Here is a 64,777-nt window from a genome sequence, read left to right on the forward strand (position 1 = left end):
TCACGAAGCACCTACCGATTTTCGTAACTATCGGGTGGAGACACATAGCACCTACCGTTCCTCATGACTTTCGGGTAACGATCACCAAGCATTAACGTTCCTAATCACTGTCGGGTGATGATCACAAAGCATCAAACATATCTCTAAAAATATCGGGTGATGATCACAAAGCATCAACCCATCTCTAATAAATATCGGGTGATGATCACAAAGCATCAACCCCTTTTCTAATAGCTAACGGGTGATGACAACAAGCATCCACCTGTTTCTACTACCTATCGAGTGATGATCACAAAGCACCAACCCATTTCTAATGGCTAGTCGGGTGATGATCACAAGCATCAACCCGATTCTCATAACTGTGGGTGATGATCACAAAGCATCACCACTTCTACTACTCTTCTATTCACTCCACTCTAGCACTTCTCATTTCTCTCACCCTTAGAGTAGTTGCATCCACAAAGTTCTCTACTCAAAGAGCAAGTGCATACACAAAGTTCCTACTCTTCTTAGGTCATTTCTCAATGCATATTTATGCCTATGGATGGTTCATCTCATAATGCACTAGAAATGCCAACATGCAATGTTGCAAGAATTAAGGTTCACTACTCATACTCAAACCTCTATTAGGCATTTCATCAAACAACTCAAGTGCAATAAAACTCTACAATAACAATGATTCTAAATCTTTCTTAACCATCCAAAATGGGAGAAACCCCCCTCAATAGCCAAATATCCTGCCAAAGAAAGACACTTCCAAAGGATTTCCTCATACCCTTCATCCATCTCAAACTACCTTCAACCACAACCACATCTTACATTTGCAATGTATAATAGTCACAAGGCACTAGAAATCTCTATTTAAGACTCAATCACATGGCATATAACATGTATATAACATACATACATAAGTGCTATCAAAACCTAACAAGAAAATTCCCAACTTCAACTTGGGTTGGGGTTTACTTACCTGTTATGGAGAGATTCACTAAGTCTTCCTTTCACTTGGTTTGCTGACTTTCTCTCTACTCTTCAACAAATGAACAAAAACCCTCAAACTCTAATATATACAAAAACTCAAAGACTTCACAACCAAAGCAAGAACCTACCTTAGGCTGTTAGGTTGATTCTACCCCAATCACTCCAAAAGCCCTAAAATCTCCTTGATCAAAAGAAAAGATTTGAGAGGAATCAAGCAGGAGAGTGGCGATGGAGAAGAAGAATGAAGGGTTTGCAATGACTTAATTCCTTTTAATGAAATTTATACACAAGCATTCCCATTTTGCCCTTACTCTTCTTTGGGAATTCTATCTATATCCTTTGATTCATTACTAACACACCCCCATAGCAACATATTCTCCATGAAAATTCCTTACAATTTACTCCCCACTTTTCCTGCTAATTAGGGGTAGAATGGTCAAATTGCCCTTAGGGAAGAAAATATCTAAAACTTAACAAACATTTTGGTCGGCCCGTTGCCGCGACGAGGAAGCTTCTGTTGCCGCGGCGAAACTGTCCAGCAGCTTCCCGTGGCTTCAACACCCCTTCGCCGCGGCGAAGATTCTTCTTCGCCCCGGCGAAGCTTGGAACATTGAACTTCTTCTATTTTCAACCAATTTCAGGGCAAGTATTCAACATAACACTTAATCAAAGGTCAACCAAACAATATTACCAAGAAACCAACTCAAATAAAAGCAAAAGAAGAAACAATAACTACGTACCTCAAGTGGGGTGTTACAGGCTATGATTTATTAAAAAACTAGATAGAAAGCCCACGCAATGCGTGGGTATGTTTATAGAATTTTTTTTCATTATTATTAATTGTTTGTCTAACATTAAATTATTTGTATTGAAGTTAATTTTTTATTGAATTGACAATTAAAGAAATAAATAATAAAAATATTATATACCAAATAATGAGTACTAAATTTAAACATATATTTAATGTTGGTGTGAAGATACTGGACATGTTCTAGTAGTTGTATCTCCACCGATTTAACACATAAAACAAACTCTTTGTTCTTGACCTTCTTTCTTTATCTTTTTCTTTCTGAAAATAATAGTAATAAATTGAAGTTCCTCGCCAAGTCTTCTCATATTACATTGCATCACAAAATCATTTAACTCTTTGTAGTAAAATTACCAGTACCAAAATTTTTAAGCTGTATATCTATACTCTTAACTATCCAAAAACAAATGAACAACTTTCTTACTTTAGCACAGAAAACATATGTAAATCAATCTAACCTCTACAATTCAATCTTGTTATCTCGATCTAACATTTTCTCTTCTTTTATTAAGAAAAGAAGCCCTGGAATTTGAGTACTTGAGTTTAGGTTGGTGAACATGGTACTCGGGTGAAATAGCCGCGAATATTATAATGTCACTGAGCAAGGCTAACCCCAATCCTAAACTACTAACAACCATGGATTCTGGTCATCGTTTAGATACCCTTCTCCTTTGTAAAAAAGTTAGTTTCTTTAGAAGACCTGTTTCTACAGTCGCCACAACCAACCCATATGTGTAGAGACCAAGCAAAATGTGCCATGGCAATACACTAATTCTTGATTTCAATCAAAGTAACTGCAACATTGTTATACTATTCTCTCCAGTGTTATGTAATACCAAAATTAATCTTAATTTCTGTAAAGTTTATACACCATCCCAACAAAATTTGTTGTACAATAAAACTTTGTTTGATCCTCCTGGATTTCTTCTCTTTCAGTAAGTTATTTGCAATTGTCATCTTTCAACCATTGTTTTAAAAACCAGACTAGTCGTTGACCCAGTCGAGAGGCCGGTTCGTCCAACCTATTGAACCGGTTGGCCTGATCGGTATAGAGCAGTCACATCTTTAAACAATTCCATTAATTGTTATAAGTATGAAAACTAGCAAATACATCCCTAAAATTTACCTATAAACCCCTATAAGTTTAAAATAAAGCAAATGCATCCTACAGATTTTATGATTAATTATTTTTTTCTCTCTCCCCATCACTTCCATCTTTCTCCTTTTTTCTCTCTCCCCATCACTTTCTTCTTTCTCCTTTTTTCTCTCTCACTCCCCATCACTCCCCATCACTTTCTTCTTTCTTCCAACAAGTTTGTGTCTCTCTTCTTCTTTCTTTTTTCTTCTAACACATTCACGTCTCTCTACTGTAATTTTTCTCTCCTCTTCTCTTTCTCTTCATCTCCTCTTTTCTTTCTTCTAATCTTCTTCCTTGCTCTTTCTCTTGTCTCCTTTTCTCTTTCTTCTTCCTTCCCCTCCCCTTAATTTTTCTTCTTTACACTGTAGATTTTAGAGTAAGTGAAGAAGAATAGAATATGAAAATGGAAGATGCATTTGGTTTTTTTTATTCAAATGAAATGAAGAATGAAACCGTGTTGCAAATTGTTTTAGGGATTGGGAATATGAATTTTTTAGGATCAGATACCCAAAAATAGCAAACCGTTTTAAGCCTTAGGCCAGTCGAACAGGCGGTTTTGTACTGTTCCACTGGTCCATGCCGGTCTAAAGCGAGTTTAATGACATTCCCAGTTTATATGTTAACCTGGACCGGAGTGAAGGCTGGCTCCCGATCAAACCAGTTGGACAGGCCGGTCCGGTCCGGGTTTTAAAACAGAGCTTTTAGCAACCAAATTTCACAAAATCTCATACTTAAATTAGTTAGTACACTCCAACAATATTTGTGCACACCAAACACATAATTAGCTTCCAATGATCCAGTAACTTTAAAGATCAAATTCAAGTTATATGTGATTTTAACACTCCTAACCTGTGATATTTGCAAGACTTGGAACTGAATTTGATGAGTCTATGGATTGAAAATCAGGCCTTTCTAGCTCAAATTAATCTAATTCTGAAATTTAAAACCACAGAATCTAGAAATTTGAGAAATCATGTTCTCTATAGATGTAAAAATGGTAGATCTCTTCTTTACAGTCACCAATTGAACAATAAATAAATGAAATAGAACAATTAAGATTGAAACTAACAGAAGTCACAAAGTAAGATGATATCCAGATAAAGTCACAAATTTTCAATTTAAGAAACAACACAAAATCGTAGCACAAGATAGTCACTTGGGTGGTTTCAAGATTCATGGTAAAGATTGATTCTTGAAAATTACCAAGAAACGAATCCATGATTAGAGCACCCAATACCATTATATCGCCAATCATTATGAAATTTGGTGAAGTTTGTGCATCTGCTAAAGAAAAAGAATCAACCCCACAACTAAAAGTATTGTAGATACATATTCATGAATCGAGTATTTTCGTCTAAGGCCTAGTATGAATGTGCCCATGACCATTACAAGCAAAACCTGAGATGACAAAATAAATTTCCAATTATAGCCAAATTGATCCCGCTAACTTGATTCACATTGCAAGAGTCAATGAGCTAATTTGAATCATTTACACCATTATCGATTAAGAGACCCAATTTGACTATCAAACAAAAACTGAAGTTATCAAAACGTCTAGTAAGGAAAATCGTTATTTTTTTTTTCAACATGAAATTAAAAAAAGTAATGGAGTTAAACATTTACCTTTGTCAATTTGCACATGAGTTGTGCTCAATAGTTAAGAAAGCCAAAGACTCTTTGGTAAGTCCATGAGAACCCCTTAAAACTGGAGAGAGCTTCACATTAGTCTTCCATGGATTCATCATCTTTTTAGTGGTGAAACCTTGAAGATAAATGAGAATGATATAGAAAAATCCTTGAGCAAATGTGAAGTACCAACCGTAACTAGGAAAACAAAAGGTGTCCACTGATCAAAATTTACAAACTAATCCTTGAAATTGCATATCACTAATTAACAAATACTTAAAGAAAATCATTAAAATGTTACCAAATACATTAGTACTTGTATGCAAATTATACCTGAATTGGAGCCTATTGTATACATATTCCTGCAAATTACGTAATAATTAGTTTACAATCAAACAGATCAAACAATTAATTACTAAAAAAGTTAATTCTCAACTCTATGTGGAGGCTGAGAAACTTGAGGAAAAAAATATACATTTTCAGCACATATATATTCTTTGAGCTGTATTCCTCAAATTTATCGACGACAAAAACATATTTCGCAAAACTGAAACCTCATATCTTTCAACCGCCATATCAACATTGCTTAAAAAACGGAAGGAAAAATAACATAAAACTCCAAGTTCCATTTTTCTTTCCTTAGTAGTCAATTTTCTCTGAGATCAAACAGAATCTAAAAAAAACTAAAAATGAATTATTCACTTGCAACTTCATCAGTTTCTCCTTGGAATGTAATCTTTTGTCCATTTTGCATACCCTTCTCAACTACTTATTCCAATACCTTCTTCTCTTGAACAACTTTCTCATCCTTACACACGGTGCAGCGATCCTTTCGCTAATAGTTTCTCCAGCCCAATTGATCCATCCTTCTTCACTAACCTCTTCCTAGGTTCCAATACCTACAAATAAAGCAATCACACATAAATTATCAAATCATAAAGACAATGCCTGGTTGAATAAAGCAATTATTTTTATATTATAACTAACCCTGCAAGGGTACCAAGTCCCTGCCATTGGTCTCAAAAGTGATAAATATATGCCTTTATAAAAATTAAAAACAACCCATCAAAGACCAACTGTGAAATCAATAGTAGAAACTAAAGATAAACCTATCAGAACCATACAAATCATTATACAAAAAAACTAAACACAACCATAAAAGTAAACAACTTCTTGGCATGATTCCGGCACAAGGTGAATGTGAAAGGACTAATGTGTGCTATTATTACCAATAAATTTCAGACAAACAAAGTTCTCTTGAGACCTTTGGAATGCCACTATTTAATTGTTATTAATATTTAGGTGAATGTGAAACAACTAACATGAATCTATATAGCTTTTAATTAGACATTTGGATACAAAATATGTGCTATTAATACTAATAAATAGCAATTTACGTATAAACAAAGTTTTCTTGAGATTTTTGGGATGTCACTATTTAATTGTTATTAATATTTAAGTGAATGTGAAGGGATTAACATGAATCTTCCTACATAGCAATCATATATTAATAGAGCTCCTAAGATTCCTATGTCGCATCCTACGTGGATTCCAAATGGAAATCAATAGAGAGGGTGGGCTTTAGGATTATATAGATATATTGATTGTAGAAATTGATAATTAAATTTTACTTAATGGGAATTATTATTTGATTTGATCTTTGAGAAAATAAATGGTCATTAGTAAATTATAAATTAATCCCATTTACGTGGGATGAACATGGCATTTGCGTGTTCAAAATTTATATCCATATCAATATTGATTTTTTTTTTTTCTAATGATTGGAGCGTTTCGATAATTTGTGCACGTCTCAACTATTTTTTAGGTATTTTGACAATTATCAGCCGAATAAGAGTTCTAGTAGCCACCGGTATTAACAACCTTAGAGACTCAAACTCGAGAGACAAAACTATCGGCCAAATAAGGTAGTTAATTTATGTGTTGCTCAAGAGACAAAACTATCATCCAAATAAGGTAGTAATTTATGTGTTGCTACTATGGGTGACCACTGAGGGGATTTATCCGATTATCAACTTCAGGGGCCGCGCAAGCTGGCCCGGACACTCTGATCACCAAAATAATAATAATAATAACAATAGTAAATAAATTTATGTGCCAGTTCTCTCTTTACAATTTTTGTCATGGATCACAATTCATATCACATGGCCTGATTTTAGGTTGCCGGGTATTACATGGTTTGTCCATTTTTGAGCAAATTTCGGATTTTGGTTTGACTTGTTGGGGATAAGTTGATGAGATATGAATAAAAATCATACACTTTGTTAAAAATTGATTAAAAAACACTGTTTCAACTTTCAGGGTTGTCTACATCGTACCTATGCAAGCATGTTGATAATGGACAAATATGCATAATTTTAAATATTATGTGTATAAACTTATAACAAAATAAGTGTGCAAAATGTAAATTTAGTTACAAATAACACACTCTTTTGTTTTACCTTAAAAATTTGGTGTTAGAATTTAGAAATAAGGGTTGTTTGCACTGTACCTATGTAAGCATGTTGATAATGGACAAATATGCAGAATTTTAAATATTATGTCTCTAAACTTAAAACAAAATAAGTGTGTAAAATCTAAATTTAGTTACAAATGACTGTTCCTTATTTATGAATAACCATTCATTTAGTCGTTCCTTCATAAAAAACGACAATTCCTTCCATTAGCAACAATCATTCCTTCATAAAGAATGGTTGTTACTTATGAATGAACAACCGTTTCTCTGGTCTACTTAAAGTTATTTTGACGTAACAACATTAACTCAGCTACCACCTAATTAGGTTGTAAGAGAAGTTTGTGAGAAAAAAGTTATTGGCGTAGCATTGCTATACCTTATAATGGTTCTATAAACAATTGACTAATCAAAAGATGTCACATCAAAACTCAGGTGCTAATTTATAACTTTATGAATCAGACCGTGTCATAAATATATGGGAGTAAACCAGGAGAAGAAGATAAACTTTGTAATTTCAATTGTACATACAGTAAACCAATCTAGAGAAAAAAAAAATTATTCATAATTTATTGTACATACAATCATCAATAATCTTGATTGACAGTTGATACAACCGAAGAAACCAAATATACTATATGTTGAAAACATGAGCAACTAGCATAAAGAAAAGAGAGAAAATGGCAATGTTGTAATATAATATAGCAAATGTGGTTTAAAAATAAGATGAAGAGTGAAGATGAACACGTGTCATTACATTAAAGATACAATGAGAGGGAGTGATAGGCTCAAGTGTTTGTATAATTACATGCGAACCCTATAGGTTTCAAATAAATACATTTTATTACACTCTCATTCCGAGTGAGATTGCGATATTTAAATTTAAATCCACATAAGACTAACCCAGTTTGAACCCTAGATAATCCACAAACGCTGCTATTCAAATGGCCTCCAAAACCTTTCTTCGCCGTTGTTATTCTTCTTCTCAAACCAAATTCTCATCTTTATTGACAAATTCATGTAAAGTGACTACAACTATACCAAAAGATTCAGTACATAACGTTGAAGAGGTAGCAAGGCTTGATAAATTCCTTCAAAAAGATTGTAAAGAAGGTACTATCACTGCTGATGAAGCATGCTATTTCTTTTGTTTAATGACTCATATGCAACCAAAACCACCAATTTCTTCATTCAACCAGTTGTTTGGAGCGCTTGCTAAGAAAAAGTCTTATGAAGATGTTATTTTACTGTACAAGAGAGTGGGTTTAATTGGGTTGTTGCCGGACTTTATTACTTTGAATATTTTAATTAATTGTTTTTGTAATGTGGGTAGAGTATGTGATGGTTTTGTTGTTTTTGGGAGGATTTTGAGGTGGGCTTTTAGCCCAAATGTTGTGACTTTGACTTCTTTGATTAAAGGATTGTGTTTGGAGAATAGGAGTTCGGAGGCTAGGAGGTTGTACAAGAAAATGGCTGTGTTTGGGGTTATGCCTAACGTGATTACGTATGTGACTTAGATTAACGGGTTGTGTCAGATAGGGAAGGTGGAGGAAGCTAATGGGTTAATGGAATTGATGATTCAAAGAGGTTTGCAGCATAATGTGGTGACTTTTAATACAATGATAAATGGGCTTTGCAGGGAGGGGAAGATGGAGGAAGCTAATAGGTTGCTGGAATTGATGAGTCAAAGAGGTTTGCAGCCTGTTGTGGTGACATTTAATACAATGATAAGTGGGCTTTGCAAGGTGGGGAAGATGGAGGAAGCTAATGACTTGATGGAATTGATGAGTCAAAGAGGTTTGCAACCTGATATGGTGACGTTTAATACAATGATAAGTGGGCTTTGCAAGGAGGGGAAGATGGAGGAAGCTAATGGCTTGATGGAATTGATGAGTCAAAGAGGTTTGCACCCTGATGTGGTCATGTTTAATACAATGATAAATGGGCTTTGCAAGGTGGGGAAGATGGAGGAAGCTAATGGGTTGTTTGAATTGATGACTCAAAGAGGTTTGCAGCCTGATGTGGTGGCGTTCACTACAATGATAAGTGGGCTTTGGAAGGTGGAGAAGATGGAGGAAGCTAATGGCTTGATGGAATTGATGAGTCAAAGAGGTTTGCAGCCTGATGTGGTCACATTTAATACAATGATAAGTGGGCTTTGCAAGGAGGGGAAGATGGAGGAAGCAAATGGCTTGATGGAATTGATGAGTCAAAGAGGTTTGCAGCCTGATGTGGTGACATTTACTACAATGATAAATGGGCTTTGCAAGAAGGGGAAGATGGAGGAAGCTAATGGGTTTTTAGAGTTGGTGAGTCAAAGAGGTTTGCAGACTGATGTGGTGACGTTCACTACAATGATAAGTGGGCTTTGCAGGGAGGGGAAGATGGAGGAAGCTAATGGGTTATTTGAATTGATGGGTAAAAGAGGTTTGCAGCCTAACGTGGTGTCATTTAATACAATGATTAATGGGCTTTGCAAGGTGGGGAAGATGGAGGAAGCTAATGGGTTGTTTGAATTGATGAGTCAAAGAGGTTTGCAACCTGATTTGGTGACATTTAACACAATGATTAATGGGCTTTGCAAAGTGGGGAAGATGGAGAAGGCTAATGGGTTGTTGGAATTGATAGTCAAAGAGGTTTATCAAGAATATCCATCAGCCAAACGAAAAATGCAACACTGGAACTAATTACTAATTACTGTTCCAAGAGTTGATTTCTAAGGATTTGATCTCAATTTCACCGAAGCTTTATTTATACGATTTTCGGTGTGAAGCATCTAATAAGGGTGTTTCAATTGATGGAATGGGGGTCGTCGTGAAGAGACTAGGAGATATATATTGGGAATAAATGTTTCAGGCTGAAGTGAGTGCAATTTAGAAATGTATTTTAGGAAGAGTGTAATGTGTACTGCTTTTCCTAACAGTATCAAGTAGAACTTCTTCATGTAAAACCTGCTCGATTTAGATTGGGAGAAAATCATGTGCTATGGTTCGAATCCGTAGTCAATCCTATTTATAGGAGCAGTTGACAAGATTCCAATTTTTCCATTAATTTTGTATCCATAATAGTCCAAAAGGAAGGCTTGTCTCCGAGTTGTTCAAGAACATTGGCGTTGAGTTTATTGTTTCACTGATTGGTGATGGGAGACCAGGGCTTCATTGACTTCGTTGCTCATTTGCTTGAAGTGAATCTTAGGACATGCCTTACTGCATGGCAATCATAGCCTTAGAAGTTTCAACCCATATCAGCTCACACAATCTGTATTCGCTCAAATTAAATTCATGTTGTTGGTGATATATGAAGTATGATTTTCCTTTCTCATACATAGTTGTATTTCAGTTTTCCATTATCAAGAATGTAAATTTGCACGTATCACGTCTTTCAGGGATTCGTTCCTCGCTATGTTTTATAAGGTAGTATCAGAATCTCATTACAGTCTTGTTGTACATCAGAAGAATTCTTCTTTCTTCTTTGAGGAAATATACTTTGACTATATTAGAATTTTTTATATAATTTTAGAACTTCTATCTTTTTAATCTTTTTCCTATTTCTCATAGTCCATTGCTGATTTATGTTCTAATCAATTACTAAATACTGTTCCAAGAGTAGATTTATAATTATATGATCTCAATTTCACTGAAGCTTTGCTTATATGATTCTAGTGTGAAGCATCTAAGCAGGGTGTTTTAGTTGATGAAAGGGCAGTCGCTGTGCGTAGTCTAGGAGATATATATTGAAAAGAAGAAGCATTTTAGACTGAAGTGTAGTGCAATTTTCAAACTCTTTAACATGAAATAAGCTACAACATTTTTTTTGAAATTTTCTCTATGTGGGGGTTTGACAATGGTGGTGTCAAGCTACATGTGTGGCCGTTTAGCATTGGTTGATTGGTTGGAGGGACTGTATTGGTGGTTTTTTGTTAAAAGGCTAGATAACTTAATCTTTAAAGAATCAATCAAAGCTTCCATATATTTGCAGTCTAAGAGGCAGAGGGCTCTCATCACTATATATATAGTTAATTTACACAAACGAATAGCTTTGTATTTGTACTGGGCCTGTTCTTTGTTGTTTTACGCGGTTTCCAAGTTGAAATGTCTGGCGGTGGCGGCCGGCTGCCAACAATTAGTTGGGGGAGTAGAGGTTTCTTTCTTAATTTATAAACTTTTATTGTGAAAGCGTTTAGCTAAATTAACAAATATAATCATAATCATGTCTTATTTGATTAAAGCATATCCTATCCTATTTAGAATAAAATAATATTAAAAAAAGTGTAACAAATGGAGCCCCATAGCTGTATTTGTTTCCTTATTCCTGTCATATCCTATTAAAAATGCATGTTTGTTTCACTGTTCCCAAAATCCAATCCTATTCTAGTCAACTCAAAATATTTAAATTTTTTTAACCCCTTAGGTTTGTTAATTTAACTAAACACCCTAAACAATAAAAAAATTATAAATTGACAAAAACACCTTCACCCACCCACATATTCCTAACAGAGTTGGTCACCACCGCCAGCATTTAATGGGTGGGTGGGAGTGTTTTTCTTAATTTTAAAACTTTTATTGTAGGGGATGTTTAACTAAATTAACAAATATAAGTGATTAAAAAATAATCTTACCAAACACATTTTCAAATTCGAATCATATCCTCATAATAATAACTCAACTTAACTTTTTCAAAAATACTACTCAAAATAATAAAACAAACACACTCTAGATATTCTTTTAGAAGCAAAGTTGATTAATTTAGTAAAGACCGGCTCACAACTCATACTTACAAACTTTCTCTCACAACCTTGATCTAGTAGTTCGTAATTGATCAACTAATAATTGAGTAAGCGAGATCCACTGCAAGCAGGCGGAACCAATTTGTGAGCAGACCAATTACGAGCTATCATGTCGGGGTTGTGAGAGAAAGTCTGTGAGATTGGATTGTAAGTGTAGTATTGCCTGATTAATTGTATCATGTACATTCTTTTTTAATTTCAAAATTTCTTCAAAAAAGAATGAAAAACCTCGTTAAAAGCATTTGAGCAAAAGTCCTTTCATAATTTGGATATGGATTATGAATTCATAAATAGATATATAAAATACTATATCATATTAAATCATAAATGTTTTTTCCTTTTGAATGAAGGCAGATTTGAGTTCAATATTGAATTTGACCTAATCCATAATTAGGTTGGATTGCATTTATACACTTTATCAATTTGAAGCTGTCAGGTGAGGCGAGGCCAGCCACTCGTGAGTAGTTTGAAATCATGAATGTTTTTGTTTGCTCAAATACTATTATATCATTTTTCTTCCACAGTGCATGTCTTGACAAGTTAGATATATCAGTGACATACTCTGTTTACTAAAGTTCTTTAGTGGTAAATGTATACTTTCGTAGGTATGATTTTCCTTTCCCAAACGAAGATGTATTTCAACTTTTCATTATCAAGAATGTAAATTTGCACATATCATGTGTTTCAGGGATTCGTGAAAATAATAGTAATAAATTGAAGTTCTTGGCCAAGTCTTCTCATATTGCATTGCTCCACAAAATCGTTTAATGCTTTGTAGTGAAATTACTAGTACCAAAAATTTTAAGCTATATATATCTATCAACTTAACTATCCAAAAACAAATGAACAACCTTCTTACTTTCGCATAGAAAACATATGTAAATCAATCTAACTTCTACAATTCAGTCTTATTATCTCAATCTATCATTTTCTCTTCTTTTTTTAAAAAGAGAAGCCTTGGAATTTGAGTACTTGAGTTTAGGTTGGTAAACATGGTACTCGGGTGAAATAGCCACAAATATTATAATACCATTGAGCAAGGCTAACCCTAATGCTAAACTATTAACAACCATGGATTTAGATACACTTCTCCTTTGTAAAAATGTCAGTTTGTTTAGAAGACCTGATTCTACAGTTGCCACAACCAACCCATATGTGTAGAGGCCAAGTAAAATGTGCCATGGCAATATACTAATTCATGATTTCAATCAAAGTAACTGCAATATATATATATATTTCAGTACATATCTTTTCCTTGAGCTGTATTCCTCAAATTTCTGAACGACAAAAACATATTTTGAAAACAGAAACCTCATATCTTTCAACCACCATATTGACATTGCTTAAAAAATGGAAGGAAAAATAACATAAAACTCCAAGTTCATTTTTCTTTCCTTGGTAGTCAATTTTCTCTGAGATCAAACAGAATCTGAAAACTAAAAATGAATTATTCACTTACAGCTTCATCAGTTTCTCCAAGGAATGTAATCTTCTATCCATTTTGCATACCCTTCTCAACTACTTATTCTAATACCTTCTTCACTTGAACAACCTTCTCATCCTTACACACTGTGCAACGATCCTTGTCGCTGATAGTTTCTGTAGCCTAATTGATACATCCTTCTTCACTAACCTCTTCCTAGGTTCAGTACTTACAAATAAAGCAATCACACACAAATTAACAAATCATAAAGACAATGCTTGGTTGAATAAAGTTACTATCTTTATATTATAACTGATCCTGTAAGGGTATCAAGTCCCCGCCAGTGGTCTCAAAAGTGATAAATCTATGCCTTCACAAAAATTAAAGACAACCCATCAAAGACCAAATGTGAAATCAATAGCAGAAACTAAAGATAAACCCATCAGGACCATACACATCATGATACAGAAAAACTAAACACAACCATAAAAAGTAAACAACTTCTTGGCATGATTCCGGCACAAGGTGAATGTGAAGAGACTAATGTGTGCTATTATTACAAATTAAAAACAATTTCATATAAACAAAGTTTTCTTGAGACCTTTGGGATGCCACTATTTAATTGTTATTAATGTTTGGGTGAATGTGAAGGGACTAACATGAATATATATTTGTTTTAGTTAAACCTTTGGATGCCCAATATGTGCTATTAATACTAATAAATAGCAATTTACATATAAACAAAGTTTTCTTGAGACCTTTGGGATGCCACTATTTTTTTGTTATTAATATTTAGGTGAATGTGAAGGGACTAACATGAATCTTCCTACATGGCAATCATATATTAATAGAGTTCTTAAGATCCTATGTGGCATCCTAGGTGGAGTCATATGTGGATTCCAAATGGCGATCAATAGAGAGGGTGAGCTTCAGGATTATATAGATATATAGATTGTAGAAATTTATAATTAAATTTTAGTTAATGGGAATTATTATTTGATTTGATCTTTGAGAACATAAATGGTCATTAGTAAATTATAAATTAATCCCATTCACGTGGGGATGAACATGGCATTTGCGGGTTCAGAATTTATATCCATGTCAATATTGATTTTTTTTTTTTTTCTAATGATTGGAGCGTTTGGACAATTTGTGCACATCTCAACTATTTGTTAGGGATTTTGAAAATTATCGGTCGAATAAGAGTTCTAGTAGCCACCAGTATTAACAACCTTAGAGATTAAACTCGAGAGACAAAACTATCGGCCAAATAAGGTAGTAATTTATGTGTTGCTAATAGGGGTGACCATTGAAGGGATTTATTCGATTGTCAACTTCAGGGGTCCAAGTGATTAGTTGAGGTGCGTGCAAGCTGGCACGGACACTCCGATCACCAAAAAAAAAAAAATAATAAATAAATTTATATGCCTGTTCTCTCTTTACAGTACTTGTCATGGATCACAATTCATATCACATGGCCTGATTTTGGGTTGCCGTGTATTACATGGTTTGTCCATTTGTGAGCAAATTTTGGATTTTGGCTTGACTTGTTGGGGATAAGTTGATGGGATATATAATAAAAATCATAAACTTTGTTGAAAATTGATTAAAAAACATTGTTTCATCATTCAGGATTGTCTGCATCGTAGCTATGCAAGCATGTTAATAATGGACAAATATGTATAATTTTATATATTATGTGTATAAACTTAAAACAAAATAAGTGTGTAAAATGTGAATTTAGTTACAAATAACCCACTCTTTTGTCTTACCTTAAAAATTTGTGTTGGAATTTAGAAATAAGGGTTGTCTCACCCAATTTATGTAAGCATGTTGATAATGGATAAATATGCAGAATTTTAAATATTATGCCTATAAACTTAAAGCAAAATAAGTGTGTAAAATGTAACTTTAGTTACAAATGACTGTTCCTTATTTATGAATGACCATTCATTTAATTGGGTTATAACAGAAGTTTGTGAGAAAAACATTATTAGCGTAGCATTACTCTACCTTATAATGGTTGTATAAACAATCGACTAATCAAAAGATGTCACGTCAAAGCTCAGGTGCTAGTTTACAACTCTATGAATTAGACTTTGTCATAGATATATAGGAGTAAACCAGGAAAAGAAGAAAAACTTTGTAATTGTACATACAATCATCAATAAATTTTATTAAACTTTTTTCTTGATTGACAGTTTATACAACTGAAAAAACCAAATATGCAATTAATAAATAATAAAAATTGAAAACTAAAAACTAAAAACAAATACTGTATGTTGAAAACATGAGCAAATAGCATAAAGAAAAGAGAGAAAACGGCAATGTTGTAATATAATATAGCAAATATGGTTTAAAAATAAGATGATGAGTAAAGACAAACACATGTCATTACATTAAAGATACAATGAGAGGGAGCGATAGGCTCATGTGTCTGTAATAATTACATGCGAACCCTACAGGTTTTAGATAAATACATTTTATCCCACTCTCATTTTCGGTGAGGTTGTATTATTTAAATGTAGACCCACAAAAGACTAAGCCAGTTTGAACCTTAGATAATCCACAAACGCCGCTACTTAAATGGCCTCCAAAACCTTTCTTCGTCGTTTTTACTCTTCTTGTGAAACAGTTACTGAAACCAAAATCTCATCTTTATTGACAAATTCATGTAAAGTAACTACAACTATACCAAAAGATTCAGTACATAACATTGAAGAGGTAGCGAGGCTTGATAAATTCCTTCAAAAAGACTATAAAGAAGGTAATATCACTCTTGATGAAGCACGCTATTTCTTTTGTTTAATGACTCATATGCAACCCAAACCACCGATTTCTTCATTCAACCAGTTGTTTGGTGCTCTTGCTAAGAAAAAGTTTTATGAAGACGTTATTTTGCTGTACAAGAGAGTGGGTTAAATTGGGTTGTTGTCGGATTTGATTACTTTGAATATTTTAATTAATTGTTTTTGTAATGTGGGTAGAGTATGTGATGGTTTTGTTGTTTTTGGGTGGATTTTGAGGTGGGGTTTTAGCCCAAATGTTATGACTTTGACTTCTTTGATTAAAGGATTGTGTTTAGAGAATAGGAGTTCGGAGGCTACGAGGTTGTACAAGAAAATGGCTATGTTTGGGGTTATGCCTAAGGTGATTACGTACATGACTTTGATTGACGGGTTGTGTCAGACAGGGAAGGTAGATGAAGCTAATGGGTTGATGGAATTGATGATTCAAAGAGGTTTGCAGCCTAACGTGGTGACATTTAATATAATGATAAATGGGCTTTGCAGGCAGGGGAAGATGGAGGAAGCTTATAGGTTGTTGGAATTGATGAGTCGAAGAGGTTTGCAGCCTGATGTGGTGACATTTACTACAATGATAAGTGGGCTTTGCAAGGTGGGGAAGATGGAGGAAGCTAATGGGTTGTTGGAATTGATGAGTCAAAGAGGTTTGCAGCCTGATGTGGTGACGTTCACTACAATGATAAGTGGGCTTTGCAAGGTGGGGAAGATGGAGGAAGCTAATGGGTTGTTTGAATTGATGAATCAAAGAGGTTTGCAGCCTGATGTGGTGGCGTTCACTACAATGATAAGTGGGCTTTGCAAGGTGGGGAAGATGGAGGAAGCTAATGGGTTGTTGGAATTGATGAGTCAAAGAGGTTTGCAGCCTAATGTGGTGACGTTCACTACAATGATAAATGGGCTTTGCAAGGTGGGGAAGATAGAGGAAGCTAATGGGTTGTTTGAATTGATGAATCAAAGAGGTTTGCAGCCTGATGTGGTGGCATTCACTACAATGATAAGTGGGCTTTGCGAGGTGGGGAAGATGGAGGAAGCTAATGGGTTGATGGAATTGATGAGTCAAAGAGGTTTGCAGCCTAATGTGGTGACGTTCACTACAATGATAAATGGGCTTTGCAAGGTGGGGAAGATGGAGGAAGCTAATGGGTTGTTTGAATTGATGAATCAAAGAGGTTTGCAGCCTAATATGGTGGCGTTCACTACCGTGATAAGTGGGCTTTGCAAGGTGGGGAAGATGGAAGAAGCTTATGGGTCGTTGGAATTGATAAGTCAAAGAGGTTTATGGAGAACATCCGTCAATCAAACAAAAAATGCAACACTAGAACTAATTACTAGTTACTGTACCAAGAGTTGATTTCTAAGGATTTGATCTCAATTTTACTGAAGCTTTGCTTATACGATTTTCGGTGTGCATCATTTAAGCAGGGTGTTTTAGTTGATGAAATAACAGTCGTCGTGAAGAGGCTAGGAGATATATATTGAGGAGAAGCGTTTTAGGCTGAAGTGAGTACAATTTGCAAACTCTTTCACGTGAACCAGGCTGCAAAATTGTTGTTGAAATTTTCATGTCTGGTGTGGAAGAAGAGAAACATGAGACCAGCAATGGATTCAAAAGTCAAGGCTCTTTCAGAATGAGAAGCTGAAACTGAGGTCAACCGTGTGGAAAATTAATAGCTGCAATATTTGAGGTATAAATTTATTTTCTGTTTTTGGTATGTTTTTGTTTTAAGGATTTCCAAGATGAACATATTGATTATATGAAGGATTAACTCATGCGATTTGCAAATGTATCATAGGAAAAGTGTAATGTTTATGCAATATATTTGTGTAAGGTTTAGAAAAATGATTTTTGTTTTCTATTATTTTGTGAGAGGATAATAGACCTTCCTAAATGAAGAAGAAGGTGTTTAAGGGTTGTTTTGTATTTGCATAAAATAGTTTGTGTTAGTAATCAGAACCATCAAAGTCAGCTAAATTTGTGGATGAATTTCTTAATGTAAAAAAAGTTAAATGAACTGTTAGCGTACCCTTAAACATTATATTATTACAAAGGTGGTAAACATTATATCCAAGAACATTAAAAATGTCAAACAAATTCACATAATGGTATTTTGAACTACAATTATGCATGTCAGTTCTAACATTAGTATTTAATTCTACTAACAGGCCATTTCTTGCGTAACATAGACCAAATGGACCAAATGAGCGGCACATATTCAAATTAAAGAAATTTGCCTCATTTCTTAAAATTAATGATAGATTTGATATAATATTATTGCAAAATTCTTTCTCTTATTTCAACACACACAAGTGGGTTTATGCAATAGAAAGAAGCAAACTAGTTATATCACAATCATATGATCTGTATCCAAAAGGTAAATAAATAAACACTCTTTGGTTATCCAAAAATCAATAAAACCCCTAGAGTGTAAAGACTAACACAAACTACACCTAGAGTAAAAATGTTATATTGTGTTGTGTCTTGACTGGTTTTACAACCAGAATGTTCAACTGTTTTCTCTTGTTTCTGTTGTTGGTAGTTTATTTGAAGCAACAATTGAAGAAAGGGAAAGCTGGACTGATTGTGATAGGGATGGACGGCCAGGATCTATTGAAAATTGAAAATTATTTTTATTTTAATATAATATAGCAAATGTGTAAAGAGAGAGGAGAAAGGGAGTCAAAGACTCAAATTTTATTATAATTTTGTATCTTTTAAAATACCCTCAGTGTCTGAAGAATTACATGTGAACGTTACAGGCTTAAGATAAGTGGGTTTTGCAAGGAAGGAAAGATGGAGAAAGCTAATGGGTTGTTGGAAAAATCAATCATATGATTTAAGTCACACACAAGTGGGTTTATGTTAATGCAGCAGAAGAAACCTGAAAAGAGAAGAGAAGAAAATTCTACCTTTAAGCTGTTAGAGAAGGTGCTGGGCTAAGAGGAGGATCCATTGAGACTTTACAAGTAGAAGGGAAAAAAATGAATGAATGTTATATGAAGAAAGGACATTGAGTAGAGATGAATTCTATGAAAAATAATTTTTTTTTTTAAATTAGAAAAAAAAATAACAAAGAGGGAAGTTTTTGTTGTTGGTACTTGGTAGTTTATTTGAAGCAATGGTGGAAGAGAGGGAAAGCTGGATTGATTTGATAGGGACGGATGGCTATGATTTATTAAAAAACTAGATAGAAAGCCTGCACGTTGCACGAGTATGTTTATAGAACTTTGTTTACATTATTATTAATTGTCTGTCTGGCATTAAATTATTTGCATTGAAGTTAATTTTACACTCCTAACCTGTGATATTTGCAAGACTTGGAAGTGAATTCGATGAGTCTAGGACTGAAAATCAGGCCTTTCTAGCTCAAATTAATCTAATTATTAAATTTAAAATCACAAAAGCTGGAAACTTGAGAAATCCAGTTCTTTATAGTTGTAAAAACGTAGATCTCTTCTTTAGAGTCACCAATTGAACAATAAATAAATGAAATAGAACAATTGCGATTGAAACTAACATAAGTCACAGAGTAAGATGATATCTAGATAAAGTCACAATTTTTCAATTTAAGAAACAACACAAAAGCATAGCACAAGATAGTCACCTGGGTGGTTTCAGGATTCTTAGTAAAGATTGCTTCTTGCAAATTACCAAGAATCGAATCCATGATTAGAGCACCCGATACCTTATAACAGCAATCATACTGAAATTTGGTGAAGTTTGTGCATCTGCTAAAGTAAAAAGAATCAACCCCACGACTAAAAGTATTGCAGATACATATTCATGAACCGGGTATTTTCGTCTAAGGCTTGGTATGAATGCGCGCATGACCATTATAGGAAAACTTGAGATGACAAAATAAATTTCCAGCTATAGCCAAATTTATCTTGTTTACTTGATTTACGTAGCAAGAGTCAATGAGCTAAATTGAGTTATTTATACCATTATAGATTAAGAGACCCAATTTGACTATCAAACAAAAACTGAAGTTATCAAAACGTCTGGTAAGGAAAATTGTTATTTTTTAAACATGAAATTAAAAAAGTAGTGGAGTTAAATATTTGCCTTTGTGGGTTTGAATGTAACTTGCAATAAATAGTTAAGAAAGACAAAGACCCTCTGGTAAGTCCATGAGAACCCATTAAGACTGCAAAAAGCTTCACATAAGTCTTCCATGGATTCACCATCTGTTTAGTGGTGAAACCTTGAAGATAAATGAGAACGATATAGACAAATCCTTGAACAAATGTGAAGTACCAACCGCAAATGGGAAAACAAAAGGTGTCCATTGATCAAAATTTGCAAACTAATCCTTAGAATTTCAGATCACTAATTAACAAATACTTAAAGAAAATCATTAAAATGTTTCCAAACACAACAGTACTTATATTACAAATTATACCTGAATTGGAGCCTGTTGTATACATATTCCTGCAAATTATGTAATAATCAGTTTACAATCAAGCGATCAAATAATTAGTTACTGAAAAGTTAATTCTCAACTCTATTTGGAGGCTGAGAAACTTGAGAAAACAAAAAAAAAAAAAAAAAAAATTCAGTACATATCTTTTCCTTGAGTTGTATTCCTCAAATTTCTCAACAATAAAAACATATTTCGCAAAACTGAAACCTCATATCTTTCAACTGCTATATCGATATTGTTTAAAAAACGGAAGGAAAAATAACATAAAACTCCAAGTTCCATTTTTCTTTCCTTGGTTGTCAATTTTCTCTGAGATCAAATAGAATCTAATAAAACTAAAAATGAATTATTCACTTACAGCTTCATCAATTTCTCTAGGGAATGTAATCTTCATTCCATTATGCATACCCTTCTCAACTATTGATTTCAATACTTCCTTCTCTTGAACAACCTTTCATCCTTACACACTGTGCAATGATCCTTGTCGCTAAGAGTTTCTCCAACCCAATTGATCCATCCTTCTTCACTAACCTATTCCTAGGTTCCAGTACCTACAAATAAAGCAATCACACATAAATTAACAAATCATAAAGACAATGTTTGGTTGAATAAAGCTACTATCTTTACATTATAATTGACCCAGTAAGGGTACCAAGTCCTCACCATTGGTCTCAAAAGTGATAAATCTATGCCTTTACAAAAATTAAAGACAACCCATCAAAGACCAAATGTGAAATCAATATCAGAAACTAAAGATAAACCGATTAGGACGATATGAATTATTATACAAAAAACTAAACACAACCATAAAAAATAAACAACTTCTTGGCATGATTCTGACACAAAGTGAATGTGAAGGGACTAGTGTGTGCTATTATTACTAATAAAAAACAATTTTCATGTAAATAAAGTTTTATTGAGACCTTTGGGATGTCACTATTTAATTGTTATTAATATTTAGGCCAATATGAAGGGATTAACATAAATCTTCCTACATAGCAATCGTATATTAACAAAGCTCCTAAGATCTTATGTGGCATCCTACGTGGAGTCCAAATGACGATCAATAGAGAGGGTGGGCTTCAGGATTATATAGATATATAGATTGTAGAAATTGATAATTAAATTTTATTTAATAGGAATTATTATTTGATTGTGATCTTCTAGAAAATAAATGGTCACTAGTAAATCATAAATTATTCCCTTCATGTGGGGATGAACATTGCATTTGCGGGTTCAGAATTTAGATCCATATCAATATTGTTTTTTTTTTTTTTCTTTTCTAATGATTGGAGCTTTCGGAAAATTTGTGCACATCTCAACTATTTTTTAGAGATTTTGAAAATTATCGGCCGAATAAGAGTTATAGTAGCCACCAGTATTAACAAACCTTGGAGACTTGAACTCGAGAGACAAAACTATCAGCCAAATAATGTAGTAATTTATGTGTTGCTACTTGCTAATATGGGTGACCACTGAAGTGATTTATCCGATTGTCAACTTCAGGGCCCCGAGTGATTAGTTGAGGTACGCACAAGCTAGCATGGACACTCCGATCACCAAAATAAATAAATAAATAAATAAATTTATGTGCTAGTTGTCTCCTTACAGTACTTGTCATGGATCACAATTCATATCACATGGGCTGATTTTAGGTTGTCGGGTATTACAAGGTTTGTCCATTTTTGAGCAAATTTCGGGTTTTGGCTTGACTTGTTAGGGATAAGTTGATGGGATATATAATAAAAATCATAAACTTTGTTGAAAATTAATTAAAAAACATTGTTTCAGCATTCAGGGTTGTTTGCGTCGTACCTATGCAAGCATGTTGATAATGGACAAATATGCATAATTTTAAATATTATGTGTATAAACTTAAAACAAGATAAGTGTGTAAAATATAAATTTAGTTACAAATAACCGCACTCTTTTGTTATACCTTAAAAATTTGGTGTTAGAATTAAGGGTATAAAATTAATATTTAACAAATTTGACATCCAAGTGAACTTTGTTGAAAATTGATTAAAAAACATTGTTTCAGCATTCAGGGTTGTTTGCGCCGTACCTATGCAAGCATGTTGATAATGGACAAATATGCATAATTTTAAATATTATGTGTATAAACTTAAAACAACATAAGTGTGTAAAATGTAAATTTAGTTACAAATAACCGCACTTTTTTGTTATACCTTAAAATTTTGGTGTTAGAATTAAGGTTATAAAATTAATATTTAACAAATTTGACATCTAAGTGATTAAAGAAAAAACTTTAGGGAGCAATTAGATCTATGGCTTCATGAGTTAGAGTAGATCATGGACATGTACCTGCAAACCTTTAAAAGAAGAGGTATACAACTTTCTCTTACAACCCCTGATAGCTTGTAATTTATGAGCTCGCAAATAGGTCTCACCCGCTTGTTATGGGTCCTATTTGTTTATTTGCGAGTTGATTAATTACGAACTATCATGTAGGGAGTTGTGAGAGAATATTGTAAGATTGAATTGTGGACCTAATATTACTGTTAAAAGAAAGATAAAGGTTCCTTGTAATGATTGTATAAACAATCGATTAATAAAAAGATGTCACATCGAATCTCGGGTGTTAGTTTACAATTTAATGAATCAGACCATCTCATAGATATATACCAATAAACTATGAGAACAAGAACAAGAAAAACTTTGTTATGTCAGTTGTACATATAAATCAACCAATAAAAAAAAAAAAAAAAAAAACTTATTCATCATTGATTGTGCATAGAATCATCAATGAAATTTTATTTAACTTTTTACTTGATTGACAGTTTTTACAACCAAAGGAACCAAGTATACACTATTGTATGTTGATTCGTTGAAACATGCGCAAATGACATAAAGAAAAGAGAAAAAAAAGGCAATGTTGTAATATAATATAGCAAATATGGTTTAAAAATAAGATGAAGTTTAAAGACGAATACGTGTCATTAGATTAAAGAGAGAATGAGAGAGGGAGTGAAAGGCTCAATAATTTTGATTAATTACATGTAAACCCTACAGGTTTCAGATAAATACATTTCATCCCACACTCATTTCCCGTGAGATTGTATTATTTAACCACAAAAGACAGCCTGTTAGAACCCTAGATAATCCTCAAACTCCGCTACTCAAATGGCCTCCAAAACCTTTCTTCGTCGTTGTTCTTCTTCTTCTGAAACCAAAATCTCATCTTTATTCACAAATTCAAGTAAAGTGACTACAACTATACCACAAGATTCAATATATAACGTTGAAGATGGAGCGAAGCTCGATATATTCCTTCTGAAAGACTGTAAACAAGGTAATATTAGTCTTGGTGACGCACGCTATTTCTTTTGTTTAATGACTCATATGCAACCCAAACCACCGATTTCATCATTCAACCGATTGTTTGGAGCTCTTGCTAAGAAGAAGTTTTATAAAGACGTTATTTTACTATACAAACGACTGGGTTCAATTGGGTTGTTGCCAGATTTAATTACTTTGAATATTTTGATTAATTGTTTTTGTAATGTGGGTCGAGTTTGTGATGGTTTTGTTGTTTTTTGGAGGATTTTGAGGTGGGGTTTTAACCCAGATGCTGTAACTTTTAATTCTTTGATTAAAGGTTTGTGTTTGGAGAATAGGAGTATGGAGGCTACGGAGTTGTTCAAGAAAATGGATGTGTTTGGGGTCAGGCCAGATATTGTTTCTTATGGTAGTATTATCAATGGTCTTTGCAAAGATGGGTTGGTCGATATGGCTAAAGAATTGTTTTCGGAAATGAAGAGTAGAGGAATTAAGCAAAATGTGGTTGTTTGTACCTCTCTAATTTACGGTTGGTGTTTTGTGGGAAATTTGGAGGAGGCTGAGAGATTGTTTAATGAGACGGTGGATCAAGGTTTGCAGCCCAATTTATTGACATATAATACAATGATAAGTGGGTTTTGCAAGGAGGGGAAGATGGAGGAAGCTAATGGGTTGATGGAATTGATGATTCAAAGAGGTTTGCAGCCTGATGTGGTGACTTTTAATTCAATGATAAATGGGCATTGCAAGAAGGGGAATACCGAGGAAGCTAATGCGTTGTTGGAATTGATGACTCAAAGAGGTTTGTGGCCTAATCTGGTGACTTTTAATACAATGATAAATGGGCTTTGCAAGGAGGGGAAGATGGATAAAGCTAATGGATTGTTGGAATTGATGAGTCAAAGAGGTTTGCAGCCTGATGTGGTGACTTTTACTACAATGATAAATGGGCTTTGCAAGGAGGGGAAGATGGAGGAAGCTAATGGGTTGTTGGAGTTGATGAGTCAAAGAGGTTTGCAACCTGATGTGGTGACGTGCACTATAATGATAAGTGGGCTTTGCAAGGAAGGGAAGATAGAGGAAGCTAAAGAGCTGTTGGAATGGATGATTCAAAGAGGTTTGCAGCCTGATGTGGTGACATTTACTACAATGATAAATGGGCTTTGTAAGGAGGGGAAGATGGACAAAGCTAATGGGTTGTTGGAAATGATGAGTCAAATAGGTTTGCAGCCTAATGTGGTTACTTTTAATGCAATGATAAATGGGCTTTGCATGGAGGGGAAGATGGAGGAAGCTAACGGGTTGTTTGAATTGATGATTCAAAGAGGTTTGCAGCCTGATGTGGTGACTTTTAATTCAATGATTAATGGGCTTTGCTAGAAGGGGAAGACGAAGGCAGCTAATGGGTTGTTGGAATTGATGAATCAAAGAGGTTTGCAGCCTAATTTGGTGACTTTTAATACAATGATAAATGGGCTTTGCAAGTTGGGGAAGATGGAGGAAGCTAATGGGTTGTTTGAATTGATGAATCAAAGAAGTTTACAGCCTGATTTGGTGACTTTTAATACAATGATAAATGGGCTTTCGAAGGAAGGGAAGATGGAGGAAGCTAATGGGTTGTTGGAATTGATGAGTCAAAGAGGTTTGCAGCCTGATGTGGTGACATTTACTGCAATGATAAGTGGGCTTTGCAAGGTAGGGAAGATGGAGGAAGCTAATGGGTTGTTTAAATTGATGAATCAAAGAGGGTTGCAGCCTGATGTGGTGACGTTTACTACAATGATAAGTGGGCTTTTCAAGGAGGGGAAGATGGAGGAAGCGAATGGGTTGTTTGAATTTATGAATCAAAGAGGGTTGCAGCCTGATGCGGTGACGTTTACTACAATGATAAGTGGGCTTTTCAAGGTGGGGAAGATGGAGGAAGCTAATGGGTTGTTGGATTTGATGAGTCAAAGAGGTTTATCAAGAATATCCAAGAGTTGATTTCTAAGGATTTGATCTCAATTTCACTGAAGCTTTGCTTATATGATTTTTGGCGTGAAGCATCTAAGCAGAGGTGTTTTAGTTGATGAAAAGGGGGTTGGCGTGGGTTTGAAGAGACTAGACGATATATATTGAGGAGAAGAAGCATTTTAGGCTGAAGTGAGTGCAATTTGGAAACTCTTTTACATGAACTAGGCTTCAAAATTTTTATTGAAACTGTTTCAGAGTAAGACGTTGAAACTGAAGTCAATTGTGTGGGAAATGAATTGCTGCAATATTTGAGGTATAAATTTGTTTTCTGTTTTTGGTTTGTTTTTGTTTTAAGGATTACCAGGATGAACAGTTTGATTATATAAATGGGATTTGCAAATGTATAATAGGAAGAGTGTAATGTTTATTATTGATGTTAATGAAAGGCAGTGTGTTGTTTTTGTCTTAGGTTTTTAAAAAAACATTTATCCAAAGAAGAGTAAGCCGCCCAACACAAATCATCATACATGAACCGAACTATTCATCTTTCTTTCCATTCCCACGGCCCCGACCAGCAACTGCAAATGAACACACGCCCATTCATAATTGATTGTACATACAATCATCAATAAATTTTATTTAACTTTTTTCTTGATTGACAGTTTTTACAACCAAAGAAACCAAATATACAATTAATAAATAATAAAAATTGATAACAAAAAAATACAAATACTGTATGTTGAAAACATGAGTAAAATAACATAAAAAAAAGAGAAAGAAAATGGCAACTTTGTAATATAATATAGTAAATACGATTTAATGGTGAGCAGGGTTTTATTTGTAAGCTTGATATTGTTTCTTATCATAGTATTATTGATGCTCTTTGCAAAGATGGGTTGGTAGAGAGGGTGAAAGAAATTTATTTGGAAATGAAGAGGAGAGGAATTAAGCCAGATGTGGTTGTTTGTAACTCTGTAATTTACAGTTGGTGTTTTGTGGGAAATATGGAGGAGGCTGAGAGTTTGTTTATTGAGATGGCGAATCAAGGTTTGTAGCCTAATGTGGTTACTTTTAATACAATCATAAGTGGGCTCTGCAAGGAGGGGAAGATGGAGGAAGCTAATGGGTTGTTGGAATTGATGAGTCAAAGAGGTTTGTAGCCTAATGTGGTGACTTTTATTACTATGATATATTGGCTTTGCAAGGAGGGGAAGATGGAGGAAGCTAATGGGTTGTTGGAATTGATGAGTCAAATAGGTTTGCAGCCTAATGTGGTTACTTTTAATACAATGATAAATGGGCTTTGTAAGCAGGGGAAGATGGTTGAAGTTAATGGGTTACTGAAATTGATGAGTCAAAGAGGTTTGTAGCCTAAGGTGGTGACTTTTAATTCAATGATTAATGGGCTTTGCAAGGAGGGGAAGACGGAGGAAGCTACTGGAATGTTGGAACTGATGAATCAGGGAGATTTACAGCCTAATTTGGCGATTTTTACTGCAATGATTAATGACAAATAGGTTTATCACAATCATATGATCTGTATCCAAAAGGTAAATAAATAAACACTCTTTAGTTATCCAAAAATTAATAAATCCCCTAAAGTTTAAAACTAACACAAAATGCACCTAGAGTACAAACATTTCACCCACCACCAGAGACACTGATTTCACCCACCACCAGAGACACTGATTTCACTTAAAACAACTGGATCAAGTCATCGATTGAGACATGAGCAGATAACATTAAGAAATGGCAAAGTGGTCTCATTTCATTAAAGAGAGAAATGAGAGAGGGACTGAAAGGTTCAAATTTTATTATAATTTTGCCTTTTAACAGACCACCGGTGCCTGGATAATTACATATGTACCCTACAGGTTTCACATAAATACATTTTATCCCACACTCATTTCCCGTGAGATTGTTTTATTTAAACCACAAAAGACTTAGCCAGTTTGAACCCTAGATAATCCACAAACGCTGCTACTCAAATGGCGTTCAAAACCTTTCTTCGTCGTTGTTCTTCTTCTTCTGAAACCAAAACCTCATCTTTGTTCACAAATTCATGTAAAGTGACTACAACTATACCACCAGATTCTGTACATAACATTGAAGAGGTAGCGAGGCTTAATAAATTCATTCAAAAGGATTGTAAACAAGGTAATATCACTCTTGATGAAGCACGCTATTTCTTTTGTTTAATGATTCATATGCAACCCAAACCACCGATTTCATCATTCAACGGATTGTTTGGAGCTCTTGCTAAGAAGAAGTTTTATGAAGACGTTATTTTGCTTACAAGCGAGCGGATTCCATGGGGTTGATGCCAGATCTTTTTGCATTAAATGTTTTGATTAATTGTTTTTGTAACGTGGGTCGAGTTTGTGATGGTTTTGTTGTTTTCGGGAGGATTTTGAAGTGGGGTTTTAGCCCAAATGTTGTGACTTTGACTTCTTTGATTAAAGGTTTGTGTTTGGAGAATAGGGGTACGGAGGCTAATGAGTTGTTCGAATTGATGAGTTAGAGAGGTTTGCAGCCTAATTTGGTGACTTTTAATACATTGATAAATAGGCTTTGCAAGGAAGGGAAGATGGAGGAAGCTAATGGGTTGTTGGAATTGATGAATCAAAGAGGTTTGCAGCCTGATGTGGTGACATTTACTACAATGATAAGTGGGCTTTGCAAGGTGGGGAAGATGGAGGAAGCTAATGGGTTGTTGGAATTGATGAATCAAAGAGGTTTGCAGCCTGATGTGGTGACTTTTAATACAATGATAAATGGACTGTGCAAGGTGGGGAAGACGGAGGAAGCTAATGGGTTTTTGGAATTGATGAGTAAAAAGGTTTGCAGCCTGATGTGGTGACATCTACTACAATGATAAGTGGGCTTTGCAAGGTGGGGAGGATGGAGGAAGCTAATGGGCTGATGGAATTAATAAGTCAGAGAGGCTTGCAGCCTAATGTGGTGACTTTTAATTCAATGATAAATGGGTTTTGCTATGAGGGGAAGATGGAGGAAGCTAATGGGTTGTTGGAATTGATGAGTCGAAGAGGTTTGCAGCCTGACATGGTGACATTTAATTCAATGATAAGTGGGCTTTGCAAGGAGGGGAAGACAGAGGAAGCTAATGGATTGTTGGAATTGATAACTCAAAGAGGTTTGCAGCCTAATGTGGTGACTTTTAATTCAATGATAGATGGGCTTTGCAAGGAGTGGAAGATGGAGGAAGCTTATAGGTTGTTCGAATTGATGAATCAAAGAGGTTTGCAGCCTAATGTGGTGACTTTTAATACTATGATAAATGGGCTTTGCAAGGAGGGGAAGATGGAGGAAGCTAATGGGTTGTTGGAATTGATGAATCAAAGAGGTTTATCAAGAATATGCATCAATCAAAAGAAAAATGCAACACTAGAACTAATTACTAATTACTGTTCCAAGAGTTGATTTCTAAGGATTTGATCTCAATTTTACTGAAGCTTTGCTTATACAATTTCTGGTGTGCAGCATCTTAGCAGGATGTTTTAGTTGCTGAAATGACGGTTGTTGTGAAGAGACTAGGAGATATATATTGAGGAGAAGAAGCGTTTTAGGCTGAAGTGAGTACAATTTGCAAACTCTTTCACATGAACCAGGCTGCAAAACTGTTGTTGAAATTTGCATGTCTGGTGTGGAAGAAGATAGAAACCTGAGACCAGCAATGGATTCAAAAGTCAAGGCTCTTTAAGAATGAGAAGCTGAAACTGAAGTCAACCGTGTGGAAAATTAATAGCTGCAATATTTGAGGTATAAATTTGTTTTCTGTTTTTGGTATGTTTTTGTTTTAAGGATTTTCAAGATGAAGATATTTGAAGCAGTATGGTAGGATAATTTGATAATGACGTGCCAAAGATCTCAAGGCATTGAAATTTTCTTGATCCAACCAAAGGTAAATGCGTTTTGATAAGTTTAACATTATCAAGAATATCCATCAATCAAAAGAAAGCAACACTAGAACTAATTACTAATTACTGTTCCAAGAGTTGATTTCTAAAGATTTGATCTCAATTTCACTTACGCTTTGCTTATATGATTCCGGTGCGAAGCATCTAAGCATGGTGTTTTAGTTTATGAAAGGGCAGAGGCTAGGAGATATATATTGACGCGAAGAAGCATTTTAGGCTGAAGTGAGTATTGAGTACAATTTGGAAAATCTTTTACTTGAACTAGGCTGCAAATTTTGGGTTGAAATTGGTGACGTTTAATTCAATGATTAATGGGCTTTGCAAAGAGGGGAAGATGGAGGACGCTAATTAGTTAATGGAATTGACGAGTCAAAGAGGTTTGCAGCCTAATGTGGTGACTTTTAATACAATGATAAATGGGCTTACCAAGGTGGGGAAGATGGAGGAAGCTAATGGGTTGTTTGAATTGATGAATCAAAGAGGTTTGCAGCCTGATGTGGTGACGTTCTCTATAATGATAAGTGGGCTTTGCAAGGTGGGGAAGATGGAGGAAGCTAATGGGTTGTTTGAATTGATGAATCAAAGAGGTTTGCAGCTTGATGTAGTGATGTTCACTATAATGATAAGTGGGCTTTGTGAGGTGGGGAAAATGGAGGAAGCTAATGGGTTGCTGGAATTGATGAGTCAAAGAGGTTTATCAAGAATATCCATCAATCAAAAGAAAAATGCAACACTAGAACTAATTACTGATTACTGTTCCAAGAGTTGATTTCTAAGGATTTGATCTCAATTTTACTGAAACTTTGCTTATATGATTTCCGGTGTGCATCATCTAAGCAAGGTGTTTTAGTTGATGAAATGACAGTCGTCCTGAAGAGACTAGGAGATATATATTGAAGAGAAGAAGCGTTTTAGGCTGAAGTGAGTACAATTTGCAAACTCTTTCACATGAACCAGGCTGCAAAATTGTTGTTGAAATTTGCATGTCTGGTGTGGAAGAAGATAGAAACATGAGACCAGCAATGGATTCAAAAGTCAAGGCTCTTTCAGAACGAGAAGCTGAAACCGTAGTCAACTGTGTGGAAAATTAATTGCTGCAATATTTGAGGTATAAATTTGTTTTCTGTTTTTGGTATGTTTTTGTTTTAAGGATTTCCAAGATGAGCATTTTGATTATATGAAGGATTAACTCATGGGATTTGCAAATGTATCATAGGAAAAGTGTAATGTTTATGCAATATATTTGTGTAAGGTTTAGAAAAATTATTTTGTGTTTTCTATTAGTTTGTGAGAGGACAGTAGACCTTCCTAAATGAAGAAGAAGGTGTTTAAAGGTTGTTTTGTATTTGCATAAAATAGTTTGTATTTCACATTTCATTCAGCTGCCACCAAAGTCACGGAATTCAGTTAAATAACTGGTTCAACACACACAAGTGGGCTTATGCAGTAGAAAGAAGCAAACTAGATATATCACAATCATATGATGTTAATCCAAAAGGTAAATAAATAAACACTCTGTAGTTATCCAAAAATCAATAAAACCCCTAAAGTATAAAAACTACCATAAAATACACCTAGAGTACAAATGTTTTAAACATTTCTAAACATTTCACCAATCACCAGAGCCACTGAGTTTACTTAAACAACTAGATCAAGTCACACATAGGTGGGTTTATGTTAATGCAGTAGAAGAAACCTGAAAAGAAAAGAGAAGAAAAATATACCTTTAAGCTGTTAGAGAAGGTGATGGGGTTGAGAGGAGGATCCGTTGAGACTTTACAAACAAAAGGGGAAAAAAAAAATGAATGAATGTTATATGAAGAAAGGACATTGAGTAGCGATGAATTCTATGAAAAATAATTTTTTTTTTAAATTAGAAAAAAATAACAAAGTGGGAAGTTTCTGTTGAATGCTTGGTAGTTTATTTGAAGCAATGGTGGAAGAGAGGGAACGCTGGATTGATTTGATAGGGACGGACGGCTATGACTTATTAAAAAACTAGATAGAAAGCTTGCATAGAATTTTTTTATATTATTATTAATTATTAGTCTGGCATTAAATTATTTGTATTGAAGTTAATTTTATCGTGAATTGATAATTAAAAAAATAAATAATAAAAATATTATATACCAAATAATAGTATTAAATTTAAATATATATTTAATGTTGGTGTAAAGATATTGGACAGGTTCTAGTGGTTGTATCTCCACCTATTTAACACATAAAACAAACTCTTTGTTCTTGACCTTCTTTCTTTATCTTTTTTTTTTTTTCTGAAAATAATAGTAATAAATTGAAGTTCCTGCCAAGTCTTCTCATATTGAATTGCACCACAAAATTGTTTAACTCTTTGTAGTAAAATTACTAGTACCAAAAATTTTAAGCCACATATCTATCAACTTAACTATCCAAAAACAAAGGAACAACTTTCCTACTTTAGCACAGAAAACATATGTAAATCAATCTAACTTCTACAATTCAATCTTATTATCTCGATCTATCATTATCTCTTCTTTTATTAAGAAGAGAAGCCCTGGAATTTGAGTACTTGAGTTTAGGTTGGTGAACATGGTACTCGGGTGAAATAGCTGCGAATATTATAATATCACTGAGCAAGGCTAACCCCAATCCTAAACTATTAACAACCATTGATTCTGGACATCGTTCAGATACACTTCTCCTTTGTAAAAATGTCAATTTCTCTTGAAGATCTGTTTCTGCAGTCGCCACAGCCAACCCATATGTGTAGAGACCAAGGAAAATGTGTCGTGGCAATACACTAATTCTTGATTTCAACCAAAGTAACTGCAACATTGTTATACTATTCTCTCTAGTGTTATGTAATACCAAAATTAATCTTAATTTCTATAAAGTTTATACACCATCCAAACAAAATTTGTTGTACAATTAAACTTTGTTTGCTCCTTCTGGATTGCTTCTTTTTCGGTAAGTTATTTGCAATTGTCATCTTTCAACAGCTAAATTTCACAAAATCTCAGACTTAAATTATTCAGTACACTCTAACAATATATGTGCATACCAAACACCTAATTAGCTTCCAATGATCCAATAACTTTAAAGATCAAATTGAAGTTATATGGGATTTTAACACTCCTAACCTATGATATTTGCAAGACTTGGAACAGAATTTGATGAGTCTATGGACTAAAAGTTAGGCATTTCTTGCTCAAATTAATCTAATTCTGAAATTTAAAACCATGAAAGCTGGAAATTTGAGAAATCCAGTTCTCTATATTTGTGAAAACGGTAGATCTCTTCTTTACAGTCACCAATTGAACAATAAATAAATGAATTAGAACAATTAAGATTGAAACTAATAGAAGTCGCAGAGTAAGATGATATCTAGATAAAGTCACACATTTTCAATTTAAGAAACAAGACAAAAGCATAGGACAGGATAGTCACCTAGGTGGTTTCAAGATTGATGGTAAAGATTCCTTCTTGCAAATTACCAAGAAACGAATCCATGATTAGAGCACCCAATACCATTATATCACCAATCATACTAAAATTTGGTAAAGTTTGTGCATCTGCTAAGGTAAAAAGAATCAACCCCACAACTAAAAGTATTGCAGATACATATTTATGAACCAGGTATTTTCGTCTGATGCCCAGTATGAATGTGCCCATGACCATTACAGGCAAAACCTGAGACGACAAAATAAATTTCCAATTATAGCCAAATTGATCCCGTTTACTTTATTCACATTGCAAGAGTCAATGAGCTAATTTGAATAATTTACAACATTATAGATTAAGAGATCCAATTTGACAATCAAACAAAAACTGAAGTTATCAAAACGTCTAGTAAGGAAAATCATTATTTTTTTCAACATGAAATTAAAAAAAGTAATGGAGTTAAATATTTACCTTTGTGGATTTGAACGTGAGTTGTGCTGGATAGTTAAGAAAGCCAAAGACTCTTTGGTAAGTCCATGAGAACCCATTAAGACTAGAGAGAGCTTCACATAAGTCTTCCATGGATTCATCATCTATTTAGTGGTGAAACCTTGAAGATAAATGAGAACGATATAGACAAATCCTTGAACAAATGTCCCGTAACTGGGGAAACAAAAGGTGTCCATTTATCATAATTTACAAACTAATCCTTGAAATTTCATATCACTGATTAGCAAATACTTAAAGAAAATCATTAAAATGTTACCAAATACAACAGTACTTATATGCAAATTATACCTAAATTGGACCCTATTGTATACATATTCCTGCAATTACGTAATAATCAGTTTACAATCAAGCGGATCAAATAATTAATTACTGAAAAAGTTAATTCTCAACTCTATTTGAAGGTTGAGAAACTTGAGAAAAAAAAAATATATTTTCAGTACATATCGGCTGAATACGAGTTCTAGTAGTTAGTAGTATTAACAACCTTAGAGACTCAAACTCGAGAGACAAAACTATCGACCAAATAAAGTAGTAATTTATGTGTTGCTAATATTGGTGACCACTGAGGGGATTTATCCAATTGTTAACTTCTGAGGCCCAAGTGATTAGTTTAGGTGTGCGCAAGCTGACCTAGACACTCCGATCACTAAAAAAAATAATAAATAAATTTTTGTGTCTCTTTACAATTTTTGTCATGGATCACAATTCATATCACATAGCCTGATTTTAGGTTGCTAGGTATTACATGGTTTGTCCATTTTTGAGCAAATTTTGGATTTTGGCTTGAATTGTTGAGGATAAGTAATAAAAATCATAAACTTTGTTGAAAATTGATTAAAAAACACTATTTTAGCATTCATGGTTGTCTGCATCATACCTATGCAAGCATGTTGATAATGGACAAATATGCATAATTTTAAATATTAAGTGTATAAACTTAAAACGAAATAAATATGTAAAATGTAAATTCAGTTACAAATAACCCACTCTTTTGTTTTACCATAAAAATTTGGTGTTAGAATTTAGAAATAAGGGTTGTCTACAGCGTACCTATGTAAGCACGTTGATAATGGACAAATATGCAGAATTTTAAATATTATGTGTATAAACTAAAAGCAAAATAAGTTGTAAAATGTAAATTTAGTTACAAATGATGATTCTTTATTTATGAATGACAATTCCTTTAGTTGTTCCTTCATAACGAACAGTCATTCATTCCGTGAGGAACGATCATTCCTTCATAAAGAACAGTTGTTACTTATGAAGGAACGACCATTTCTTTGGTCTAGTTAAAATTATTTTGACATAACAACGCTAACTCAACTGCCGCGTAATTTGGTTGTAAGAGAAGTTTGTGAGAAAAAAGTTATTGGCGTAACATTACTCTACCTTCTAATGGTTGTATAAACAATCGACTAATCAAAAGATGTCACGTCAAAGCTCAGGTGCTAGTTTACAACTTTATGAATCAGACTATGTCGTAGATATATAAGAGTAAACTAGGAGAAGAAGAAAAACTTTGTAATTTCAATTGTACATACAGTAAACCAATCGAAAGATAAAAAAAAAAAATTTATTCATAATTGATTGTACATACAATCATCAATAAATTTTATTAAACTTTTTTCTTGATTGACAGTTTATACAATCGAAGAAACCAAATATACAATTGATAAATAATAAAAATTGAAAACTAAAAACAAATACTGCATGTTGAAAACATGAGCAAATAGCAAAAAGAAAAGAGAGAAAATGGCAATGTTGTACAATATGGTTTAAAAATAAGATGAAGATTAAAGATGAATACGTGTCATTACATTAAAGAGAATGAGAGAGGGAGTGAGGGGTCAAGTGTCTGTATAATTACATGCGAACCCTACAGGTTTTAGATAAAGACATTTTATCTCACTCTCATTTCTGGTGAGATTGTATTATTTAAATGTAAACCCACAAAAGACTAAGCCAGTTTGAACCCTAGATAATCCAAAAACGCCGCTACTCAAATGGCCTCCAAAACCTTTCTTCGTCGTTTTTATTCTTCTAGTGAAACGGTTACTGAAACCAAAATCTCATCTTTATTGACAAATTCATGTAAAGTGACGACAACTATGCCAAAAGATTCAGTACATAACGTTGAAGAGGTAGCGAGGCTTGATAAATTCCTTCAAAAAGATTGTAAAGAAGGTAATATCACCCTTGATGAAGCACACTATTTCTTTTGTTTAATGACTCATATGCAACCCCAACGACCGATTTCTTCATTCAACCAGTTGTTTGGAGCTCTTGCTAAGAAAAAGTTTTATGAAGACATTATTTTGCTGTACAAGAGAGTAGGTTCAATTGGGTTGTTGCCGGATTTGATTACTTTGAATATTTTAATTAATTGTTTTTGTAAAGTGGGTAGAGTATGTGATGGTTTTGTTGTTTTTGGGAGGATTTTGAGGTGGTGTTTTGGCCCAAATGTTGTGACTTTGACTTCTCTGATTAAAGGATTGTGTATGGAGAATAGGAGTTCGGAGGCTACGAGGTTGTACAAGAAAATGGCTATGTTTGGGGTTATGCCTAACGTGATTATGTATTTTACTTTGATTAACGAGTTGTGGCATTCAGGGAAGGTAGAGGAAGCTAATGGGTTGATGGAATTGATGATTCAAAGAGGTTTACAGCCTAATGTGGTGACATTTAATACAATGATAAATGGGCTTTGTAGGAAGGGGAAGATGGAGGAAGATAATAGGTTAGTGGAATTGATGAGTCAAAGAGGTTTGCAGCCTAATATGGTGACTTTTACTACAATGATAAATGGGCTTTGCAAGGAGGGGAAGATGGAGGAAGCTAATGAGTTGATGGAATTAATGAGTCAAAGAGGTTTGCAGCCTAATGTGGTGACATTTACTACAATGATTAATGGGCTTTGCAAGGTGGGGAAGATGGAAGAAGCTAATGGGTTGATGGAATTGATAAGTCAAAGAGGTTTGCAGCCTAATGTGGTGACGTTCACTACAATGATAAGTGGGCTTTGCAAGGTGGGGAAGATGGATGAAGCTAATGGGTTGTTTGAATTGATGAATCAAAGAGGGTTGCAGCCTGATGTGGTGACGGTTACTATAATGATAAGTGGGCTTTGCAAGGTGGGGAAGATGGAGGAAGCTAATGGGTTGATGGAATTGATGAGTCAAAGAGGTTTGCAGCCTGATGTGGTGACTTTTGATACAATGATAAATGGGCTTTGCAAGGAGGAGAAGATGGAGGAAGCCAATGGGTTAATGGAATTGATGAGTCAAAAAGGTTTGCGGCCTAATGTGGTGACGTTCATTACAATGATAAGTGGGCTTTGCAAGGTGGGGAAGATGGAGGAAGCTAATAGGTTGATGGAACTGATGAGTAAAACAGGTTTTCAGCCTAATGTGGTGACATTTACTACAATGATAAGTGCGCTTTGAAAGGAAGGGAAGATAGAGGAAGCTAATCGGTTGTTGGAATTGACGAGTCAAAGAGGTTTGTAGCCTAATATGGTGACATTTACTACAATGATTAATGGGCTTTGCAAGGTGAGGAAGATGGAGGAAGCTAATGGGTTGTTTGAATTGATGAGTCAAAGAGGTTTGCAGCCTGATGCGGTGATGTTCACTACAATGATAAGTGGGCTTTGTGAGGTGGGGAAGATGGAGGAAGCTAATGAGTTGTTGGAATTGATGAGTCAAAGAGGCTTGTCAAGAGTATCCATCAATCAAAAGAAAAATGCAACATAAGTACTGTTCCAAGAGTTGATTTCTAAGAAATTGATCTCAATTTCATTGAAGCTTTGCTTATATGATTTCCGGTGTGAAGCATGTAAGCAGGGTGTTTTTGTAGATGAAATGGCAGTCGTCGTGAAGAGACTAAGAGATATATATTGAGGAGAAGAAGCGTTTTAGGCTGAAGTGAGTAAAATTTTTCAACTCTTTCACATGAACCAGGCTACAAAATTGTTGTTGAAATTTGCATATCTAGTGTGGAAGAAGATAGAAACATGAGACCAGCAATGGATTCAAAAGTCAAGGCTCTTTCAGAGTGAGAAGCTGAAACTGAAGTCAACTGTGTGGAAAATTAATAGCTGCAATAGTTGAGGTATAATTTTTTTTCTGTTTTTGGTATGTTTTTGTTTTAAGGATTTCCAAGATGAACATTTGTATTATATAAAAGATTAACTCATGGGATTTGCAAATGTATTATAGGAAGAGTGTAATGTTTAAGCAATATATATATATATATATGGTTTAGAAAAATTATTTTGTGTTTTCTGTTGGTTTACGAGAGAACAGTAGACCGTTTTAAATGAAGAAGACAGTGTTTAAGGGTTGTTTTGTATTTGCATAAAATAGTTTGTGTTAGTAATCAGAACCATCAAATATTATAATACAACTGAGCAAGGCTAACCCCGATCCTAAACAATTAACAACCATGGATTCTGGACATCGTTTGGATACACTAATTCTTGATGCACGCACTTTCCCTCAATGCCAAAAGCTCAAGAAGCGCACTATCCACTGCAATTTCAATCAAAGTAACTTCAACATTGTTATACTATTCTCTCCAATGTTATGTAATACCAAAACTAATATTAATTTATGTAAAGTTTATACACCATCCCAACAAAATTTGTTGTACAATAAAACTTTGTTTGCTCCTCCTAGATTTCTTCTCTTTTGGTAAGTTATTTGCAATTGTCATCTTTCAACAACCAAATTTCACAAAATCTCATACTTAAATTATTCAGTACACTCCGACAATATTTGTGCACACCAAACACATAATTAGCTTCCAATGATCCAGTAACTTTAAAGATCAAATTCAAGTTATATGTGATTTTAACACTCCTAACCTGTGATATTTGCAAGACTTGGAACTGAATATGATGAGTCCATGGACTGAAAATCAGGCCTTTCTAGCTCAAATTAATCTAATTTTGAAATTTAAAACCACAAAATCTGGAAATTTGAGAAATCCTGTTCGCTATAGCTGTAAAAATGGTAGATCTCTTCTTTACAGTCACCAATTGAACAACAAATAAATGAAATATAACAATTAAGATTGAAACTAACAGAAGTACAGAGTAAGATTATATCTAGATAAAGTCACAATTTTTCAATTTAAGAAACAACACAAAAGCATAGCACAGGATAGTCACCTGGGTGGTTTCAGGATTCATGGTAAAGATTGCTTCTTGCAAATTACCAAGAAACATATCCATGATTAGAGCACCTGATACCATTATAACACTAATCATACTGAAATTTGGTGAAGTTTGTTCATCCGCTAAGGTAAAAAGAATCATCCCCACAACTAAAAGTATATTAGATACATATTCATGAATTAGGTATTTTCGTCCGAGGCCCAGTATGAATGTGCCCATGACCATTATTGGCAAAACTTGAGATGACAAAATAAATTTCCAATTATAGCCAAATTGATCTCATTTACTTGATTCACATAGCAAGAGTCAATGAGCTAATTTGAGTCATTTACATCATTACATATTAAGAGACCCAATTTGACTATCAAACAAAAACTGAAGTTATCAAAACATCTAGTAAGGAAAATTGTTATTTTTTTCAACATGAAATTAAAAAAGTAATGGAGTTAAATTTTTACCTTTGTGGATTTGAATGTGACCTGTGTTGGATAGTTAAGAAAGTCAAACCATGAGAATTTATTAAGACTGCAGAGAGCTTCACATAAATCTTCTATGGATTCACCATCGGTTTAGTGGTGAAACCTTGAAGATAAATGAGAACGATATAGACAAATCCTTGAAGCAATATGAAGTACCAACCGAAACTAGGAAAACAAAAGGTGTCCATTGATCAAAATTTACAAGCTAATCCTTGAAATTTTAGATCACTAATTAACAGATACTTAAAGAAAATCATTAAAATGTTATCAAATACAACAGTACTTATATGCAAATTATAACTGAATTGGAGCCTGTTCTATACATATTCTTGCAAATTATGTAATAATCAATATACAATCAAGCAGATCAAATAATTAATTACTGAAAAAGTTAATTCCCAAATCTATTTGGAGTCCGAGAAACTTGAGAAAAAAAATATATATATATTCAGTACATATCTTTTCCTTGAGTTGTATTCCTCAAATTTCTCGACGACAAAAACATATTTCGCAAGACTAAAACCTCATATCTCTTTAACCGCCATATCGACATTGCTTAAAAAATGGAAGGAAAAATAACTTAAAACTCCAAATTCCATTTTTCTTTCCTTGGTAGTCAATTTTCTCTAAGATCATACAGAATCTAATAAAACTAAAAATGAATTATTCACTTACAGCTTCATCAATTTCTCTAGGGAATGTAATATTTTGTCCATTTTTCATACCCTTCTCAACTACTAATTCGAATGCCTTCTTCTCTTGAACAACTTTCTCATCTTTACACACTCTACAGCGATCCTTGCCCAAAAAGTTTGTCCAGCTCAATTGATCCATCCTTCTTCACTAACCTCTCCTAGGTTCTAGTACCTACAAATAAAACAATCACACATAACTTAACAAATCATAAAGACAATGCCTCGTTGAATAAAGCTACCATCTTTATATTATAACTGACCCAATAAGGGTACCAAGTCCCCGCCAGTGGTCTTAAAAGTGATAAATCTATGCCTTTACAAAAATTAAAGACAATCCATCAAGGACCAAATGTGAAATCAATGGCAGAAACTAAAAATAAACCCATTAGGACCATACAAATCATTATACAAAAAAACCAAACACAACCATAAAAAAAAAAAAAAAACAACTTCTTGGCATTATTTCGGCACAAGGTGAATGTGAAGGGACTACTGTGTGCTATTATTACTAAAAAAAAATTTACATATAAACAAAGTTTTCTTGAGACCTCTGGGATGTCACTACTTAATTGTTATTAATATTTAGGTGAATGTGAAGAGACTAACATGAATCTATATATTTTTTAGTTAGACCTTTAGATGCTCAATATGTGTTATAAATACTAATTAATAGCAATTTACATATAAACAAAGTTTTATTGAGACCTTTGGAATGCCACTATTTAATTGTTATTAATATTTAGGTAAATGTGAAGGGACCAACATGAATCTTCCTACATGGAAATCATATATTAATAGAGCTCTTAAGATCCTATGTGGCATCCTACATGGAGTCCAAATGGTGATTAATAGAGAGGGTGGGCTTTGGGATTATATAAATATATATATTGTAGAAATTGATAATTAAATTTTATTCAATGGGAATTATTATTTTATTGTGATCTTCGAGAAAATAAATGGTCATTAGTAAATTATAAATTAATCTCATTAATGTGGGGATGAACATGTCATTTGCGGGTTTGGAATTTAGATCCATATCAATATAGATTTTTTTTTTTCTAATGATTGGAGCGTTCAGACGATTTGTGCACATCTCAACTATTTTTTAGGGATTTTGAAAATTATCGGCCGCATAAGAGTTCTAGTAGCCACCAGTATTAACAACCTTCGGGACTCAAACTCAAGAGGCAAAACTGTCAGCCTAATAAGATGGTAATTTATGTGTTGCTAATAAGGGTGACCACTGAAGGGATTACCCAATTGTCAACTTCAGGGCACCGAGTGATTAGTTGAGGTGCACGCAAGATAGCCTGGACACTCCGATCACCAAAATAAATAAATAAATAAATAAATTTATGTGCCAGTTGTCTCTTTACAGTACTTGTCATGGATCACAATTCATATCACATGGCTTGATTTTATGTTGTCAGGTATTACATGGTTTGTCCGTTTTTGAGCAAATTTCGGGTTTTGGCATGACTTGTTGGGGATAAATTGATGGGATATATAATAAAAATCATAAACTTTGTTGAAAATTGATTAAAAAACATTGTTTCAGCATTCAGGGTTCTCTACACCGTACCTATGCAAGCATGTTAATAATGGACAAATATGCATAATTTTAAATATTATGTGTATAAACTTAAAACAAAATAAGTGTGTAAAATGTAAATTTAGTTACAAATAACCCCACTCTTTTGTTATACCTTAAAAATTTGGTGTTAGAAATAAGGGTATAAAATTAATATTTGACAAATTCGACATCCAAGTGATTAAAGAAAAAACTTTCGGAAGCAACTAGATCTATGGCTTTATGAATCATAGTAGATCATGGATATGTACCTGCAAACCTTTAAAATAAGAGGTATACAACCTAATCTCACAACCCTTGACAGCTTGCAATTTATGAGCTCGCAAATAGGTTTCACCTGCTTGTTATAGGTCTTATTTTTCCATTTGCGAGATTAATAATTATGAGCTATCAAGTAGAAGGTTGTGAGAGAAAGTTGTAAGATTGGATTGTGGACCTAACGTTGCTATTAAAAGAAAGGTAAAGGTTCCTTGTAATGGTTGTATAAACAATTGACTAATCAAAAGATTTCACGTCGAACATCGGGTGTTAGTTTACAACTTTATGAATCAGAGCGTGTCATAGATATATACCAATAAACTAGGAGAACAAGAAAAACTTTGTTATTTCAGTTGTACATATAATCAACCAATAAAAAACAAAAAAACAAAAACAAAAACTTATTCATAATTGATTATACATAGAATCATCAATAAAATTTTATTTAACTTTTTTCTTAATTGACAGTTTGTACAACCAAAGGAACGAAATATACAATACTGTATGTTGATTGGTTGAAAATGAGCAAATGACGTAAAGAAAAGAGAAAAAATGGCAATGTTGTAATATAATATAGCAAATATGGATTAAAAATAAGATGAAGTGTAAAGACGAATACGTGTCTTTACATTAAAGGGAGAATGAGAGAGGGAGTGACAGGCTCAATAATTTTGCTTCATTTAACATGCCCTCGGTGTCTGGATAATTACATGTAAACCCTATAGGTTTCAAATAAATACATTTCATCCCACACTTATTTCCTGTGAGATTGTATTATTTAACCACAAAAGATAGCCTGTTGGAACCCTAGGTAATCCAGAAACGCCGCTACTCAAATGGCCTCCAAAACCTTTCTTAGTCGTTTTTCTTCTTCTTCTGAAACCAAAATCTCATCTTTATTCAAAAATTCATGTAAAGTGACTACAACTATACCACAAAATTCAGTATATAACGTTGAAGATGTAGTGAGGCTCGATATATTCCTTCTAAAAGACTGTAAACAAGGTAATATCAGCCTTGGTGAAGCATGCTATTTCTTTTGTTTAATGACTCATATGCAACCCAAACCACTGATTTCATCATTCAACCAATTGTTTGGAGCTCTTGCTAAGAAGAAGTTTTATAAAGATGTTATTTTACTTTACAAACGACTGGGTTCAATTGGGTTGTTGCCATATTTAATTACTTTGAATATTTTGATTAATTGTTTTTGTAAGTGGGTCGAGTTTGTGATGGTTTTGTTGTTTTTTTGGAGGATTTTGAGGTGGGGTTTTAACCCAGATGCTGTAACTTTTAATTCTTTGATTAAAGTTTGTGTTTGGAGAATAGGAGTTTAGAGGCTACAGAGTTGTTCAAGAAAATGGATGTGTTTGGGGTCGGCCAGATATTGTCTCTTATGGTAGTATTATCAATGGTCTTTGCAAAGATGGGTTGGTAGATATGGCTAAAGAATTTTTTTTGGAAAGGAAGAGTAGAGGAATCAAGCCAAATGTGGTTGTTTGTACCTCTCTAATTTACGGTTGGTGTTTTGTGGGAAATTTGGAGGAGGCTGAGAGATTGTTTAATGAGATGGTGGATCAAGGTTCGCAGCCCAATTTACTGACGTATAATACAATGATAAGTGGGTTTTGCAAGGAGGGGAAGATGGAGGCAGCTAATGGGTTGATGGAATTGATGATTCAAAGAGGTTTGCAGCTTGATGTGGTGAGTTTTAATTCAATGATAAATGGGCATTGCAAGGAGGGGAATATCGAGGAAGCTAATGGGTTGTTGGAATTGATGACTCAAAGAGGTTTGCAGGCTAATCTAGTGACTTTTAATACAATGATAAATGGGCTTTGCAAGGAGGGGAAGACGGATAAAGCTAATAGATTGTTGGAATTGATGAGTCAAAGAGGTTGGCAGCCTGATGTGGTGACTTTTACTATAATGATAAATGGGCTTTGCAAGAAGGGGAAGATAGAGGAAGCTAATGGGTTGTTGGAGTTGATGAGTCAAGGAGGTTTGCAGCCTGAAGTGGTGACGTGCACTACAATGATAAGTGGGCTTTGCAAGGAGGGGAAGATGGAGAAATCTAATGAGTTTTTGGAATGGATGATTCAAAGAGGTTTGCAGCCTAATGTGGTGACATTTACAACAATGATAAATGGGCTTTGCGTCTGTCTTGTTTTACATCAGGAGAATTCTTCTTTCTTATATGACTTTCAGTATCTTGGAATATGGTGGAATTTTTTATATAATTCTAGAGCTTCTATCATTTTAATCCTTTTCCTATTTTTCAAAGTCGATTGCTGATCTATGTTCCAAGCGTTTGGAGCCTGTTTAAGATTTCTGACGCCATAAAATTTATAGGATTCTCCAATGAAGATATCTGAAGCAGTATGGTAGGATAATTTGATAATGACGTGCCAATGATCTCAAGGCATTGAATTTTTCTTGATCCAACCAAAGGTAAATGTGTTTTGATAAGTTTAACATTGACCAAGGGTTATCAAGCATATCCATAAATCAAAAGAAAGCAACACTAGAACTAATTACTAATTACTGTTCCGAGAGTTGATTTCTAAATATTTGATCTCAATTTCACTGAAGTGAAGCATCTAAGCATGGTGTTTTAGTTGATGAAAGGGCAGAGGCTAAGAGATATATATTGAAGAGAATAAGCTTTTTAGGCTGAAGTGAGTACTGAGTACAATTTAGAAAACCTTTTACTTGAACCAGGCTGTAAAGTTTTGGTTGAAATTGGCATGTTTGGTGTGGAAGAAGCATCTGAGCAGGTTGTTTTAGTTGATGAAAGAGCGGTTGCCGTGAAGAGACTAGGAGATATATTCTGAGGAGAAGAAACATTTTGGAAACTCTTTTACATGAACCAGTCTAGTGTGGTGGAAGATAGAAACACGGGACTGGCAATGGATTCAATAGTCAAGGCTCTCTTAGAATCAGAAGCTAAACTGAAATCAATTTTGTGGAAAATTAATACCTACAATATTTTCTGTTTTTGGTTTGTTTTTTTTTTTTTGAAGGATTACCAAGATGAACAGTTTGATCATATATAAGATTAATCACAGTTACTTTGTGCTTTGTTAATCACAGTTAAGAGTTCCTAAACCTTATGGATTTGCTTTTAAGCTTTACATGAACATCCTTCGCTCAAAACTCAGTTGCTGGTAATGCAAGGTTTATAAACTAGTTCGAACACGCAGTTGCCAGTAATGCAAGGTATGTCAATTCAAGGAGCTGCATATTCCATTGCAAAATTACATGATCAAAATTTGATGCCTCGTCTGCAACATTAAAAAAAGAAAAAAGAACATCATATCATAATCATATGATCTATCCAAAGGGCTGCAGAAATAGCTATCCATGTCAAGTACAATACACCCTCTAAATAATTTCAGAAAATAAATAATCCCAAAGTTTTGAATACAACAAAATCCACCCTCAAAAGTTGAAAGTACAAACGTATCATAAGAGTAGTTTCTCTTGTTTCTGAAACTGATGGGGTTTACTTTAACCATCAAATCCATAAGTCTCCGCAAATAACTATCCATGGATAAAAAAACTCTCACACTCTTCTCAAAATACACAAGTGGGTTTATGCTGTAGAAAGAAGCAAATTAGTTATATCACAATCATATGATCTTATGGATAGGTAAATACATAAACACTCTTTAGTTATCCAAAAATCAATAAATCCCCTAAAGTTTAAAACTAACACAAAATGCACCTAGAGTACAATTATTTCACGCACCACCAGAGCCAGTGATTTTACTTAAAACAACTGGATCAAGTCATCGATTGAGACATGAGCAGATAACATAAAGAAATGGAAAAGTGTTCTCATTACATTAAAGAGAGAAATGAGAGAGGGACTGAAAGGCTCAGATTTTATTATAATTTTGCTTCTTTTAACAGACCACCGGTGTCTGGATAATGACATATGTACCCTACAGGTTTCACATAAATACATTTCATCCCACACTCATTTCCTGTGAGATTGTGTTATTTAAACCACAAAAGACTTAGCCAGTTTGAACCCTAGAAAATCCACAAACGCCACTACTCAAATGGCATTCAAAACCTCTCTTAGTCGTTGTTCTTCTTCTTCTGAAACCAAAACCTCATCTTTGTTCACAAATTCATGTAAAGTGACTACAACTATACCACCAGATTCAGTACATAACATTGAAGAGGTAGCGAGGCTTGATAAATTCATTCAAAAGGATTGTAAACAAGGTAATATCACTCTTGATGAAGCACGCTATTTCTTTTGTTTAATGATTCATATGCAACCCAAACCACTGATTTCATCATTCAACGGATTGTTTGGAGCTCTTGCTAAGAAGAAGTTTTATGAAGACGTTATTTTGCTTTACAAGCGAGCGGATTCAATGGGGTTGATGCCAGATCTTTTTACATTAAATGTTTTGATTAATTGTTTTTGTAACGTGGGTCGAGTTTGTGATGGTTTTGTTGTTTTCGGGAGGATTTTGAAGTGGGGTTTTAGCCCAAATGTTGTGACTTTGACTTCTTTGATTAAAGGTTTGTGTTTGGAGAATAGGGGTATGGAGGCTAATGAGTTGTTCGAATTGATGAGTCAGAGAGGTTTGCAGCCTAATTTGGTGACTTTTAATACATTGATAAATGGGCTTTGGAAGGAAGGGAAGATGGAGGAAGCTAATAGGTTACTGGAATTGATGAGTCAAAGAGGTTTGCAGCCTAATGTGGTGACTTTTAATACAATGATAATAGGGTCGTGCAAGATGAGGAAGATAGAGGAAGCTAATGGGTTTTTGGAATTGATGAGTAAAAGAGGTTTGCAGCCTGATGTGGTGACATTTACTGTAATGATAAGTGGGCTGTGCAAGGTGGGGAAGACGGAGGAAGCTAATGGGTTTTTGGAATTGATGAGTAAAAGAGGTTTGCAGCCTGATGTGGTGACATTTACTACAATGATAAGTAGGCTTTGCAAGGTGGGGAAGATGGAGGAAGCTAATAGGTTGATGGAATTGATGAGTCAAAGAGGTTTGCAGCCTAATGTGGTGACTTTTAATACAATGATAGACGTGCTTTGCAAGGAGGGGAAGATGGAGGAAGCTAATAGGTTGTTGGAATTGGTGAGTCAAAGAGGTTTGTAGCCTAATGTGTTAACGTTTAATACAATGATAAATGGGCTTTGCAAGAAGGGGAAGACAGAGAAAGCTAATGAGTTGTTGGAATTAATGAGTTAGAGAGGCTTGCAGCCTAATGTGGTGACTTTTAATTCAATGATAAATGCGTTTTGCAAGGACGGGGAGATGGAGGAAGCTAATGGGATGATGAAATTGATGATTTGAAGAGGTTTGCAGCCTGATGTGGTGACGTTTAATACTATGATAAATGGTCTTTGCAAGGAGGGGAAGATTGAGGAAGCTAATGGGTTGTTTGAATTGATGAGTCAGAGAGGTTTGCAGCCTGATGTGGTGACATTTACTACATTGATAAATGGGCTTTGCAAGGAAGGGAAGACGGAGGAAGCTAATTGGTTGTTTGAATTGATGAATCAAAGAGGTTTGCAGCTTGATGTGGTGGCGTTTTCTACAATGATAAGTGGGCTTTGCGAGGTGGGGAAGATGGAGGAAGCTAACGAGTTGTTGGAATTGATGAGTCAAAGAGGTTTATCAAGAATATCCATCAATCAAACGAAAAATGCAACACTAGAACTAATTACTGTTCCAAGAGTTGATTTCTAAGGATTTGATCTCAATTTCACTGAAGCTTTGTTTATACGATTTCCGGTGTGAAGCATCTAAGCAGGGTGTTTTAGTTGATGAAATGGTGGTCGTCATGAAGAGACTAGGAGATATATCTTGAGGAGAAGAATTGTTTTACGCTGAAGTGAGTATAATTTAGAAACAAATTATAGGAAGAGTGTAATGTTTATGCAGGGTTTAGAAAAATGATTTTGTGTTTTCTATTGGTTTGTGAGAGGACGATAGACCATTATAAATGAAGAAAAAGGTGTCTAAGGGTTGTTTTGTATTTGCATTCAGAACCATCAAATTCACATAATGGTATTTTTAACTACAATTATGCATGTCAGTTCTAACATTAGTATTTAAGTCTACTAACAGACCAACTGGACCAAATGAAACAAAAACAATTGAGCGGCACATGACATATGTAGGATTTGAGCATTACATATTCAAATGAAAGAAATTTGCCAAAAAAGATCACAAGATACAATACTGGCAAAGTTGATTATCAAACATTTCAGATTGACATATGCTCAAATACAAAACCAGATTCAGCTTAATTTGTCTACCGTTAAATCATATGATCCATAACTACCATTAAATCATATGATTGAAATAAAAAAGACTCAACAAAAAAAAAAAAAAAAAAAAGACCCCCTCATAATTATCTCAAATTCCAATAAAACCCTTAAAAGTTAAAAACTAACACAAACCACCCCAAAAAGTACAAATATTTCACATTTCATTCAGCTACCACCAAAGCCACGAAATTTAGTTAAATAAGAGGTTCAACACACACAAGTGGGTTTATGCTGTAGAAAGAAGCAAACTAGTTATACCATAGTCATATGATTTTAATCCAAAAGGTAAATAAATAAACACTCTGTTGTTATCCAAAAATCAATAAAACCCGTAAAGTTTAAAAACTACCATAAAATACACCAAGAGTACAAATTTTTTAGAGTCCATTCTAAACATTTCACCCATCATGAGAGCCACTGAGTTTTACTTAAACAACTAGATCAAGTCACACACAAGTGAGCTTATGTTAATGCAGCAAAAGAAACCTAAAAAGAAAAGAGAAGAAAAATGTACCTTTAAGCTGTTAGAGAATGTGCTAGGGCTGAGAGGAGGATCCATTGAGACTTTACAAACAGAAGGGAAAAAAAATGAATGAATTTTATATGAAAGGACACTGAGTAGCGATGAATTCTATGAAAAATAATTTTTTTTAAAATTAGAAAAAAGTAACAAAGTGGGAGGTTTCTGTTGTTGGTACTTGGTAGTTTATTTGATGCAATGGTGGAAGAGAGGGAAAGCTGGATTGATTTGATAGGGACGGGTGGCTATGATTTATTAAAAAACTAGATAGAAAGTCTACGCGTTGCGCAGGTATGTTTATAGAATTTTTTTACATTATTATTAATTGTTTGTCTGGCATTAAATTATTTGTATTGAAGTTAATTTTATATTGAATTGATAATTAAAGAAATAAATAATAAAAATATTATATACCAAATAATGAGTATTAAATTTAAATATATATTTAATGTTGGTGTAAAGATATTGGACAGGTTCTAGTAGTTGTATCTCCACCCATTTAACACATAAAACAAACTCCTTGTTCTTGACCTTCTTTCTTTATCTGTTTCTTTCTGAAAATAATAATAATAAATTGAAGTTTCTGGCCAAGTCTTCTCATATTGAATTGCACCATAAAATCGTTTAACTCTTTGTAGTAAAATTACTAGTACCAAAAATTTTAAGCTATATATCTATCAACTTAACTATCCAGAAACAAAGGAACAACTTTCCTACTTTAGCACAGAAAACATATGTAAATCAATCTAACTTCTACAATTCAATATTATTATCTCGATCTATCATTTTCCCTTATTTTATTAAGAAGAGAAGCCCTGGAATTTGAGTACTTGAGTTTAGGTTGGTGAACATGGTACTCGGGTGAAATAGCCACGAATATTATAATATCATTGAGCAAGGCTAACCCCAATCCTAAACTATTAACAACCAAGGATTTTGGACATCGTTTAGATACACTTCTCTTTTGTAAAAATGTCAGTTTCTCTAGAAGACATGTTTCTGCAGTCGCCACAGCCAACCCATATGTGTAGAGACCAAGGAAAATGTGCCATGGAAATACACTAATTCTTGATTTCAATCAAAGTAAATACAACATTGTTATACTATTCTCTCTAGTGCTATGTAATACCAATATTAATCTTAATTTTTGTAAAGTTTATACACCATCCCAACAAAATTTGTTTTACAATAAAACTTTGTTAGCTGCTTTTGGATTTCTTCTCTTTCGGTAAGTTATTTGCAATTGTCATCTTTCAACAACCAAATTTCACAAAATCTCATACTTAAATTATTCAGTACACTCCAACAATATATGTGCACACCAAACACATTATTAGCTTCCAATGATCCAGTAACTTTAAAGATCAAATTCAAGTTATTGGGATTTTAACACTCCTAACCTATGATATTTGCAAGACTTGGAACTGAATTTGATGAGTCTGTGGACTAAAAGTCGGGCCTTTCTAGCTTAAATTAATCTAATTCTGAAATTTAAAACCACGAAAGCTGGAAATTTGAGAAATCCAGTTCTCTATAGCTGTAAAAACAGTAGATCTCTTCTTTACAGTCACCAATTGAACAATAAATACATGAAATAGAACAATTAAGATTGAAACTAACAGAAGTCACAGAGTAAGATGATATCCAGATAAAGTCACAAGTTTTCAATTTAAGAAACAACACAAAAGCATAGCACAGGATAGTCACCTATGTGGTTTCAAGATTCATGGTAAAGATTGCTTCTTGCAAATTACCAAGAAACAAATCCATGATTAGAGCACCCAATACCATTATAACACCAATCATACTAAAATTTGGTGAAGTTTGTTCATCTGCTAAGGTAAATAGAATCAACCCTATACTAAAAGTATTGCAGATACATATTCATGAATCGAGTATTTTTGTCTGAGGCCCAGTATGAATGTGCCCATGACCATTGCAGGGAAAATCTAAGACGAAAAAATAAATTTCCAATTATAGCCAAATTGATCCCGTTTACTTGATTCACATTGCAAGAGTCAATGAGCGAATTTGACTCATTTACACCATTATAGGTTAAGAGACCCAATTTGACTATCAAACAAAAACTGAAGTTATCAAAATGTCTAGTAAGGAAAATCGTTATTTTTTTCAACATGAAATTAAAAAAAGTAATGGAGTTAACTATTTACATTTGTGGATTTGAATGTGAGTTGTGCTGGATAGTTAAGAAAGCCAAAGACTCTTTAGTAAGTCCATGAGAACCCATTAAGATTGGAGAGAGCTTCACATAAGTCTTCCATGGATTCATCATCTGTTTAGTGGTGAAACCTTGAAGATAAATGAGAACGATATAGACAAATCCTTGAACAAATGTGAAGTACCAATCGTAACTGGGAAAACAAAAGGTGTCCATTTTATCGCACTCTCATTTCTGGTGAGATTGTATTATTTAAATGTAAACCCACAAAAGACTAAGCCAGTTTGAACCCTAGATAATCCATAAACGCCGCCACTCAAATGGCCTCCATAACCTTTCTTCGTCGTTTTTATTCTTCTTGTGAAACGGTTACTAAAACCAAAATCTCATCTTTATTGACAAATTCATGTAAAGTGACTATAACTATACCAAAAGATTTAGTACATAACGTTGAAAAGGTAGCGAGGCTTGATAAATTCCTTCAAAAAGATTGTAAAAAAGGTAATATCACTCTTAATGAAGCGCACTATTTCTTTTGTTTAATGACTCATATGCAACCTAAACCACCGATTTCTTCATTCAACTAGTTGTTTGGAGCCCTTGCTAAGAAAAAAGTTTTATAAAGACGTTATTTTGCTGTACAAGAGAGTGGGTTCAATTGGGTTGTTGCCGGATTTTATTACTTTGAATATTTTAATTAATTGTTTTTGTAATGTGGGTAGAGTATGTGATGGTTTTGTTGTTTTTGGGAGGATTTTGAGGTTGGGTTTTGGCCCAAATGTTGTGACTTTGACTTCTTTGATTAAAGGATTGTGTTTGGAGAATAGGAGTTCGAAGGCTACGAGGTTGTACAAGAAAATGGTTGTGTTTGGGGTTATGCCTAATGTAATTACGTATTTTACTTTGATTAACTGGTTGTGTCAGACAGGGAAGGTAGAGGAAGCTAATGGGTTGATGGAATTGATGATTCAAAGAGGTTTGCAGCCTAATGTGGTCACATTTAATATAATGATAAATGGGCTTTGCAGGGAGGGGAAGATGGAGGAAGCTTATAGGTTGCTGGAATTGATGAGTCAAAGAGGTTTGCAACCTGATGTGGTGACGTTTAATACAATCACTATAACAAAAATGACTTACGGTAACACTGGATAGTAACACTTTTTCTTAAAGTGTTACGGTAGACTATCTATAGTAACACTTGTTAAAATGTTGCGAAAACAATTTTTATTTGTAACACTTTAACTTTTTATAGCACATTTTACATCAATAGTAACTCTTTTTTTTAAATGTTACTAATATATATTTATAGTAGCAATTTTAAAGTGTTATAATATACCTAATAATACAGCAGCTTTTTAATAATGTTACCATATAATAAAGATACGATAACATTTTATAAGTGTTACCATAAACCCAATTATTTACTGGAAAACAAAATATTATTCCCGCCAACATGAAATGAGGTTGATTTTGTCTCATTTTTTTTGTTTAGGGGTCAAATGATATTATTTAGGGTTTACCTTGTCACTTTTCATTCATGTAGGGACCAAACATATGTTTTACATATACCCAAATATTTACCGAGAAAATACACTTAATACCGCAAACCCAAAATTTCCCAGCTAATACCCTAATAACTTATTCGCGCTCATTCACAGGCAAAAATCTTCTCTACCGAGGTGAGCAACCAACTGGTGTCAACGACAACGTTTTTGTGTCGGATCTCCGATCAGGTAACCAATTTTGCCCAGAAATTGTTTGAATATTTCAAATTAGAAAAAAGTAAAAAAAGGGAAAACCCAATTATACAGAAGCCCCAAACTAAATTTACCCTAAGACGCAAAACACTCTCCACTTCTTCACTCCATTCACATCTTCTTCTCCATTTTTTCCCTGAAATCTAGACTTCCCCCGTTGTCCTTGTCAGTTCTGATTGTCGTTCATCAAACCTCATCCGTTCTTAATCCTTTCACAGCCGACTTTTGACCCTAAACGCTCTTACAACAATGTTCTTTATTAAAAGACGATGTTAGAAGCGTTCGTTCTTTCTTAACTTGCAGTTACAATCACAAACACTCTAAAATCTTCATTCCAATGCAAATATGAAGTCTTGATTAATTAGGAGAAAAAAGTTGTTATCAAAGAAACACAAACACAATAAAAAATGTGGATTCGATCGCCATTGCTCCACCGTCTAGATCCGCCACTGACCTCTTCTTCGATCCAGTTGATGCTCATCTTCTTTGGTTTAAATCCAATCTCTTTCTCTCCCCAACCTTCGACTCCGAATCCTATATCTCAGAGCTCCGAACTTTTGTTCCCTTCAAGACACTCAGATCTAAGCTACAGCTCATTTATCTTCCCTCAAGCATGAACTTATTGATTTAATTGACTGGGACTGTGCCGATTTCGTTAACTTGAACACCAAGCTCATCGATGTCGAAGCGGCCGTCATACGGATGCAGGCCCCATTGTTGGAGTTGAGGGAGAGAATAGAGGGTTTTAGAGTCACTGTTAAAGGTTCAATTTTGGCGTTGCACAGTGGTTTAAAGAAAAGATCAGAGGCTGCTATGGCTAGGGAGGCTCTTGAACTGTTGCTTGACACATTTCATGTTGTTTCTAAGGTAATTCATTACTGTGTTTTTAGAGCTGATATATTATTCGTTGAATTGAACTCAATTATTGATTGCATTGATATGGTTGTTGGATTATAGCTAATTTGAGTTTTGGGTGTTGTACTTCTTGGCGGCTAAGTGTATAAAGATGAAAGAAGCATGGTTCTAGAAGTTACAGAATTTGGGATTTGTGGAATAGATATCTATGTTCAATTGAGTTAAATTTGATTACTAGCATCTAGCTTATAATGCCAATATTTTATTAATTAATCAAGGTTTTCATGTGAGTTTCATGAATTGCGTGAGATGGGTATGCTGTTAATTACAGTAATTAGATAACAGAAGTTTTATTAAATCATGTTACGTGCTTCATGTTTTTGTTCTTTCATGGCTATGGTAGATTTTCCATTTCATAATGTACTAAATAGAATGAAGATTAGGTGGCAGTATTTTTTATTTTGCATTGTACTCACCATGTGCTTGAGGAAATGAGTCAAAGAATGAGTTAAAATTGGAAACATGAGTACTTATTTAAGTGGCCGTGCTCGGGTTAGTTTGATGTTCTAATCAAATTTTAATGCTAAATTTTAATTATTGGGGTTCAAAATTAAGTGTTATGCTTCATCACCTCTGCCTCATGAAGAACCCACATCATTAATTACAAAGCCCTGCTTCAATTTTTTGATTCTGACTTTACATTTGCACCATTTAGTTTTTATTCAAGGAAGTGTAAGGCAATTCAGATACTCTTGGAAACAAATGCTCCGGACACCACCATCTCTGCCTTCTGCATGGAATCCATCTCAAAAGGGTAAACTAGTTACTTTCTTTTTATTTTGTTATCTAAGATTAAACTGTTAAGGGGATGATGGCAATGAAAGCATATTTTCATTTGGGGCAAAGATAGGTATCACACATATTATACTCAGTGTAAATGAAAATTTTAGCACCCTTATGAAAAATAAAACAATCATCAGGTGCTACTTTGCAAATGGTATTTCTACTTTAAAAGTCTTGGTGTAAGCTAGATTACCAAAATGAGCTAAAAACAAGTGTCATTATTATGTAAAATAATTTTTGACATTGCTTCACTTCGTAGGTGTTCAGCACAGTACCATGGAGTTGAGGCCTCAACTCTCAGCTACTAGCTTATACACTCTATGGTTGTAGGTTTCGTTCTATTGGGCTTTTTATTTTAAATATATATTATGTTGGAAGTAAATCTGTTAATATGTGATTTATAAAATGATTTGCCTATCTCTGTTTTTTTGTGTGGAAAACAATGCTAGTTAAATTTATGAATATTTGCATGAGAAAATTTTATGCACCTGCCGTGAATTTGTAAGTTTGTGTTTTGTCCTTGGTGACATTCTTTATGGATAATTGTTTTAGAAGCTCATACTTCAATTTCATTCTTCATGCAGTTTGGGCTTGGGCAACTTTAGAAAGTTGAGTCAACAAGTTGTAGGATACTCCTATGTGCTAGCTACTAGCTAGAGATCTGGACATTATCAAACTGTAAAGAAACAAAAAATCCCCAAAATGTGGATCTTCCACCTTTACTACCAAAGAGAAGAAGAAGCCTTTTCCATTCCAATAAAGAAGATGACGCGGGCTACAAGGAAGGACAAAAAACTTGCAGAAAGGGCTACAGAGAAGCCCCTGAAGCCTCTAGAGAATGGAATACTTATTCCTCAATTGGTCCCTATTGCTTATGAAGTATTAGATGCCTGGAAAAGTTTGAACAAAGGCCTTGCACAGCTGTTGCATGTTATTCCTGTTTATGGTTGCAAGTAAGTTGTACGTAAAAATACACAAAGACTCTTAATTCATTTTGCAGTTCACAGTTTTGACCCGTATCTTAAAAATTTGTTATCTTTGTACTTCAACAGTGAGTGCTTGGAAATTCATGTTGCCTAAAGTGGTCACCACATTCAGATCTGCCATGGTGCAACCAGCCGAATGCACAATTGATAAAGCACAATTGGGAATGGAAGATGGTATGCATGATGGTTTTTGTTGTTAGAATTTTTTGAATGATGGGAAAGTATTAACTATTGTTCATAGTTAATTTTCCAATTATCAAGGTATTATAATGTAAAAATGATTGGTGCATATTTGTTAGGCATATATAAAGTTTTTTGTATATGAAGGCTTATAAATTACAAAATAAGATATGATATATGTAGCTTGTTGTATTAGATTTTATGGATGTAAAGGATGTTGGGTGCCTATTTATTAGGCATATATGCAAACTTTTTGTATATGGAGGTTCACTATCAATGAAATGTTCTTTGAAAAATTAGTATATCATTGTTTATAATTTGTATTATTACAATAACAACTGTAACAGTTTTTATATATGTGATAACAGTTACATGATATTACTTTCAAAATGTAATGGAAAATAATTTTGTAACAGTTACTAAATACAATGAATGATACTTTGGTAGCACTTTTAACATGTTATTAAAAACTCTTCTGTAACATCTTAACAATGTCAAGAAAAACCAATCTATAACATTATAAAAATGTTGCAAAAATCTAAACTATAACAGGTTAAGAATGTTACAGAAAACTTATTTATAGCATTTTGAGAATGTTACAGAAAACTAAACCGTAACAGGTTAAGAATGTTACAGAAAACTTATTTATAGCATTTATCTAGTGTTACCAAAAGTCAATCGTAACTACGAATTAGTGCCATAATACACTTAACAACAGCATTTTATAACAGTTACTGAAATGATTGGTAACATGCAAAAAGTGTTACCACTGTCTACTTTTTAGTAACACATGCTATAATAGCATCCTTATAAATGCTACCAATTACCTACGGTAACACTTTTTGCATGTTACTGTAGGCTATTTTTCTTGTAGTGAATGATAAGTGGGCTTTGCAAGGAGAGGAAGATGGAAGAAGCAAATAGGTTGATGGAAATGATGAGTCAAAGAGGTTTACAGCCTAATGTGGTGACATTCACTACAATGATTAGTAGGCTTTGCAAGGTTGGGAAGATGGAGGAAGCTAATGGGTTGTTTGAATTTATGAATCAAAGAGGTTTGCAGCCTAATTTGGTGACTTTTAATACATTGATAAATAGGCTTTGCAAGGAGAGGAAGATGGAGGACGCTAATGGTTTGTTGGAATTGATGAGTCAAATAGGTTTGCAGACTGATGTGGTGACATTTACTACAATGATAAGTGGGCTTTGCAAGGAGAGAAAGATGGAGGAAGCTAATGGCTTGATGGAATTGATGAGTCCAAGAGGTTTGCAGCCTAATGTGGTGACTTTCAATACATTGATAAATAGGCTTTGCAAGGAAAGGAAGATGGAGGACGCTAATGGTTTGTTGGAATTGATAAGTCAAATAGGTTTGCAGCCTGATGTGGTGACGCTTAATACAATGATAAGTGGGCTTTGCAAGGAGGGGAAGATGGAGGAAGCAAATGGGTTGATGGAATTGATGAGTCAAAGAGGTTTGCAGCCTAATGTGGTGACGTTCACTACAATGATAAGTGGGCTTTGCAAGGAGGGGAAGGTGGAGGAAGCTAATGGGTTGATGGAATTGATGAGTCAAAGAGGTTTGCAGCCTAATGTGGTGACGTTCACTACAATGATAAGTGGGCTTTGCAAGGTGGGGAAGATAGAGGAAGCTAGTGGGTTGTTTGAATTGATGAATCAAAGAGGTTTCAGCCTAATGTGGTGGCGTTCACTACAATGATAAGTGGACTTTGCGAGGTGGGAAAGACAGAGGAAGCTAATGGGTTTTTGGAATTGATGATTCAAAGAGGTTTGCAGCCTGATGTGGTGACTTTTAATACATTGATAAATGGGCTCTGCAAGGAGGGGAAGACGGAGGAAGCTAATGGGTTGTTGGAATTGATGAATCAAAGAGGTTTGCAGCCTGATGTGTTCACTTTTAAGACAATGATAAATAGGCTCTGCAAGGAGGGAAAGATTGAGGAAGCTAATGGTTTGTTGGAATTGATGCATCAAAGAGGTATTTAGCCTAATGTCGTGACATTTACTACAATGATAAGTGGGCTTTGAGAGGAGGGGAAGACGGAGAAAGCTAATGAGTTGTTGGAAATTATGATTCAAAGAGGTTTGCGGCCTAACGTGGTGATGTTTACTACAATGATAAATGGGCTTTGCAAGGAGGGGAAGATGGAGGAAGCTAATGGGTTGTTGGAATTGATGCGTCAAAGGGGTTTGCGGCCTATGATCTGATCTTCTAGTCTTGACCTTTATAAGTACCCAGAGGCTTATTTGGTATGTTTATATGTAGCATCCTTCGATCATCTGGCTTGACATGTACCCCTTTATAGTATTTTAAGTGTTTTTGGCTTATTTCAATTTGTTATTGCTCACCTGAATTCTGATTCCTCTAATTATTTTAACTCTTTTTTTTTTGCAATTTGTCCCTGATTGTTGATGGGGGACCAGGGCTTCATTGACTTCATTGCTCATTTGCTTGAAGTAAATCCTTGGACATGCCCTTCTGGATCTGAGGCACACATGGCAGTCATAGCCTTAGAAGTTCCAACCCATATCAGCTTGCACAATCTGTTTCGTTCGAATTAAATTCATGTTGTTGGTGATGTATGAAGTATGATTTTCCGTTCCCATACGAAGTTCTATTTCGGTTTTTCATTATCAAGAATGTAAATTTGCATGTATCATGTATTTAAGGGATTCATTCCTCCTTTTTTTTTGATAAGGTAGTATAGGAATCTCATCATCACGTCTTGTTGTACATCAGGAGAATTCTTCTTTCTCGTATGGGGAAATATACTTTGGGTATCTTTGAATATGGTAGAATTTTTTATATAATTTTAGAGTTTCTATCTGTTGGAAAATAGAAGATTTGTTCCTGTAAATTAGGCTAATTATTTCCTATAATTAGGCTAATTATTTCCTATAATTAGGTTAATTAGTTTCAGTAATTAGGCAAATTAGTTCCTGATTTTATGCCTTGTACTTCTCCTATTAATAGGAAACATGTACAGCTTATTGATAAGTGAGAAAACTAAAATACAAAATTCCTCCTAAAAGTACTCTTTCTTACTCTATTTTTACTATCTTTTTAATCATTTTCCTATTTTTCAAAGTCGATTGCTTATTTATGTTTCAATCATTTAGAGCCTGTTTAAGATTTCTAATGCCATAAGATTTTTAGAATTCTGCAATGAGGATATGTAAAGTGGTGTGGTAGGATAATTTGATATTATGACATGCCAAAGATCTCAAGGTATTGAAATTTTCTTGATCCAACCAAAGATAAAATTTTTTTTGATAAGTTTAACATTGGCCAAGGCTGATCAAGAATATCCATCAATCAAAAGAAAGCAATATAAAAATGCAACACCAAAACATTGGCCAAGGTTTCAAGAGTGGATTTCTAAGGATTTGATCTCGATTTCACTAAAGTTTTGCATATATGATTTTCGGTGTGAAGCATCTAAACAAGGTGTTTTAGTTGATGAAAGGGTGGTTGCCGTGAAGAGTTTAAGAGATATATATTGAGAAGAAGTATTTTAGGCTAAAGTGAGTACAATTTGGAAACTCTTTTCGATGAACCAGGCTGCAAAAAGTTTGTTGAAATTGGCATGTCTGGTCTGGAAGAATATAAAAACATGAGAGACCAGCAATGAATCCAATAGTCAAGGTTCGTTCAGAATGAGAAGCTGAAACCGAAGCCAATTGTGTGGAAAATTAATATCTGCAATATTTGAGCTATAACTTTCTATTTTTGGTTTGTTTTGTTTCAAGGATGAACAGTTTGATTATATTTGAAAAATGTTTTTTTTTTCTTTTTGCTTACTAGCCCCAATTATATGCATGTACCGAAATGAGGAGTCGAACCCATACCCAAGAAGACCTAGCGAAGCTAAAACCAATCTACCATGAACCTTTCGGCCAACTGACTAGTGGGTAGATGATTTGTGTTGTGTTTTCTAAAAAATCAAAAAAATGGAGAACCAAATGTGTAGACAAACCAATTTTTAGAAAAATTGAAAAATAGATTTTTTATTTTTTATTTTTTATGACTAATGTTTTAGGACCAGTTTGCGTGTTCCTCGACTGACTCTGAGGGTCTATTGAACATCCTACCAGCTTAATGTTCCTAGGTGGCCTTATGAGGATTCGAACCCAAACAGTCAATGAAGACAGCAAACCTTGATGTTTGCCAAGCCAACCCTTTGGGGTTTGAAAAAAAGAAAGAAAAAAAAAAAGTTTTGTATTGGTTTGTAAGAACAATATTTGGTGTATGGGAGAAGGTGTTTAAGAATTTTTTTGTATTTATACTAAATAGTTCATTTTAGTAAACGAAATCGTCAAAGCTAAACTTGAGGATGAATTTCTTAATGTTAAAAAGTTTAAAAGACATAGACCTTCCTAGGGTAATGATATAATAAAAACCGTTTATGATTTCTAAAATAGCAAAAAACTTTATACTTGTTAATGATATGTTAGTGTACTCTTAAACATTATATTGTTATGAAGGTAGCAAACATTATTATATCCAAAGAGATTTGCAACCATACAAATTTATTTATAGCATATTGGTCATTGGTTGTTGCATAGATTTGATGACGCAAAAGAGCTGCTAATTTCTATGTGGGGGTTTGACGGCGGTTACCATTGTTTTAAAACTCGGTCCAGCCAGACCATTGTTGTTATTGCCTTATTGGTTGTTGCATACATGGTAGATGTTTACAACTGATTATGTGTGGTTGTATTATCATTTTGACCACTTTTATCAAGGATTCACAAATCACATAAATACTTCTTGTTCACCAATCACAATGGGAATATATTTTTTAAAAATTTTCAAGTTTATATTTTTTTAATCGATCAAATAGCAAACAATAAGTTTACATCGGTTCAATCGATCAACCTGGGACCCGACCACTTTATTGGATCACACCTTGGATTGGGTATTAAAACATTGGTGTTGACAAGCTACAAGTGTTGCTGTATTGCTTTGGATAAAATTTTATCTTAAAAAAGGAAGTCAACTCAACCTTATTACATAATTTAAATTTTATTAGGCCGAAGGAACTTAATATAAAATATAATTTAATTTTATAGTATTAATGTTATTTAATATGGAATACCTAAAATGTTGGATATATATATGCTTGGGATGCAAGTGAAACTTGAATGATTTATATTTTGGTTCATGATTTATTTTATATATAATTTTGTTTCTTATAACATGCCCTCGCTGTCTGAATAATTACATTTGTACCCTATAGATTTTGGATAGATACATTTTATTTTATCCCACACTCATTTCCAGCGAGATTTTATTATTTAACCCTAAGCCAGTTTGAACCCTACCTAGTCCACATACGCCGAATGGNAATGTGTGATATCACCTCCTTTTGCTAAAAGTCTCTTCCTCTTGGACCTAGATCATATAAAAACCATAAGAATTTAAAACTTTAAAGTTTAATCACACACTTGTGCTAGAATCTTACCTTTGGATGTTTTAGGATTGAAAATCTATAAAAATCCAAGCCAAATCCCATAAGTTCCCTTCAAAATTTGGTGAATAAAATTGAGAGAAAATGGGGTGAGGGTGGCGTGTACAAGGGCTGAAGATATGGCTAGGGTTTCTTCAATGAAACCTTATATCTATATTATATGCATATATTCCCATTTTCCCTTGCACTTTCTATGAAATCTCATCTATATCCTTTAGTCAATTACCAAAATACCCTCATTTTTATCATCTTCTTCACATTATTTTGCTTCCTTTCACTTCCCACTTTTTCAATTAATTAGGAGTGAAAAGACCATTTTACCCCTAATGAAGTTTTAAGGAATTTTCTTCACATTTGTCTAAGGTAACTTCAAAAAAATCCAACTAAGGGTATTAGGGCATAAATAAAATTATGTACCTTGATGTGGGTGTTACAAAGAAAATGTACTATTGTTTGCTTGAAAGATTCTTGTTTCTTGTTGGTATAATGTATAAGAGAGATGATGAAGGGTAAGCCCTACAGGGCTAACTGTTCGTGGACAACCCTGTAATATGCAAGGCAAGCCCCCAGCCCCCCTATTCCATTATGTTTGCCAACAAAAGCCATCCAACCTTCCATAAACAACCTCCCTAGGGCCTCCATTTGCTTCCCCGATCCTCTGGAAGCCCAAAACACCCACTCCTCCGATGCTCTCCAATTGCTCGACAAAATGCAACAATGACCTTAACAACAAACACAAACCATGTATCCCTAAATTAGTACCAACAACCAATAATTTCATAAAATATATAGATTATTACACGTTCTTCCTCTTCTTCCACCTCCTTGTTGGAATTTGCACTAGTGTCATCCTCTTAATTTTCAATTTCGAATCTTGTCGTCCCTTATTCTACCTGCAGGATGTCTTCTGCTAACGCCGTCTCCTCTACCGACAAGGTATCCTCTACCGGTGGAGCAATTTCAATCATTGGAAGTTGCTCCACCGCAACCTCTTCTTCTCCATTTTTGGTAGACCCAATGGTGCCTACAATTTGGAGAGTGGATGGGTTTTTTTTCCATTTCTTTAAGGATCATTTTGACTACTTTTATCAAGGATTCACAAATCACATACATACTTCTTGTTCACCAATCACAATGGGAATATATTTTTTCACATTTTCAAGTTTATATTTTTTTAATCGATCAAACAACAAACAATAAGTTTACATCGGTTCAATTGATCAACTTGGGACCCGGCCACTTTATTGGGTGACACCTCGGGTTGTGTATTAAAACATTGATGTTGACAAGCTGCAAGTGTGGTTGTGTTGCTTTGGATAAAATTTTATCTTTAAAAAGGAAGTCAACTCAACCTTATTACATAATTTAAATTTTATTAGGCCGAATGAACTTAATATAAAATATAATTTAATTTTATATGATTGTAATTTTATAGTATTAATGTTATTTAATATGGAATACCTAAAATGTTGGATATATATATGCTTGGGATGCAAGTGAAACTTGAATGATTTATATTTTGGTTCATGATTTATTTTATATATAATTTTGTTTCTTATAACATGCCCTCGCTGTCTGAATAATTACATTTGTACCCTACAGGTTTTGGATAGATACATTTTATTTTATCCCACACTCATTTCCAGCGAGATTTTATTATTTAACCCTAAGTCAGTTTGAACCCTACCTAATCCACAAACGCTGCAACTCAAATGGCGTTCAAAACCTTTCTTCGTCGTTGTTCTTCTCTTTCTGAAACCAAAATCTCTTCTTTATTCACAAATTCATGTAAAGTGACTGCAACCATACCACAAGATTCAGTATATAACGTTGAAAATGTATCGAGGCTTGATATACAAGATTCAGTATATAACGTTGAAGATGTATCGAGGCTTGATATATTCCTTCGAAAAGACTGTAAACAAGGTAATATCACTGTTGATGAAGCACGCTATTTCTTTAGTGTAATGATTCATATGCAACCCAAACCACTGATTTCATCATTCAACCGGTTGTTTGGAGCGCTTGCTAAGAAGAAGTTTTATGAAGACGTTATTTTGCTTTACAAACGACTGGATTCAATGGGGTTGATGCCAGATTTAATTACATTAAATATTTTGATTAATTGTTTTTGTAATATGGGTCGAGTTCGTGATGGTTTTGTTGTTTTTTGGAGAATTTTGAGGGGGGGTTTTAACCCAGATGCTGTGACTTTTACTTCTTTGATTAAAGGTTTGTGTTTGGAGAATAGGAGTTTGGAGGCTATGGAGTTGTTCAAGAAAATGGCTGTGTTTGGGGTCAGGCCTGATATTGTTTGTTATGGTAGTATTATCGATAGTCTTTGCAAAGATGGGTTGATAGATGAAGCGAAAGAATTGTTTTTGGAAATGAAGAGTAGAGGAATTAAGCCAAATGTGGTTGTTTGTACCTCTCTAATTTGCGGTTGGTGTTTTGTGGGAAATTTGGAGGAGGCTGAGAGTTTGTTTGTTGAGATGGGGGATCAAGGTTTGCAGCCCAATGTGGTGACTTTTAATTCAATGATAAATGGGCTTTGCAAGGAGAGAAAGATGGAGGAAGCTAATGGGTTGTTGGAATTGATGAATCAAAGAGGTTTGCAGCCTGATGTTGTGACATTTACTACAATGATAAATGGGCTTTGCAAGGAGGGGAGGATGGAGGAAGCTAATGGGTTTTTGGAATTGATGATTCAAAGAGGTTTGCAGCCTAATGTGGTTACGTTTACTACAATGATAAATGGGCTTTGCAAGGAGAGGAAGACGGAGGAAGCTAATGGGTTGTTGGAATTGATGAGTCAAAGAGGTTTGCAACCTAATGTGGTGACTTTTATACAATGATAAATGGGCTTTGCAAGGAGGGGAAGATGGAGGAAGCTAATGGGTTGATGGAATTGATGAGTCAAAGAGGTTTGCAGCCTAATGTGGTGACGTTCACTACAATGATAAGTGGGCTTTGCAAGGTGGGGAAGATGGAGGAAGCTAATGGGTTGTTTGAATTGATGAATCAAAGAGGTTTGCAGCCTGATGTGGTGGCGTTCACTACAATGATAAGTGGGCTTTGCGAGGTAGGGAAGACGGAGGAAGCTAATGGGTTTTTGGAATTGATGATTCAAAGAGGTTTGCAGCCTGATGTGGTGACTTTTAATACATTGATAAATGGGCTTTGCAAGGAGGGGAAGACGGAGGAAGCTAATGGGTTGTTGGAATTGATGAATCAAAGAGGTTTGCAGCCTGACGTGGTTACTTTTAAGACAATGATAAATGGGCTCTGCAAGGAGGGGAAGATGGAGGAAGCTAATGGTTTGTTGGAATTGATGCATCAAAGACGTATTTAGCCTAATGTGGTGACATTTACTACAATGATAAGTGGGCTTTGAGAGGAGGGGAAGACGGAGGAAGCTAATGGGTTGTTGGAAATTATGATTCAAAGAGGTTTGCGGCCTAACGTGGTGATGTTTACTACAATGATAAATGGGCTTTGCAAGGAGGGGAAGATGGAGGAAGCTAATGGGTTGTTGGAATTGATGAGTCAAAGAGGTTTGCAGCCTAATGTGGTGACGTTTAATACGATGATAGATGGGCTTTGCAAGGAGGGGAAGATGGAGGAAGCTAATGGGTTGTTGGAATTGATGCATCAAAGGGGTTTGCGGCCTATGATCTGATCTTCTAGTCTTGACCTTTATAAGTACCCAGAGGCTGATTTGGTATGTTTATATGTAGCGTCCTTCGATCATCTGTCTTGACATGTACCCCTTTATAGTATTTTAAGTGTTTTTGGCTTATTTCAATTTGTTATTGCTCACCTGAATTCTGATTCCTCTAATTATTTTAACTCTTTTTTTTTTGCAATTT

General features: G+C 34.3%; 3 protein-coding genes across 3 annotated transcripts; all 3 read left to right on the top strand.

Moving 5' to 3' along the window:
* The first annotated feature begins 23,604 nt into the window (after window positions 1–23,604).
* On the top strand, window positions 23,605–29,727 carry LOC116106663 (pentatricopeptide repeat-containing protein At1g62720-like). Its single transcript, XM_031393015.1, has 3 exons — window positions 23,605–25,032; window positions 25,198–25,402; window positions 29,552–29,727. Exons 1-3 carry the CDS (start codon window positions 23,605–23,607, stop codon window positions 29,557–29,559), a joined length of 1,641 nt encoding a protein of 546 aa, XP_031248875.1. The 3' UTR covers window positions 29,560–29,727.
* Window positions 29,728–35,689: 5,962 nt separating this feature from the next.
* LOC116106664 (pentatricopeptide repeat-containing protein At5g41170, mitochondrial-like) lies at window positions 35,690–36,622 on the top strand (the record flags this gene model as incomplete). The annotated part of the gene is made up of 3 exons (XM_031393016.1): window positions 35,690–35,765; window positions 35,979–36,213; window positions 36,292–36,622. Coding segments are annotated over exons 1-3 (642 nt in total), but the record flags the coding sequence as incomplete, so codon positions are not given.
* Window positions 36,623–43,814: 7,192 nt separating this feature from the next.
* Window positions 43,815–47,751, top strand: LOC116106666 (pentatricopeptide repeat-containing protein At1g62680, mitochondrial-like). The gene is made up of 7 exons (XM_031393019.1): window positions 43,815–43,887; window positions 44,502–44,557; window positions 44,874–44,947; window positions 46,342–46,402; window positions 46,502–46,533; window positions 46,744–46,756; window positions 47,240–47,751. Exons 1-7 carry the CDS (start codon window positions 43,815–43,817, stop codon window positions 47,510–47,512), a joined length of 582 nt encoding a protein of 193 aa, XP_031248879.1. The 3' UTR covers window positions 47,513–47,751.
* The last annotated feature ends 17,026 nt before the right edge of the window (window positions 47,752–64,777 follow it).

Source organism: Pistacia vera, unplaced genomic scaffold, assembly GCF_008641045.1.
Source record: "Pistacia vera cultivar Batoury unplaced genomic scaffold, PisVer_v2 Contig52, whole genome shotgun sequence".
In the NCBI taxonomy this organism is placed as follows: Eukaryota; Viridiplantae; Streptophyta; class Magnoliopsida; order Sapindales; family Anacardiaceae; genus Pistacia; species Pistacia vera.

Coding starts and splice junctions, on each gene's coding strand:
- LOC116106663 (XM_031393015.1), top strand. CDS start 23,605: ATGGCCTCCAAAACCTTTCTTCGTCGTTGTTCTTCTTCTTCTGAAACC. Junction 25,033..25,197: donor CAATGATAAATGGGCTTTGC/ATGGAGGGGAAG, acceptor CAAAGAGGTTTG/CAGCCTAATTTGGTGACTTT.
- LOC116106666 (XM_031393019.1), top strand. CDS start 43,815: ATGATAAGTGGGCTTTGCAAGGAGGGGAAGATGGAGAAATCTAATGAG. Junction 44,558..44,873: donor TGGAAGAAGCATCTGAGCAG/GTTGTTTTAGTT, acceptor TGTTAATCACAG/TTAAGAGTTCCTAAACCTTA. Junction 44,948..46,341: donor CGCTCAAAACTCAGTTGCTG/GTAATGCAAGGT, acceptor TTTGGAGAATAG/GGGTATGGAGGCTAATGAGT.